General features: G+C 46.1%; 1 protein-coding gene across 1 annotated transcript; it reads right to left on the bottom strand.

Annotated features, from left to right (window-relative positions):
- Nucleotides 1–46,342: 46,342 nt before the first annotated feature.
- CD2 (CD2 molecule) lies at nucleotides 46,343–59,126 on the bottom strand. The gene is made up of 5 exons (XM_051608802.1): nucleotides 59,033–59,126; nucleotides 55,624–55,920; nucleotides 52,326–52,568; nucleotides 48,865–48,984; nucleotides 46,343–46,861 (listed from the first exon to the last, which is right to left on the bottom strand). Exons 1-5 carry the CDS (start codon nucleotides 59,091–59,093, stop codon nucleotides 46,650–46,652), a joined length of 933 nt encoding a protein of 310 aa, XP_051464762.1. The 5' UTR covers nucleotides 59,094–59,126; the 3' UTR covers nucleotides 46,343–46,649.
- Between the last annotated feature and the right edge of the window lie 7,151 nt (nucleotides 59,127–66,277).

Genomic DNA, 66,277 nt, shown 5'->3' with positions numbered 1-66,277 from the left:
GTGTTTGTCTACTAAACTGCACATCCGTTCCATTTTCATGGATAAATAACTATACATGGTGCTCCTACCATTTCTCCTTGCTAAACTGAATATTTTTTGTTTGAAGCCTCACATGGTAAGATTCAGTTTCAGCCACTGCAGCATTTTTTGGACTTCCCAATGTTTCTGAGTGCTTTTTGACTGGCAGGCACCCACCCTGGATACAATGTCATTGTGATCTATACACACATGCTGTGCACAGAGTAAAAATAATTTCTCAGTTGTCTTTTGATTTTCCCCTTCTCACATATCTAAAAATGGAATCAAACCATTAACTGCCTACACTGCACAAAAATGGAGTCTATTACCCATATTGAATCCCCAAGCTCCTGTATCTGTGTTTTGCAAGAGAACATCTTTATCCTGCCATTCATCATGGATACTCTTCCTTCCTCACTACGTGGCCTTGCAGCGGGGTGTGCAAAAATACGTTTGGTAATGTTGTGACAATTTAAGTAGGTGTTTGAGATCCCTCATTCGATTTGAGAACCATTTCTCTGAGGCTGATAAATCGCCAGCACACATGTCAGAAGGAGCAGTCCTGAAGCTGACCGCTGTGTTAGTCTACCTTCTTCTTCAAAGCCTGTTTTCTTCTTTTTTTGTGTGTGTCCTACTTTCAATGGATTGTTACATGTATGGCATTATGTCATTTTTTTTCCCCATGCCAATTCCATTTTGTCTAGTTCAGCTATGTGAGCTGGACTGAGTCAAAACCTTTCTCCAAGTATAAAGTCAAGACAAATATCTTTCTTGGGTTTTGTGCCTTCTCTCTGCTCTTTTATGAGATGCAGAGTAAATATGTGGTCAGTGGTTTGTTTCTCAGAAAGGCATCCCATTTGACTTTCAGTGTTTAGTAGTGTTGTTTTGAGTAGATACCACATATAATTCATTTATTGATGATGCTGCAGAAATGTGTGCCTGTATTTCATCATATCTAGCTTTCTGCATAATGCATAGGCTGAAGGGGTTTGGGTGTAACTGGATTAGCCAACAGAATCTCAGGGAAGGATTGAGACTGAAGTGTTATTATGCACATTATTATGCATGCACATATGTGCATGAACATGAACACGCACTGATCCTAAATAAATCTGCATACAACCACTCTCTGCTTGCACCACTCCTCCAACGTACACTTGCTAGATTTTGCAAAGTTTCTGTTTTGTCAAACACAGATAAACAGATAAACTCTTCCTCTCCTCACCTTGGTGCCTGAGCAGCAGAGGACAAAGCTGAGACGACAGCTTAGCAGGCCCACATAGTGTGGAGTGCAAGGATAAACAGAATTCAACAGTCTCATTCATCTCTAACCAACAGCAGAAGGACCCACCCTGATGAGGACCCAGCACCCTGTTTAGGGGCAGAGGCTGCCAAAGTGCTGCTTAGATGCAGTGCAGATTGCTGGCTGCAAACCTTAAGCAGAGGAGAAATCTTTCGTTCCGATTGCCTTAGCTAAGACAAGGCCATGCTCAGCTGCTCCTTCAGCAATATGACAGCCACCAAGGGCAGGAAGGGGACTCTCAGTGGCTTTCAAACTGCTTACATGAGAACCTCGGGGAAAGGGAACCACAGCATGAACGTTGTCCTGGAGACATCTACATGGGGCTGTGCCGTCTCGTGTCTTGGCTGCTCATTAAAGATGCTTTTCTCAAGAGCTAGAGATGTTATTCCCAGTGTGCTGGCCAAATTCCACGTTGCTTGATTTCATTCTGCCTCTAGGTTCCTTTGTGTTTCAGAGCGGGCACAATACTCGTCTTCATTTACTCTCCTCGACTCTTGTTAAATTTTGCCTTGCTCTATTAAACAGCTTGCATGTTCCAGCCAAGGGGCTGCCCTGTTATGGTTCTGGCTGATGTGAGCCCTATCCCCTCAGCTGTCCTGTCAGTTTTGTGAAATGCTTCTGAGCATACCTGGATGGAAAATATATGCTCCCCCTGTCATTCCTCTCTCAGAAGTCGAATAGAAATATGGGCAATAGCAGAGAGCTCACAAAGAACTGTGAAAAACTCAGCTTACCCATTATGTATTATGCATTAAAACCTGTCTCTGTTGAGCTGTCCAAGATAAAGTCCTACTGGCATTTGATCAAAAGGGTAAGAAATTACCTTGATTTGTCCTGGCTGGAGCTGGCTGCCTCATGTACATGGTATTTGTGAATAAATTATTTGCAGATTGATGAGGGAAAAGTGAGTAATTTATTTGATGAATATTGTTCAGCTGGCTATTGAGCTAACTAAAGCATGAGGAAAAAAAATATTGGTGAATGATTTATTTGAAAATCTAGTTGAAATCTGACGGGAGAAAATGGTCAAACAAACTATTTACCACATTATTCAAATGCCAGTAGGCCTGCATAGTGTTCACTACTAAAGCACACCTTGATGCTTCAAGCCATGGCCATAAAAACCATATTGAAATATTAATTCAAATCTTCAAATCTACATTCACCTGCTCCTTATAAGAGATCCTCCTCAACCACAACCCAAAAGATACCTGTTAATGAGCATAGAACAGATTCTACATTTGCAGTTATTTATTCTTATTTATTATGAAGAAACTCTGGAAACTACCTTGCCTGATAAAACAGCAATGAAAATGTTGTACCTCTTACTCCTCTGCTGCCTCCCTTCAGTGGGTCTCTAAGCATTTTCCAGATTTCAATGGGTTTAATATTATAGCTGCTCTGTGAGGCAGGAAGGCATAATGAAATCCAGGAAAAGTAGGAAGCACACACCACATGCTACAAATTTCTTTACATCATAAACTCTCAGACTTCATGAGCACTTTTAGACTCAGCTCCTTTCAACAGAGCACATCATTTAAAGCCTGACTACATTTTTCAAATCTGCCTACCTGAAGTTTGGTTCCTAAATACTTAAGCACTCATAAACAGCTGCTTTATATTATGTGCTGAGCTTTTGTTGAATTTGATGGAATTTTTGAGCACTGAAAACATGAGGAGAAAACCCGTATATTGTGGTATTTCCATGCACTCATATAGATTAGGCAGCATATCTCCAGATGCTTGACTGCATGATGATCTACAGGTTAGAGCCTTAATAACTAAGGAACGGGCAGGTTGCAGAGATTTCTCCGTGGCTGGGGATTGCACGTCCATGTCACTGATGCCACATGAGTGAACCACATGCAAAAATGTTATCCAACCTGTTATGCAATAAATGAGACATCGTCCTGCTTCATGCCTTTCTTTTGCACCTCCAGCAGCAAGGCTGCAGTCCCTCCATTGCTTTTTTGGTTGAAATTATGAATGCTGACTGTCCAATATGAGGGGCTGCACTTCAAAGCACTAGAAAGGTGTTAAAGATTTCATGTAAAGATGTTATAGCAGCTCGTGCTATGGCATGAACAGAAAGGATAAAACCAATGCTCTGTTCAAACTATTGGACATTTTCTTGTCAGCTTCCATGCAAACAGAATTTGATCTCTAGTACCACATTCAGCATCAGCAACCAAAGAATTAGTGAACAGAAAGTACATGCTAAGGCAGTAGATGCCAAAATTATCCCTCAATTTGCTGTCTGAATTCCTATAGAAGTGAATAATTAAAGAACAAATCTAAGATATACATATTTTAATGTAAGGAAGACAATATCAAATTAAAAATCTGCTGTCAGCTTAAACACAAACTATAAAAACAGAGATTCATATTATTGCTGTAGATCATTAGAGGCAGTTTAAAATCCAGATTTACTCTGCATGGTTTTTGTTCTCTTTCCCACTGGCATATTTCCTCTCTTGTACTAGGAAAAATCAAAAAGAGACAATTTTGCTTTCAGGTTTTCTCTCTTTCTGCATTGTGACTGCAAAAATCATAGGGGAGGATATTGCTCTGTTTTAAAGGAACAGTTTTCATTATAAACTGAGAAGGAAAACAACAGAAACATTTCTGTTGGCATTTGTTTGGTTTTATGTGGTTTCTTCTAGGCAAAATTGAAGTCACCAAGGCGGGGAGGGTCTCTGCTTATAACATGAGCAGGTACAATTCTCACCCTGCCTCAAATTCACAGTTCTGTTGCACTCAATTTTGGGAGCTTACTTTTTTCCCACTAAGGTCAATCTGAGCTTAATTCTTCTTTGTGTTTTTTACCTGTGGGACTGCTGTCTTCTCACATCAAAAACAGGCTCAAATCCTTTTCTGACCTTTTTTATAATGAGTAGGACATCCATGCAATGAGCATAAATCAGATTAAATCAGAAGAAGTAACAGTGCATTTCTCTGGCAGGTCCCAGAACCTCACATATCGTTACCTTCTACTACACAAGGTGCATAACCCAACCTTGACTTTAGGCTGTTCTGAGACACAGGAATGACAGAAACAAGAAGCCTGAAGGTCTCTGCCTAAGCAATACTGAAATGTTACACATAATATACACTGAGCTGTCACCTATTATCCTGAATTGATTTTAAATAATCTATAATCCAGGGATGAGAAGTGAGCACCATAGGATGTGGCAAATCCTTCTCATACAGCAAGACAGTCTTGTCACTACACCAAACCACGAAAGAAGAAACTCGCTGTCTCTTCAAGGGAGGACTTCTAATTTCTTGAACACTGTGGCTAGAAGAATCTTTTCAAGTGCATTTACGTTAGCAGGAGTTAATTAAGATATTAGACTGGGGCTGGTGATCATGACCCCGTCTGACAATCTGGGAACATTCTTTATTAAAGAGAGCTGAGAAACAGGAACAAGGCATGATATGAGCTAGTGCAGTTGTCACTCTTTGCCAAGGAGCGGAGATCTCAGGCCAGAGGACAAACAAGAAGTCAGTCTTCTAGACATCTTCTCTCCCCCTGATGGGACTGGAGGAGATGATATGAAGGGAGCTTTGTGTTCTCTGACAAAAATTAGGGAAAGTCAGTGAAGTCTCAATGTGTGTTTTTCAGGTTCATTTCTAACTTGCAGTGCCAAGCAAAGAGATTAGAGATGCAAAATACATGCAAAGTAAAACCAACATAAAAGTTCAATGACAATTGGCAAACTGAAACTTCTGCTTTTAACAGAGTTCCAGAAACAAACTCAGAGAGCTTGATGCACAAATAATAAAGGAAAGAGAAACAACCTGTGTACTTATTTCCAGTCCTTTTGTCATCCTAATAGCCCAGCATCTCCTGCTATTGCAATTTGCTGTCTTCTTCCCTCTGTCTTATTTTCACATTGGATGACCAGATAACTAGGTATTGAGCCAGCAGAAACAAATAAAACAAAACAAAACAAAAACAATTCAACGAAACAGGTCGAAAACTGCAGATGTCTCAGTGTTTGTGCCCAGGGGACATCAGATAACAAGCTGTTACAGTCTGCCTGCAAAGCCACTGCTTGGCTTGTTATTTTTGAGTGTCTACAGAAGGCCTGGTCTAGCTTGGCATTTTGCTTTTGACCCTGAGGCCTTTTGGGGTATCTGCAGTACAAAAGGCTCACCAGCTCTTCTTTCGTGTTTCTTGGGTAATGGTCACGGAAGCAACTCAGATACTAATTTCTCAGTGAAGCTGTATGTCACCCCAGACCTTCAGATGAGCCATCAGCTGGGGGCTCCCGTTGTCTGCTAGGACACTGCTCCGTACATCTGTGCCTTAGCAAAACTTACATCCTTGAGGATGTTCACTTTTAGAAGGTGCTTCTGTATTGGCAACACAGGATGTGTGCCTGCTGATCATGTGGTTCACCAGGACAGCCAAAATAAAAATTACATGGTAAACTACAGCAGAATGTCTCCTTGCCTACTCTGTGAATGCAGGGGCTGCAAGCAAGGAAGCATATTCAGATTCAAATCACAAAATATAAAAGTCTCACTAATTTAGACACAAGAGACTTCAAAAGAGGGCAGATTTCGGCTCTCTATGAGAAAGCATTTTCTGCATATAAAGTCATTGGAAAATGTCCAATAAGGCTACATACCCTGTGTCCCTCAAAATACACTTCTGGGTGTAGCTGCTGTTATTAATTAATTACATGTCAGAATAAAAATGTTTGATTAAAACAGCATAAATAAATACCATTAGCAACATTTCAAATAAACCTCTGCTCCAGTCTTTGCACAGGTGGGTGAGAAAAACTGGGCAGGTCTGCACAGGAGCTCTAACTATTTTCTTGTGTCCCCAAGAAAATCAGCTTTCTCCACTGGTGAAAGGAACAAGAGCCTGTGCATTCCCTGCCACCTGGGACTTCCCATGGGCTTTCAGACCAGCTCTTCACCCACCACCGTGGCAGCAATGCTGTGGAGCAGTATCTCATGTGAGCAAGATGACACAAGAGCAAGGGGCATTGCAGAGCAGGGAAGGACTAGCGCAAAAGGAAGTGTCATGGCATTTCCAGAGCTTGTCACAGAGGATCAGGGCAGCTGGGTAGCCTTGGAGACAGAAATTGAAGGTGTGTTACGGGGATTTACATCCCGTTTTTGGAAGCCCTATTTTAAATTAAGACGATTAGCAGTATCTGTGGAAAGCTCTCAGGAAACCAACTCCTTTACATTTTTATAAGGGCATATGACAAGGCCTGGCCCCTTTCTTTTAGCAAGAATTCCCTAACCAGTGGCTGGAGAAATGTCTTGCTTTTCTCCTTGCTGAGACTAGGCAGCTGCTGCGCTTGCTAGATTATAACCCAGGCTGCATGGGAAGATTTGATTTAAGGCGAGCCTGGCTGATGACTCTGTGCGTGTAAAACTTCCAAACAAGGAGGAGGGAGCAGCTGCAATTACAGTTTTCAATTGGGAAGTGAGAAAATAGAGAAAATTTCCGTTTCTACAGCAATGTGAGTAATTATTAAAAAAAAAAATTAAAAATAGGTTGACTGGCAGCTGGAAGCCTTGCTCCTACTACCTAAAGCAATGGGCCAGGAGCAGCAGCACAGATGAAATCCCTTGATGGAGGGGTCCACTTCTAAATGTTATACCTCCTTCCTCATTCTCATGTTTGTTTGTTTTTCATTAGCACTTACTTGGAATTTACATTTCCCCCCCTCCCCCAGAAAATGCTGTGTTTTATAAGGTTTGCACATGGATGTCTCTTCTGTGATTCCATGTTGCCTCTGCTTATATCTCAACAGCTGATCGAACAAGACTGCAAGCCATTCAGGCACTAAGCCTCTATGAAACCCTGCATCCGTTTCTGGATTAACAGCAAGAATGTTCATTCTCAAGAACATTTGAAAACAAGCCATATTTAGCAGGTGATGGGCACTCCCCATAAAGTTGCTTTCATACCCAGCTAGTTTTCTGCTTCTCAGACAGGGACTCATAGCAAATTTCATACAGCCAGAGACTGAAAAAAACATGGCAATAGCCTTCTGATGTGTTAATAAAATGCCAAGCCAATTCTGGAATCTGAAATCTTCTGCCATACAAGTCTGGACTTATTTATTTGAATGTTGCCACTGCTCCTGCTGCCACCTAAAAGAAGGTGGTACCCTATGTGAGTAACACCAGCTCAGCTGAGCTACCTGACCACTGCAGAATGAGAAGTCCAGCAGTGCTCAGCTGGTCTATCTGAAAATCCACTGAAATCCATTTAGCTACCAACACTGAAAATACATAGGTTCTGAATTAGAATGATCAAGCAGTCAACTTTAAAACATCAGTACAATCTGCTACTGAGCCACAGGATCTCAAAAATGAGTGTTGAATTAAAAAAGCACTCTCCAGAAAGCAAAGTCTCACTGATACCTTACATAGCAGGTAATGCCTTTTGCATTTCTTGTTGAGCTTCTGTAGCTGGTCTTCTCTGACTGCCTCTGTCAGCACATGTTGGAGCACATCTCATGCCTATTCAAACAAACAAAAGAGGTTGTCTGGTCTTTCACTTTCTCCTTCCTCCATTTTGCAGGGAAAATTACTGCTCTTCTCGATTCTGTTTCTCATGTGGAGAGAGTAATTTTAAATTTTTTATTGCAGTAAAAAGAATACAAAGCTTCATGAATAAAGCTGGCAAAATACAGAACAGGGCTTTACTCTTCATGCACAAAGATAAAATGGTAACATAATATTTAATCAGGGAGTGAAAGAAAGAGAAGTGAGTTCATTAACTTTTCCCTTGAGTGAAAACTCTTGTTTCCATTCTTCTTTTATTTTTATTCAAATAATTTGCAAGAGAACACCATCCATATGCAAATGTGGATGTGTTCTCAGAATACAGCTTTCTTTTACAGAGATGATCATGAACTCACTCCAATAAAGGAAGAGAGTTAGGATTTTTCCATAGAAATAATTGGCCAGACAGCCAGCAGTAAAAGCTCTATTAACCTCCAATTATCTCTTCCACGTTCCTCCAAGTTTGTATACTTCAGTGGACAGTGTTTTGCAGCACTGGACATCGAAGTTCCAAATCGCTTTTACCCAGGTTTAATATTTTTCTCCTCTACTCACTAGTGACAGCAGCAGCAGCAGCAGAAGCAACTTGTGCATTTATTTCTCCATGCAGCAAGATTTCTGGTCTTGAGAGCTTTGTAGGGTCGTATTTGCTCTGCGAAGACCCATGCTTCCACTTCTGGATGCCAACAGGAGCTTTGGATTTTGCCTGGAGTGCTCTCAGAGGCAGGGCTGCCTGTGACACAGAAGGACAGGGGAAGGGCATTCAGGCTTTGATTTTGACTGATGGGCAAGCATCATTCAAAAGATGACATTTGAATTGTGCCCTCATGCACCAGAGACCTGGAAATGGGAATGTAATTCATTTTACAACTGGGGGCCAATGGCAGGGGAAAGGCTCAAGGTGACAGCTTCCAGCCACAGTTTGGGGGAACTCTGAGCCTTGACACAATTGCTCACCTCTACCCCCCTGACCTGTTTAACAACCACCAGTTACCAGCTCCCTGACTGGGGTCAGGCAGCAGCTCTGACTCTTGTTAAGCATCCTCTTTATGCTTTTGTTGAGCAGGCATCCCAGTTAAAAGAAGGCATGCAAGAAAGGACAGCAAATCTATTAATGGGAGTTACTACTGAGAGTCACGGGTCTGGACAGTCCCAGAGAGCTCCACCCTGACAGCTTCACTGCCTGGACTCTGATGGCAGCACCCTCCAGCCCTAAAGCACAGAGCACAATGGCAGCACCGAAATAGCTCCAGAGGCAGTATGTCCTGGAGGTATGCTACTTTTAGAGGAGCCTGTGTTGTGCCTTTTCCACATGATCCCACTTAATGGGTGTTGCCTGCAGATACACCCACGTGGGAGCAAAAGTTTTTAAAGAGATGCAAAACTGATCATTAAAATAACCTAAGCAATTCCCACACACCCTCTGTGCCATAAAAATGTACTCATCTCATCTCATCAGCTGGACCTGTTATTTCTGGGTTCTTCCTGCTGTTGTTTCCTTTTAGATAACCACATTATCTAAAGTCACTAATTTATGAGAAGCAGACAAAAAACAGGAGAGCCAGTCCCTGCCTTGAAGACGTTACTTCTGTCAGATTAGTATGTGCCAAACAACCAGCAACTTCTCAATGAATCTTTCTGGAATATTTCCTAAGCAGCTGCTGATTCTGTCTGAGCAATAACAGAAAAGAAATCTGAGAGGAGAAACTGCAGCTGCTGTCACACCAGAGAGAGCTTATTATGAGACATTGAGCTCTTTTGCTTTTTCACTTCATCTGTTTGCATTTTGTTGGGGTTCTTATTTTTGCTGGAGTGATAAATTACTGTGGAAAATCCACACCAGGAAATTGATACATAGCCCTAGCGACAGGCAGGTTCCCATAGAACTGCAGATGACGTCAGCTATTTTGGTTTGTAACGATTTTGTCCCTTGTGGCATTTCCATTCTCTTGCTACGGGACTCACATTTTGCACTGGCGGCACTGAGCTGGGATCTGAGTGATTTGCCACCAGTGCCTGCCTCTTTCCAGCACACCCTGGCTCAAGTTACCCTGATTTACGTGCCACGGTGCATCGTAATTGTAGGTGTCCTCTTATCTGCCTCCGTGGTTAATGCGTTTCAATACCAAACCTTTCCGAGAAAGGATAGTATGTGCCTTGGATTTTTAGACCCTATTATAATACAATAACTGATAACAGAATACATTGTCTGCAGTAAAAGATGATTCCCAAAGCTGCACTTAAGGCAACCTTTCAGTCCTTAATTACCCAACACAGAATCAGAGAGGAAAGAAAGAAAGAAAACCCAAGAAAAATGGAGCTGCGGGCATCTGCTCCCATGGTCCCCAAGGAGGAAACCCAAGCTCCCAGCACCAGAGCCCAGCACTGCACAGCCCTCCTCCTGCTCCAAAAGCACAGGGGTCTTATGATTGTCTTACACCTAAGGCCACTAGGAATCAAGAGATCATGAAATGTGATATTCTCATAGAAGACTTAGCCCAGCACTACCAAGAAAGGAAAGTCAGGAAAACTCAGGTCTTTAGAAAGAATTACCCAAGCTTTTTGAGTTCCACAAAATGCTGCTTTACATTCACAGTGCAAAGCAATGTGACACGGAGGCCAAGAACCAAAAATGAGAAAGAATAACTCATCATGTAATATTGCTGGACTTCAACTGGCTATAGGCATGCTACATGAAAGTGAAGAAGCTTCTAGTCACTTGCAAGCTTTGCTGAAACACCTCTGTCATCCTCCAACCTCCTACTTCACTGCTAAGCATTAAAATAAAATAAAATAAAATAAAAGCTACCATTGAGCAAGTAGGCTATTAACCCCCTTAGATATTCCATGCCCTCCTCTGGAGCTGCAAACTATTTTCTGCATCACAGTTCATTTGCAAGTTCAGTTAAGCATTTGTCAAGTCCTTTCCAAGTCTGTGTCACAGAAATATTTCTTTGTTCAATGGTTACTGGGTGGATTAATTGCAGTAGCTCCTCAAAGGACAACTTAATCTCCATTAGCAACTCATCTGCTTCTCAGTGCAGCTACCATGCATGTGTTGGGAAGGACGGGTGGGAAATTAGGAGGTTGAAATCATTTTTTTTCTTAATGTCTCATGTCTTAAGCAACTTACCTAGATGGCTGAAAAGCCTTTGCCACAGTGTAGTTAAATGTGTTAGAAAAACGAGTCAACAGAGAACCTCAGGCTGCTTTGGGAATTTTTGAAAACTTTCTCAGGCAATCAGCTGAGACACAAAATTATTTTTCAGTTTTAAAATATGTAGTTTTGACCAGCATCACAACTTTCCAAACAGCCCATTGTATGTCTTGGAATCAAAACTGCTCTGTGACACAGACATGTTTCATTACTGATTCAACAAGTTTCAATGCCATATGGCTTTGGTTACAGAAAAACTAACTGGAGCCTTTCCTTTCTTGCACAAAAGCGTAATCAGCTAAACTCCAATAACAGAAGCTTTATTTCAGGCATGTGCAAGGGGTGTGTTCAAGCCTAATTGAATCTGATTTGATAGCTTTGCCAGTTTTAAAAATAATATTCTACACGGAGGGATAAAAAAAAGTAAAGACGCCAGATTGAGCTGATGACCTGGTTGCATTTTACAACTGGGGAAATAGTATCCTCTACTAGAAGGGTGGTTCCTTAGGAACGGGATAGGACAGTGTATGGGTAAGTGGTGAGAGTTCTGGACCAGCATGCAGCTCTTCTACAGATCAGAAGTGAATGGGAATGCTACAGCATGGAAGTTTTGATAAATCCATGATCCTGATTTTGGGAGTCATGGGCTCTCAGTTCTGCTGGCTCTGACACCAGTGGCTTCTCATAGAGGCAAAACCATCCCTTAATAGAGTCCTGTATGGGATCACAGCCATTCAGACTTCCTCCTGCAGCTTATGGTCCTCGGCCAATGCCCAGTCAAGTCAACAGGAATCTTCTTTTTCACTTCTAAGCACTCTGGCTAGGCCCTCCTTTGTCATTAGAGCCTTTGGATGTAATTAAAGCCATATTGCATAGAAATGGAGGATGGACACTCTTCCTTGCATGATGCATTTTTCTGTCATTCCTTGGTTAGTAGGACTGATGATGATAATAATCCTAGTAACAGAAACATCTGTTTCACCTGTGTTGTGAGTCTGCCAGTAGCTTCCAGGCATAGAGTGATTTAAGGAATCATGGCCTTGCCTGTGTCCCAGCTTTACAAAGATTCTTAAGACGTCTAAACCTTCCCTGCCTTTCACATCCTTTCACTTAATTACAAAGTCCCCTTCTTTCCACTAGATTGTCTCACCATTACTTGAGCCCTGACTGTAAAATAGGACATTTCAGAAAGCTTCGTGCTAGAAGTCACTCTTTTCCTGAGATGTGACATCATTTGTCAGGGAAGCAGTGGGGTCCTGAAGAAGGCAACTGGAACCCAGATCACTCCAGGAGCCAAACAAAATCTTTCTGCAGGGTAAAATGAGGTCTGATGAGCTCACTGCCTAGAAGCCCAATGTCTGCAAGGTTTCACTCTAGGTTTTTCCCTGATGACTCTTACTGCTTTCGACAAGTCACCAGGCAATCACAGATCAAAATCACAAACAGCCCCAGCTCCAGCTGGCAGTGTCTTAAATGAAACTGGCAGCAGCTGATTTTCAAACCAGAGAAAAGGCACACGAGCCTCACCAACATATTGCTGGGAGGGATGAGGCTGTCCCTGTAGCCTTGGCCAGACATGAAGCATCACAGCTGTACTGCATGCAGAGCCAAGCATGGAGAGACTCATGGCCAAGTCCTGCTTTCAGGTTCTCCTCCAGTACAGAGGAAGCACTGTGGCAGCTGCTGTCTTCTAACCAAGGAGATGTGTCCTGCTTTTCTCCATCAGCCTGTGGAAAGGGATGACACCAAAAGTATGCATCCTGGCTCTTGCTGTCCCATGGTAGAGCCTGCAAAGTGCTATTCCCATCCCTGGGGACTGAGCAGGACACCCATTCCCATGGAAGGACTGCTAATGGGTCCTGTGCTGGACTGTGTTCATTGCAAGGACTAAATGGTTAGTTTAGAGACCAGCTAAAAATGGACTGGATGTGTTACTGCATCTTTTTTAGCTAGAACTGCTTTGGTACAGTAAAACGAGATAGGCAGTTCCAGTTGCTCAGACTTGTATCTGTGTTAAATCAGCCCATGTGCCCAGATGTCTACTAAAGGAAACCCTTCTGGAAGCCATCGAGATGGGCTTTTCTTCATGAAATTTCATTACTGTGATAGGTGGTAGCAGCATCTATTATGCAGGTTGGCATTATATTCAGTTTCTTCTAATGCTGCCTGACTTAAGTGGCTGGGCTGACATCTTCTGTGAGAGGTCTTGCCTTGTGCTGATGGATTCCTTAGCCTTTTGTACGACATGCAGTTCAAATCTGGTTACTCTAGCCCTGCTAATTTCCTCTGAGGTTCTCCTATAACACCATTATAATGCTGAACTGCTTACAGCAAGTCCTGCATGTGTATCACCAACTCACCACTTGATGGGAAGAGGTGGTCATTTCTGAAGCCCTCTTTGAGCTGCCCAGGGTCTGCCTACCCAGAGACCAGTACATTAGCACAGCATGCTTAGGTTCAGAGCAGGACTCTCACTGATCTCTGTCACTGCACGGATCAGCACCCCTATGATTTCAAGACAGGCGCTGGGCAATGAGAGCTCACAGAGGCAGAGAATACCTGCAAATTCCTGTTTGAAGTGTTGTCCCTGATATCCCAAGGGCAGCTCAGGCAGAGACAAAGTCCAGCTCTCTGGGACAGCACTCCAGTGTCTTGTCACTGAGCCAATGTGTTCCTTCAGCCTTCACCTCAACTACTCCATGCTTTTTGGCTTCTCCAATGAAAGGAGGATAGGCCAACTGACACTATCCTCATAGGTCCTCACATTTTGCTATTCAGCCCTTCCACAGCTGCAGTCTGTGCACTAAGAGAGACGGGGCTCCAGGGGCTAAAACAGCAGGTGAGTTAGACACATGAAGAGCCCAAAATAAGACTGCACAAGGCAACCATTTTTCTGGCTCTCTTCCATTGCCTTCCTGCTTGTGGAGGGCTTGCTTTTACAATCCTTAGCATTGTTCTTTTAACGTTGTAATGTCAGGGAGTGTGTGAAAGACATCTAACAGAAGCTGGCCATCTTTTGTAAAGACTTCTCAGTGGTAGCTTTAGGCCTCTGGCAGAGTGAAGCCCTGGAGACAGGTAGCAGTGTCCTTGGGAGGTCTTTCCCTCCTTGAGAAACCAGGGTGATGGAAATGTCAGCTCTGTTTCCTGTGGAACTCCAGCTGAAATCAAGCTGGCAGACCCCAGGCCCCCAGGAGTGGTGCTCATATTTTAGAGCTGCCTAGAGAGTGCCTCAGATGTGTAGTGTGGCTCTTCTCAGGGACCTGACCATGCAGATGAGCATAACTCAGAGCAACCACAGCTCTCATCCGGAGCCAGTGTGCATGGAAATGAGGTGTAGGGAGGTGCGGACCGTAATCTCTTCATATTGACAAGCTGAGACATAGCCAGGATGGGCACCTAAATTCAGGTGCCAAAAAGATCTTAGGCTGAGATTATACAGATGCATCTTCTGGTACCCAAGACCACATGCCCAGCAGCACTACTATTTATCCATCCTGGCATCAGGTTGCACTGGTTTTAGTATTTAAAACAGTGTTTCAAGCCTGAATTCTTCCTGCAGCCATGAAACTAGATAAATCGAGGCTCCCAGTTGACATGCAATCTCTTCCTCCTTCCGCTTGTGTCATCCCTGGTCCTACTTTATCAAGCCTAGCACCTTCACCTTCCACTTAGAAATGCCAGTTGGGATTTTACACTTACAAAAGGGAACCAAAGCAGATCTCTCGGTCTATCAGAGAGTGTGGTGCTCTTTATCCTATGAGCCCATCTTCACTGCTGCACTGAGCAAAACAGGCAATTCTCCTTCTGCAAGCCAGCTATTCATATTTCAAGCAGGTTTCTTTCTCTTGTTTGTTTTTTTTTTCTTTCTTTTTCTTTTTTTTTCTTCTTTTTTCTTTTTTTTTTTTTTTTTTCCCTGAGATGCAGTTATTACTAGCTCTGTCTTTTGCAGGCATGTTGTTGTGCTGGATCAGAAATAGTGCTGCATGGCCACTGAAGGTTGAGCCCTGTGTTTCGCTAACACTTTGGAAGACGATGCCATCTGTGACATGATTCAGATCAGTGGTTTAGTGAATTTTTTTTGGCAGGCATTTATTCACCAGATTAATGTTTCAGAATTTCTCATGCTTCCAAAATGATGCTTCGCTTACCCTCTCCCTCTGCTATTTTCTTTCACAGCTCCACAGGTAGACCCTGTCACATGTCACGGGTTCCTTGTTAGCATATCTGGACGATGCAGGAAATACAGTTTTTGCCAGCAAAAAACTCATGATGCACAGCTTGAGAGGGTGCACAGAGATCCTGGCTCTATGACACTTCAAGCCAGGCGTTGAGATGCCACCAATGCCTACATCATGAGCATGTTTGGAGCATCCTCCCCTCATATGCCCCATCCTCACAGCATCCCAAAACAGATGGGATCCTGAGAACATATGCAGAACACAGTGTGGAAAGAAAATTCAGTTATTTCTTGAGAACCAAATTTTGTCCATCTGAAGATCACAATGGCAAATTGTCTTGTGCCTTTGGGATGTGCTCCATTTGCATAAGTGAGAAGAAATTGAAACCACTTTTGATTTTAATACCAGTATTACAGCTCCCTACATGCACTGGCTTTTTCTGGTTTACAAGCAGCCAAAGAAACCTCAACACTCATTTGTAGGGATGGACTTTGCAGAGGTCCCCTCAGGGCAGGAAGTTCCATTGCTTTGGGTGCTGTTCAAACACCTACAGAGCCAGTAAAGAGCTCACAACCCTATGAAACACCTCACAAACGTACACCAGACAATTTAGACATGGGAAGTAAAATTCTGTGGCACTGTTGCATGCACCTCTCCCCAGCTGTTTCCTGAGATACATTTTTCCATGAAATAGCTCTTGCAGTAGCAATTTTCCTCAGCAAGCAAAGCTGTCTCCTTACAGAGGACCAGCAGTGTCAGATTCTTCAGAGCTGCTGCAGCTTCTTAAGGGCATTATTTGTAATTGAGAAAGAGAGGTTAGAATAAATTAATTCTCATCACTATCACAGATCTACATAAGCTGCCCACTGCCACAGTAATTGAGCGCAATAATTAAACAATAAAGGCAGGGTTTTTTTCTAAAGTACTTTCAACATCAACAAAATAGTTTTAATGGTTAAAAATCAAAGTGCTGAGGGCCATCACTGTCACAGCTCTCGAGCTCGATCCCAGCAGCAAGATACAGTAAATTCACTCACAGCAATGGTGGATCACTTTGGAAAAATTAGTCAGGTAAAACAGAACATTTTCATACCTGTACGTTCCTGGTTTGCTGTTGATTGGACTGTGTGTCTGATCATTTTGCACAGCAGAGTGACAAATAACTTAAAAATTATTTATTTGGAATGATACCTGTTCTTGCCATATATTTCATCTGGGAGGCAGTTTTCCTCTGCCCTTCTCCACATCAGCCTGGAGTATCTGTTAGAAAGATGTGGTTATACAGAGAGACATCAGCATCATTCACTGAATGAAAATACTGAAACAGCAAACAGTTTCTAAAAATAAAAATATAGTGAATATGTCTTTAGGTCTCTAAGGCATTATACAGTGACTAATCAGAGCAGCTTTCCTACGAAAAAGGGACAGAAGCAATAGAGATGGAATCAAATTTAATAGTACAAAATGTGAGGTCGTGCCCTGAGGGAGTAATAACGAGAATTTCTGCTACCAGCTGGGAGCTCATCAGTTGGAAGTGACAGAGGAGGAGAAAGACCTGAGCACACTAGCCGATCAAATGACTGCAAGCTGGCAATAGCATGCAGATGTGAGAAAGACAAATGCAAACCCCAGACATGTCAGATGAGGGATTTCTAATAGAACTAGCAAGATTTTAATGCCATTGCAGAAATACAGAATATTGTATGTCCATATAAAAGATGAATTAATTTTTAATTGCCTTTTCTGTGCCTTTTTCTCTTAGGATGACCAGGTGAGGTGAGAGCTTTCTTCCACAAGAAGAGACTAAATGAGCTTGGTTTCTTGAGTCTAGCAAAATGCAGGCTGGGAAGATATATATTTGTTGCTTACAAATACCCTAGAGGGAAGTACCAGGAAGAGAGAAGAGCTATTTGAGTGAAAGGGCAGAGCTGGCACAAGAATAAGTGCCTATAAATTTGCCAGGAATACATTTCAGCTGGAAATCAAAAGAAGAAGGTCCTGACTGTCCAAGAAGTGCATTTCTGGAACAGCCTTCCAGAAGGTTTAATCGGGATGAAAATCCCAACTTGTTTTAACACAGAGGTGAGGTAGTTCTCTAAAGATACCATTGCTACCTCAAACAGCAGGGGATCAGGCAACATGCTACAGAAGGTCCCTTTCAGCCCATTTTCCACTGTCCTCATGTGTCTATCGCATTCAATAACCTAACATTTTGCACAGATGGTATTCAGTTACCTTTGCGCTGTCAAAGCTATTTGGGTTCCTTTGTTTTGCTGGCTAGCAGGACTCACAACTGTCCCTTGGCTGCTTTCTGGCCCATTTTGTTGTGGAAATCGGTGAGGACAATCCCAAGCCTGTTTTGCATGGACACATGCCACATGAGTCAGACTATCCACCAAAGTCTCCAAGCTGTCTATCGCACTGAGATCAGCTCTGTTCCTGCCCAGGGTGGAGGGAAAGAACTTATTATCCGACCATTACTGCTGTTGCATTTACAGACCTCTCTCCTGCAGTGTGAGGTGCTACATGAGCACAGCATAAATGATTTGAAGTCGGAGAGACAGAAATGAAGCTTGGGACAAAGGCAATGGAGAAAGTGGAAAACTGTGATTTGTGAATACCAAGTAGATGATGAGCAGCAGCTCAGGGGAAGCTTGCTTGTTAACTGCCCAGCACTCTATACAGTGCTCCCTCTTGTAAAGGCATCTGAAATCCCAAAGAAGAGCAGCCCAGAAGCAAATATTAAGGTGAACAGTTATGGCAGAGGATCAGGTGGTAGGGTCTGGGTGAGGTTAGGCACATGGCCTTAGAGTCCCCACTTGAGACAATTTAAATAATTGAAAGGTGGGAACCTCAACTCCAAGGAGATTTGCTGGAAGGCTCTTAAGATCAGTATGCTCTGGCCACCCCTGATGTGCAAGGAAGTTTGCCCTTCCTCTGCCTGCAACAGGAGACTCTGAGAATCAACAGATGATCTCAGAAAGTGTCTAGATGCGAAGCACTAGATAAATAAACCTTTTAAGTATGTTTCTCTGCTTTCAGACCTTAATATATCAGCACTTACCTTTGTTTTCTGTAACTTTCTCCTCCCTGGCATATCACAGCCATCAGGTTGCAATACTGTTAGAGTGGTTGTTCTTTTCATGTAGCACTGCTACTTTATGCAGCAATTTGTCACTGCAGATAAAACATCTTTGCCCTTCCAGGAGGCATGCAAGCCAGAACAGGCATGGCATGCAAATTCAACTGAAAGTAAAGAGTTCAAGCCTGGAGGAGTCCGAAGGAGAGGAAGAGAGGAGTGCTTCAGGAGTATGGTTTTGCAGAGGACTGCCAAGGAAGAGGAACAGTGCACACACAGGCGGGAAAAGGGAGGGCTGTCCAGGAACAAGAAACACAGCTCAGAAGGGCAAGAGTGGGAGCAAGGGGCGCAAGGAGGGATGTGGAGAAGGCCTAGGGAAATGTAGGGGAAAGAGGTTGGAGGAGGAAATTAGAGCTAACACTGTGTGTGCACTGCAGGACTCTGAAAAGAGAAGAACTTGCCCAAGGGCACTGTAGATACACACAAAATGGCTGCTGCATCCCATCCAAGAGCCTCCTCTTCATTGTTGGGCAAATGATCATACACACACACAGATCTACAAAGCATTTGGAGACACTTCAAAGTGAAAAGATCCTATAAAATTACTTATTATTGTTGACATTAAGAAGCTGTGGAAGTCTTCACATGTAAATGCACCTGGGTTTTGTCTCTTCACAGCACAGATGGTATTGAACTGCAAATCTGCACAGAAGTTTCTTAAGTGCATATCTTTGTATTTAATGTGGCCAGTTGGTATGGGTTCACAGCAGCAAAATCCTTCCTGTGTGTTTGGACAGAACACACATAAAGCCTTTCCTCTTAGCACAGCAACTGAATATATATATGTTTAGTCCAGTTTTATATTCTAAGCACCAAGCAAACCCTCAACAATGCCTTCTTCAAAAATTGGCCACACACCCACCCCAGTCAAATTTTCCATGGAGTCAGAACCTCAGAAATCCCTCACCAAGAAGGAAACATTGGCCTGGTTTGAATTAATTTAAGGAGAGGAGGGAAGAAAGAAAACACATTAATCAAATTTTGTCTAGTCTGATGATACTGGTCTGAAACTCAGCCTTCTACTTCTGTTAGCTTTTGTACCTGGCTGGCCAGGTGCATCTTACTCCAAAGACCTGCATGGAAGCAAGCTTGGAATTAAGACTAAAAGAAATTATAATCTTACTCTATCCTTACGGATGCAAATGCATCCTCCTGCAGCGAGCTCCCTGTGCTCAGTGCCCCTTAGGGATTGGGGTCTCCATGGGAACTGGTTTGGGAAACAAATAAGGAAGGGGCAGACCTTCTTCTCAGCAGGCCTTGGGTAGCACAAGGCAGCTGTCTCCTTTCCCTCTCCTTGCATGAGCTGGGAATCCATCAGAGAAGTTGTGCCACCCTGCAGCAGGGCAGGCGATAGGGAAAGAGCCTCACTGAGCAGACTGTGCTGAGCAAGGGCATGTTCGGGACATCAGTTCAGGAGCAGGGAGGGAGCCATGGGGCAGCAGTGCAAGCAGGGAGCTGGCCATGCTTGGCTCCTTGCACCCAACCAGCACTGAAATGCTTCATAACTGAGTGCTCAGGGGCAGCCCAATGAGCACAGTGGGCGGGAGCTTGTGCTGCTCTGTCCCTCTACTGCTCTTGTGACTCTATTCGGATTGGGAGATGGTTAAAGTGACCTTTAGGCTGGGGATAGGAGTAGAGGACTGTACCAATGCCTGATGCTCTCCACTGGGGAGCCCACTGTGCCCTTGGATAAACCTCAGCTCTCCAGGGAAGACAAGTTTTTGCTGTAAAGGTGCTGTGTCAGGGGAGAGAGCAAGGCTTCGTTTTCAGGCAGGCTACATTTGAATGATGCAGCTCAGAGCAGCTGTCCCAGAGACAGCCAAGAGGTGGGACCGAGGCAAGGCGCAGAGAATGAGTCACCCACAGCCAAAGCCAAGCAAGGGCTGAACGTTAAAACAAATCAAGTAAGGCAAGTATGGGTCCAGAGCAGAGTGGGAAACAAAAGAAGTCATCCTAGCAGGGAAATAACTGAAGAGACAGAAGAAGGAGTGTGAAAGAAATCAGAAAACTGCAGAAGAACAGGACGAGAGAATGACCACAGTTCACAGACTGGTGGGCATCCAGCTTGGTAGGCTGCCTGCAGCAGAGGCCAGGAGCAGATGTTTAAGGAAAAAGCTCAGAAAAGCCAGGACAGGCATAGAGCGCGACTTTCCCCAGAGGACCCTCCCAGCCTCTGGCATTCCACAGCACAGCAACTCCTTAAGCCAGGGGCTGTGCCTGCAACTTTAATAGCCTTCAGGGACCTTTTCTCCTCCGAACCTAATTGCTTTGCAAACCCCTCTGTGCTTTTGGCCTCCATCCTACCTGGCAGCAGTGAGTTCCACAGCCTGAGGGCGTGAAGGAGGAAAGCACTGGGGAGGGAGGAAAGCTGCTGAGAAGGGAGGGAAGGGACCCATTGCATCAGCCAGTCCAGCTGTTAACACAGCATTCCTAAAATGGCAAATGGAGGTCCCATCACTGTGGTGCACTCCCAAGCTCTCATGCCAGCCCCTTGTAGGGTCCAAGACATTAGCAGTGCATTTGAACAGACTGCCCCAAGCGTATCACTGTCAAAAGGAGAACTATGCCTGAGGAAGAAAATGCCAAAACCAATGACTTTCAGCACCAAGAAGTTGCCTTTTCCTCCAGAGGCATGAGGAGTCCAAAGTCCCCACAAGACCAGTCCCTCTCCAGCATAAGAGCTCCAGGCATTTGAGCAGGAGTTCTTTTCTGGTCACCTCTGTGCTAATCAGTGTTGGAGAGGCATAAGCCTGTCCTTGGGAGCAGCAAGTGGAGAGAAGGGCTTTTTCCTCCAGAAAAAGGGCAGCAAACAAAGGTATTCTGCCCATTAAAAGAGACAGGGAGAGAAAAAGGGGCAGGATTTGAGTTACAAAAGAAATCAGCACATTACAGCAAGAGAGGCTGCAAGGTACAAGGCCACAGTGAAAAAGAAAAGGAAAAAAAAAAAGGCATTCAAAGCCTTTACAGCATCCATCAAAGCGATAACATTATTGCATGGTATGTTTATAGCTCACTTGCAGCCGCAGCAGCAGCTTCTCAGTGGGGCTGGGCTTAAAACCAGGCCCGAGCCAGTGCTCTGCTGCTCCAGCACCAGCAGACAGGCCTTTTTTCTCTGTGCACAGACATTTCCCGGCCCCTAGCAGTGACTCTGAAATTCATTTCACCCTTTAATTGGATTTCATGGAGGAGAGTGAGGCCCAGAGCAGGGATGACCGGGGCCATAGGGGTCTCTGGCCCCCATCAGGGTGGCAGCAGATAAGGAGGTTTGGGAGGGGGTTGCTGTGGCAGGGTCCTGCCTCCTGCCCCCGCTAACCCACCCGCACACACCCCACTGGCCCCGCAGCTCCACGGACCGGGTTCTGGTGTCAAATTTCAGCAAGCACAAGTCGCTTCCAGTTCGTCGCACTCAGAACCTGCTGGGCTTAACTAGGTCACATTTCCTAACCATATCGGAGGTGAAGGCTTGTCTTGCTTGAGTGATTTAACCACGCTAGAAGAATTTTACCAAGTGGTGCAGCAAGTGCCCATGATGAGCGATTACTCCCCTTTGCCTTGCTCTAGAGGAGTGGAAAAGACCTGTGCAAGGCACCAAATGTTTACAACCCCACTACTTTATGATCCTAGGCGTTAAACAGCTCCTTTTCAGTGTTACAAATATATGCATCTTCAAGACGTGCTATTTCAAACTCTCATCTTTCTTGCCAAGGCCCAACCTTAGCACGTTGCATTTATCCTGCAGCCATCTGCACCAGGCAGTGAAAGCTCCGTGTGAAGAGATGCTGCCACCTCACTGCAGGGAGAAGACTGAACCTCTGTCCTGGGTGCCAACAGATAGGTGGAGAGGCAAAGATTAGCAGGTGTTTTGTTGTAAACCCCAGTCTTTTCTGCCTCTTTCCCCCAGCTATGTTGGTGGCATAGCCCACCACCTCCATCCTCTTGTGTGAAGAGGTCAGAGGTGATGATGGCTCCCACACGCTGGCTGATGGTCTTGTGTTGCAGGAGGGGCCATTCACCTGCCCTCCTAGCTCAGCATCACCTTTGCACTGTTGCCACTACTGTGCTTCAGGGAAAAGCTGCAGGGAGCCTCAAGGGCAATTCTTAGGAGCTGCACCCCCATACCTGACATGCCAACTCCTAAACCCAAGACAAAAAAAAAGTGAATGTGTTTGTGATTCACCTGCATGTCTAGTCCTACCCTGCTTGACTCTTGGCATACATGGTGCATCTTGCACCATCTCACCCCGCAGGCCTGTGATGCACTGCTTAAAAGTGTCCATCCCTTTGCTCACAGTAGCCTTTTTGTCCATCAGTGTCAATGGACATCTCTCTGATTGTGGCTTATTTAGGAGGATAAATTGATTTGTCTTTATTTTTCAAACACCATGATCCTCCTCATACAAATGAGAACAAGACAGTTGCCATTTTCACTTTCTCTGCCCATTCTCTTTGCCCATTTTTGCTTCCCATTCTTTGTCTACTTCACTCATGCAACAAGAAGGTGACTTCAGCCCGTAATTCACCTGCTCTGATTCGAAAGCAGAGAGGTGGTATTTTCAGCACGTCATGGGGTTTTTTTTTTCAATCTTGTTCTTTATATAGCCAGCCGTTTTGGTCCCTTTTGAGACAGCTGCTGCAAAATGAGCAGATGTTCCCACTGAACTGTGTGCAGTGACACCCAGCCTCCCCCCTCCCTGTCGCCCAGAGGCTGTGGTTGATTGAGAACCCAGCGAGGCGACAGCAGTGCAGAGACAGCCTTCTCCAACATGTTTGTCAACAAGGCTCACCTGCCCCTTCACCCACCTTGCCTAAGTCCCGCTGGGTGCCTGCACAGTCTTCTCTAACCTAAATAATTTCATGCCATCTGCAAAACTTGCTGCTTCACTGCCTCCCCCACTTTTCCAAGTCATTAATAAGTATTAAGCACTGGCAGCAGTCTCACAGCTCACTACCCAGCCTGCTCTCCCCAGCCCCAGGGGGAAAGCATCCCCACCTCCCTTACTTCCACCTTCTGGCCCACCACCAGTGAGACCTCCAGCATCACTTCTTGTTGGTCCCCATCTCACTGCGGGGGGCTCCAGCCTTTACACCATGCCTTTCCTGGGCTGGAGGGGTGTGTTGGCCTCTGGTCAGCTAGCGTTTCTAACAGCAGAGAGCAGGTTGCCTGACCTCAGCTGGCTTGCTCGGCTCCTCCGCTTTGCAAAGCACTCAATAATTCACAACACTAAATGGCCCCTTTGATTCAGACTGAGTTTCCCATCCCATGGGATGCCAGACACAGCGCTGCCAGCTCCTGTAACCCATCCTGTCCTCCAGCCTGACCAGGACTGCAGGGCACAAGAGACACCTCCAAACTGAGCTCTTGAAGGTTTCGAGGTGCTACTCAGCCCTCTGAGGATGCTGCTTCCCTTCCCATGGGGTAGGAAGCAGTGGACTGTTGAGTGAAACAGCGATCAAGTGGTCCACAGAGGTGAAGCAGCCTGCACTGGCTCTTGGGCAGCACCAATAGGGCAACCCACCTCTACTCCACACACCAGTGTGCTTCCACTTTCAGTGCAAGAGCGGGATGGATTTGTCTCTTGCTGCTCCCCTTCAGCCTCACCTCATTTCTGCTTGTCTCCACTTGCCACACACAGAAACCCCCATGCTGGGCTTAAACCCCTTCCCCACTTGCCTGGGGGGCTGGCAATGGCCACACATGCAAACCTGCTGTCTATGGGGGGCCAGCAGCCCAAGGGGTGCCTGGGGGTTAATGGATTTAATGCCTATGGCAGATGCTGACATACCAGCACTTGCACTGAGAGGGACTGGGATGGCTCAGGCATTGCATCCCTTCAGGGTGAGAGGAGGCAGCATGGGGAAGATGAGCAGTGTGAGAGCAAAGTGCTCAGGTGCAGCCTCAGCCCGGCAGCACACCATGGCTCGGGCAAATAGCTTGTACCCTCCAGCTACCTCCTCATCCGTCCTTCTGCCTCCCATCCTGAAGAAGGCAGCCATTCTCCTCAGTATCCATTTCTACAGATTTTCCTGCTTCATGAGGAAAGAAAGACTTGTTTTATTTTTTCTTGAAAGAATAACAGAAAGAAAAAGCAAGTTTTGGTCTGCATGTCTCTGAAGCACTGCTGCCTAATAAAAGTAGCTGTGGACATCACATCTGTTTGCCCAAAGAGCAGAATATCCCACCAGCTCCCAATGCTTTGGCTTTTATATCTTTTGTCCACCTAATTTTCCCTGAAAGGTCTGGGAAAAGAACTCCAGGACCACTAGCAGCTGCAGAGCTCCTAAAGCTGTAAGGGAGGTCATCTTCCCTGACTGTCCTGTCAGCCACTTCAGCGATACACTCATTGCCTCTAAAAAGCACCAAGGAGCCACAGTGCAGGCTCTACTGCCACTCTCCGAGACTTGTAGGGGATCAGATGGGGGCTCTGTGCTCGTTTTGTGTAGCCCACAGTACATTTAAGCAGGCTAGTCACTGTGCAGGGAAATCAGCCACTCAAGCAGACTGCAAAGCCTTGTTCAGCTGCTCACTTTGAGAGCTTAGCCACACAAAAAAGTACCATGCAAGAACAGTACATGACTTTAAAGCTATCAAAATGTGCTCAAAATAAAGCCAACTTTGCAGACATAAACTTAGAGAGCTCTTTGTAGCAGAGGTTACTGCCCTGCCTAATTTCAGCCTTTTGTTCTCCTGAGTTTTGGCCAAAAGGCTGCTAAGAACATCCCAGCTTTCTTTCTAATAATCGCACAAACCATATGTCTTCACGTTTTCCAGAGAATGTAACCTTTCTGCACAGATCCAGGCTGTGGACAGTGACCATTGCTTGAAAAAGGTACACTTTGAGCAACTGGGGAGCAGGTTGTTAGAGAGAAAACAGGCGCCCAGCTGCCCTTCAGCACCTCCATCCCCTGCCATGCCCTTGCAGCCTGCCTATCCTGCAGCAGGACACACAGAGAGCCACTTGCAGGGAACATCTTCTTGGAAGAAGGACTCAGGATGCAAGCAACGGCAAAGCCTGTTTTCCTAGACACAGAAGAGAAAAAAAGGAGAGATTTCCTATTCACTCCTTCAGGCTCATTTCCTCTAGAAGTCTCTAAAGTGGTGCTAGAAGCCCTACTTTGATGTTTGCTTACATCTTTCTTTATCTGTTTCGTGAGGCTTTTCTGCACAAAATGATACAGCTTTGCTCTGCTCTCGTGTCCTGTGCTTACACTCAGTTACTCTCCTCTCTGGTCACCTCTTCTCCCATAGCTCAAATACCTGACCCGCCTTTTGTACCACTTGGATTTGGATAGCAGCTCCTATCATTTAAACTATATATTTCATAAAGTGAATGTGTTTGGTGTTTTCTTTTATATTTATCTTGAAAGGGAGTAGCTATTAACAACAGCTCTTGCTGACCTCCCTGATGCATCCAGCTCCTTAAAAAGCACAACTAGAAGGACTAAAATCTATATAAAAAGATTGCATGCTACCCATTCCTGAAAGTTTTTGTCTCTGGTTTTCTGTTGCTTTCAGGGTTTTTCTTGGGTAGGGTCAGGAATGGGAGAAGATCTTCAAAGGGAGGGTTTATTGAAATTGTGTTATTTGCATTATAACTACAAAACAAACAGGGGAGAGAGAGGAGGAGGAGTGGCAACTTTTTGTTTTCAAATCAGTTTGTAGTGCAAAGGCATTCACTATTTCAGTGTAATCTCCTTACCATTAGACCTCACTATCAAACTTTTCCTAGCCACATACCTCCCCTTTGGTTAATGTTTATCAGATTACTACTAATCTTATCACAGACTTTAGGGCACTTGGAGAAAGCCATGCCACCATTCCTTGGCTCCTCCTTTTCTACTGGTGACAGGCTGATGTTGCACCTGAATACAAGTGGCAGTGTTTTTTCCAACAGAGATTCAGTTCTGATGACACCAAAATCCTCATGGCTCATCACAGCCTGCACAGCTGTTCATATAAATATATATATATATATATATATATGAGAGAGAGAGAGAGTGACCAACGAACTCTTTAGGCAGCCAAAATATTTCATTTTAATATCTTCAAAATGAAGAGTTTGGAACAAGTTTTCATTCCTTTCCAAGCCAAAAAGCTTCATATCCTCATAGATGGAATAAAGAAAATGAAATACACAACTTTTCCTCTTTGCTTTGCCATATTTTCTTAATTTATTGTCCTGCCGGGAGGTTGCCAGGACTCGCCAGTCGCAGCAGACATGCTGTGTTTCCAGAGAAGAGGAACAAGGCACTCACAACTTCCCAACCCATAAGCTCTGCTGCAGTCCACACTGCCCCATCTAGGCAGCTGTCCAGCTTTCTACAACTGCTTCTGCCCAAAAAGTGCCTTTCTTAATTTTCCATGGATGGTCTCTGTATAACCAAGGTCCATCTCCTGTGCAGAGAAGCCCTGTAGCCCAAGTTGTGCTGCACAGGAAACTGATTCCTGGGCAGGGGTCCGAGCAACGCAGAATTCTCCCTGCAGTTTCCTAACAGGCTATTTCCACCAGAATGCTAATCTAACCTGCCAGTTTTGCTGGCCTTTTCCTCTAGCAATGACTGGCAATTTATCAAAACAGAGCTGGCCCTGGAATGCCTGAGGCACACAGTGTTGTAGGTGCTGCCCTCAGCTGCACCATCCCTTGCCCACTGCAGCAGAGTCCTCCTCTGTCCTCTCTGTAGCCCATAATCACCAAGCTCTGCTGCCAGCAAGTTTACAGTCTGGCTAAATTGCCATCCACTCCCCACAGATCTCATTCCTCGTTTCCGCTATCACCCTCTCACTGGATATCTGATTCAGATTAATTGGCCCAAAGATGGGGCAGCCTGCATTTGTCTGGATTATTTCCTGCCCAAGCTGCTAACCTCGACAGATATAATTTTTTTAAAGGGAACACGTTGGCAGAGCATCAGAAAGGAGAACTCCCTGACGGTGCAATTATAGTTTAATGTGTAATAGCCATCCAGGAGATGCCGGGAAAGCCCAGGCGTTCTGGGGGTTTGAAACGCAACTTGCTGCTACACGTGGTAAAAAATGAAAAACCCACCAGAGAGGACTTTGCAACAGCCAGAGGTGAGTGGACTCTGTGTGAACCAATAGCTCACTTCCACTGTTGCCTTTCATACTGTGGGCAGGGAAGGCTCTTGAAGAGGAATGGGAGCCAGCACAGGACCAGTGGGGATACCTACGGGCAGGGAGAGCTGTTCCTCTTGGCAATGGGCTAAGAGAGAAAATAACACCAACTTGCCCTGATCTTTAGTTCAGTGACAGTGATGGAGGGATTAATTCAAACTGATTGACCACAACTTTACACTTCACATTGCTGTCACATATGATTAAAGCTGATCAAATTGTTCACTGCAGATAAATTCTCTGACAAATGCGACAAATGCAGCCCTGTTATCTGTCCCCAAATGATCAGCCAGCAGCCAGGGATTGCTTTTTGGATGGCTGTGACAAGCAGTTTGCATGAAGACATTTTAACATATGGCTTCGTTGGGACCCTTTTGCTGAAAATATCCTACTCCTCACTCATTGTTTACATCATGCCATTGGTCATCATGTAAGTCAATCTGCATCACTTCTAGCTAGATGCTGCACTTCACAGGCAGGAGAAACACCTTCTCATCGCAAGTTATTTGCAATCATGCCAAATTGTTCCACGAGCCTATTATGCAACTGATAAGGCTCTTCAAAACAGCTTTGAGAATAACACCAGCCTGAGCATTCAATTATATTTATTCTCATTACTGTAAAATATAGCTTGCTTTTGTGAACATCTTTGTTGGTAGAAATTTCTATTTTTCTTTTTCAACAGAGTGTTTGGGAATAAAATGGGTCACAATCGCTAAGGAAGACAGGCTGCATGTTTTATTCACAAGCACATTCTGTGAATGTTTATTGCTACATATGCCCAGCTCTAGTGAAGATGGACATCCCTAGTTTTCTTTTTCATTTGCCCTCCTTTCATTCTTATTTTTGTCTCCATGTGTTAACTGCAACCTATTGACATTTTCAGCTATCAACTGGAGAAAGAAAAAGAAAAAAAAAAAAAAGAAAGAAAGAAAGAAAGAAGAGTTTCTGGGAAACTATGCAGAAGAAAAAGTTTATTCCCTCCTAAACCTTTTCCTTAAATTCAATTATATTGCTCTCATCTGCAACAGGCTAATGGCCATTTACAGACTCCATATCAGATGCAGCCACACAGTTTCTGCTGAGAAAAAATTTCTCTGGAAAAATGCCACTTCAATTTATGGCAAGTTGGTTTGCTCAGTGCATCTCAGCTCTGACAGATTTTTACCAGCTACCACACAGGATTGCCAGGATGGGTCCCTGGCTCAGCAAAGGTGCTGGCCCCATCCCTGCCCCTCGGGGGAGCTGCCAGGGACCCTCTTTGGTGCTGTCAGCCCTGGGAGCACTCCCCGCCATTTGGTTTCTCTGGCAAGGTGGTGGTAGCTTCAGGGCCGATTTCTTTGTGCTGTGAGCTTACACTTTCAGGTTTTCAGGCCATACTGAAATGCTGGAGACATGGTCCTCCCCTGACCAAAGGCAACCACTACTATTCACAGTGCAGCTCAGCCACCCTGGCTTGGGCACCAGGAGTACTTCTTACAACCCCTTGCTACAGAAGACTGGAGAGGACCTCCTGTGTTATGGGATCCCAGACTCTGGCTCTTGGAAGGTCTTGAGCCTCAGGCTCATCAAAACAGTGTGTTGGGCTGAGCAGAAGAAAACAGACCAAGAAAGTATTAACCAACCCGTGGTGGGAGATGTTGAGTGTGTGTGAGCCTGTCAATCAGGAAACAGAACAGAGTTGATGTGCTCCTTCCCCAGAAACCAAAACCGAGAGGGAGGGATGAAAAGATCAAGGGTGCAGTGCCCTAGAGGAGGAGTAGGACAAAGAGGAGGGGATTCTGCCTTATCTAGCTATCTTCTCTAAAGGCTGGTCCTTTCATCTGTCTCAGAAATGTCAATATGGAAAAGGAAAACCATTTTTAAAAAACAGCTCTAAGATAAATATAAGTACTGCTTTCCTTGAAGGCAGAATAAAAAGCTTCACTTTAAAAAAAAGGAGGTGGTGAAGGAAAAAATAAATAAATAGTCCTTTGACTTATACTTTATGTTACTATCCAGGTAAATATTCTTTTTTCCATACTACTGCTCTTCAAGTTAGCATTTGATGCAGAGCACATGTATTCGAGGACAGCTGCATGGGAATATACCAGTTTTCCATGCAAGCAGTGAGAAAAAGACCCAGATGGCAGCAGGGAGAACAGAGCCAGAGAAGCCATCCAACACCCCCCAAGTGGAACTGATGGCCCCTCAGGTACCATTGTTGCAAGGGCTGTGGGATGGCCATCGCTCAGATGGACACAGGCAGGTTCCTCCAGTGCTACGTCTTCCACCTGGCACAGCAGGAGACCCAGAGGTCCCCACATGGTCAGGGGCCCCTCAGCACACTGAGCACCCCACGCACCACGGCCTCCCATTCAAACAGGCCACACAGCATCTCTCAGTGCACAGGAAGCAGACAGACGAGCAATGCTCCTGCAATTCAAAACAAAACACCCTTGAGCTGCCTCTTCTGGATGAAGATCTGCAAACTTTTCTCAAATCTTAATTTGTTAAGCAGGTCCCACAACTCTTCTTTTAGGTACTGAATTACTGTTTCCATTTTACAGGCGGGGAAATGAGAACAGAGCAAGCGAGGGTGTTTGCGTGAGACCCCATCTGTTCTCCATTACGAACCGTTGCGCTTCCTGGCTGCAGCATGACCTGACTGAAGTGCTAAATAACATCCAACATTTGTTCCCTTTGTACATCCAGACCAACCAGTAGCAGGAAGCACAGTTGCAAACTCATGCAAACCTGGGAGGTCTGGAGAAGGGTTTGGGACCCAAGAGCACGTGCTCTGAGATCCAGAGAACAGAAACACCAGATACATTAACCTTTCATGCAACAAGATGCATCTCCTACAAAGTGTATGACAGGGCATGACTGCTTCTGGCTAGCAGGAACATTTGCTTTTTAAAGAGGCAGGTTTCTAAGCACCTTCTTTTCTTCCCCTGGCTGCAAAATTGTGGGAGGAGAGGTGCATGGGACACCATCAGGAGAAGGGAACAGCAGCAGCAATGCAAAACCAGCACACATGTGAAGTTGCTGGACATCAAGGGTGGCCTCCTCCCAGCTGCTCTACTTCTGGGTCCATGCATGCCTGCCCCACACAACCACATTCCTACCATCTTTTCATCAGGGTGTCAAAGCAGCGCATGATGCAGCCCTTGTGCTTCATTGCCCTGACATACAGTAACTGCGAGGCAATTATTTACCCAGCTGAAGCAAGAAGACCACAACCACGATGATGGGTACAGAGCACACTGTCTCAGCCAGATACAGCAGGGCATGGCAAAGACAGCCACGTAATCCATGATGAAGTGAGGGATCATGCTTGGACCTGCACCACCCCCCTTCTGGATGGTGATGTGAGTTTCCAAGAGTCTGGACAGCTGAGCCAAACCTCTGAACCCTCTTACATTACTGCAAAAATACTGCCAAATCCAAATAAGCCAAGGTTTATTTCCTAAGTTTCTCTACTCAGCAATATAACAATGCTTCAGTCTACCTGCTTCATTCAGAGGTTCATTCGGGCTTGGACTAGATAGCCTCCAGGGGCATCCCTCCCAGCCTAAATTAAGCTTTGATCCTACAGTTCTCCAATTTTGAGGAAAGAGGTCTGAGGCAAATCACCACTCAAGCAACAACACTGCTCTTTCCAGCACAATGACTTTTATCCTCAGTGCATCTTAGAGGGATTTGTTCTTGGTTTCAGCTTGAGAAAACAACATCCCTGTGGAGACACAGCTGCAGCTGTGTTAACATGGCTGGTCACCCAGAAACTTCTGAAGGAAAACTGGACCATTTCAACTTACTTTACAAAGAGGATGCTGCCTCACCCTCTGCTTTGCGTCTCAAAGCCAGGGCAGTGGTATGAGGGAGGGATTTCAATGTGTGAGTCCAGATTACCTCCCCAACACAGCCAAATCCAGCCCAACTGGATTTCATAAGGAGACTAAAAAGCTGTGGCTTGCTCAATAGCACCAACAAATCACTCTGCTAAACACACACATTTCACAGTATCTGTAGCCACATGCAGCCCAGACCCCAAAACATAGATTACATTTGAAATAATGTTTTAAATCCAAATCACCTGCTCAGGATTCAAGGGAGATTCTTCTCTCCTTGGGTCACCTGGATACTTACTTACCACACAAAGACAGTCCAGAAGCAAAGGACGAGCTGTGCATCAGACAGCACATGTGACTGCTCAGTAGCTGGGCTTGTGCCTTTCACTGTGAAGGTAAGACTGCAGGTGAAAGTAAGTTTGTGCAAAGACCCAGCTAATGGTTACAATTAGAAATACACTGCACCGCCAGCCTCCCTGGGACTGTGGGGTTTCCAACATGCTTTTCACAATAGCTGATACCTATGGCTCTTTCAGCTTGCTTTGGAGATTAGTCCTTGAAACGTGGCCAAATGCCATTCACCCACATTCAGCCCAAGCCACTCATCTTCTTGGCCACAAGACAGATAATGTGCTCCAGCTCTGGCTCGCCTTTCTCCTCCGCATCATCTGGGCTAACCTCTTGCCTTCCCACACAGAACAGCTGGCTCCATCCGGGCTCACATGTTTCCCAAAGACCTTCTGGGGGCTGCACCGATTTTCCACTAACACTGCACTTTGTTTATGCCCAGAGGTCTCCAGGTCATAGAGCTGCTGGGGGCAGGGAGCTGGATCTATTGCTCTACACAGGATACATTTGGCTCTTGTCTTAAGGGTTTTGGCTGTGAACTCTGTGCAAGCGGTGGAGCAAAACAAGCTGGAGATGCTCCCCACCATGGCAGCACCAGCTGCCATCCCCTGACTGAGCAGATGAGAGAGCTTACTGAAAAATAAAACAACTTACACAAAACCTGGCTCTGTTAGACATAAATATAACTGTTACGACTCACCACAAGGTTGCAATGAATGAAGGGAAGGAAACAAGTGGAAGTAGCACCAGTGTCACTGCTCTGAGGCAGCCTGTCTTGAGAAGACCATGCAGGACAGGCAGTGTGTCTGCTGGACATTGCTTCCTGCCTCATGTCTGTTCTGAACAGAAAAGAATAAATAAGAAAGGACAAAAAAGTGAAGAGCACATGACCAGTTTAAGACTCTAACCCCACTGAGAGACCCAGCGGACCAAAACCAGTAGAGGAAGAGGGCTCAGCATCAAGGGGGCTGCTGGCACAGCACTGCCGGGACAAACCAATGGAGGCCAGCTTCTAAGTCAGATGCCTTTGAATGTATTTCATCCAAGGGTTTACCACCAGTGTCACTCTTCAAGGCTGTTTAGAGCAAGATGCTGCCACTGTCAGGGGCACCACAGAGCCTGGTCATGCCCTCCTCAGTGGAGTCAGAGAGGCATCTTTAAAATGAGGCACCCTCCCATTCCACATTGCGCTACACCACATCCTTTTCTGCTGAGCTGGCATCCATTCATTCTGCTTCAGCAGAGCTTCCCACAACACATGGATGTGTTTGGAGTCAATGTACACTGAAAAGAGGGACAAATGCTTGACACAGCTCCTTTGGCTGCACATCATCTTAGCACCAGAACAGGACACTGCTAGCATTCAGGCACTCAAAGCCAGAAACTGTTTCACACCAGGTGAATCCCGCAGATCCAACACATACCTCTCAGTATCCCCTCTGAACCTCCTTACAGCCTCAATTTCTCAGCCCAAGATGACTCACTCTGAGGAGTAGGAAGCTGTTATTTAAATGCTGAACTCAGCTGTGAAAGCACCGGAAATCTGGCTGGAACTAAAGTCCTTTGCCCAGGGCATGGGCTCTACCCTGCTGCAGAGGCTGGTGGGCAGGGGCAGCTCACCCCATCTCGTCACTTTTAAAAGCCTCAGCCAGGCTGCATCTTGAGAGCCCTGGGCAAACTAGGCAGCAGCAAGGTGCAAGAAACCTCCCAAGAAATAGCTGGAGATCAGTGCTGAGTGCTCAGCATGGGGGTGAGTGGTGACCCTCACCACCTCCCCTTCCCCAGTGCTGCAGTGCAGCACAGTCTGGCTGCCTTCTCCTCCTCCAGCAACAGAGGCTCCCTACCATGAGCTGCTTTGTCCCAAAAGCTGCAAGGCCTTTGCAGATGCTAGCAAGCCACCCTGGGAGCTGTTCTGGCTAACCAAGAGCCCACATCACTCACCCCAGCCACTTGCTGCACCCTGGCTTTCTGTTGCTCCCTCGTCTCTGGCAGATGAGCAACCCAACCATCAGACAAATGGGGTGCCAAGGGGCAGGGTGTGTGGGAGAGCCCAGACAGGCTGGATGTGGCCACCCAGCCTGTCTTGGCAGGAGTGAGGTGTCTACAAGAGCAGTTGTCAGGGTTTTTGCTATTGCAACAGCGATGGAAGAGATACTGCACCTCCCCAAGAAGGAGCCCGGTCCCTCAGTCTTGCAGTACAGAACATGCCACCAGGGGAAAATGTTTCATCAAAATGCTGCATTTTGTACCGTTAAAATGGGGTATGGGGGGATTCCCTAAGAGAGCACACATGGAGCTCTTTTTAACAAGTCATACATTGCCCCAGGAAGAGGTTTTGGACAAACGATTTCACGCAGCTGATCTGCAGCAGCTTGCAGCTTAGCTGATAGTCTCAACAAGCAGAAGAAACAGGCATTAGGGAAAACAGAGTCAGAAAGAAGGGGGGAAAGAAAGACCAGAGGAACAGAGACCGATTAACAATAAAGGCTTGTCCCTTCCAGGGAAAGGAAAGTAAGTGTGTGCACGTGTGTCCTTGCAAAGAATGAATCTGTTTATACCTGAAGTTCTGTGGACTATGTGGAAAAGTTCCCTACAGTCTGTAGTATTAGTTTATTACTGAGCAGTCAGTGTCTGTGCTTAAAAAGTGCAGATATACGTGTGAGTTATATGTGGGTTACCTGGGCACAGCTGCAGAGCATGAAATGTTTATTGCATGCTTGTGTTGACTAAGAGAGCAGGGCACTCACCTGAGGAAGGGAGTTGCAGGGAAGTGATGCAATTAGGGCCTAAGCGCATGCAACGAAGCCACACAGCAGAGCACATAAAAAGCATTTGTTGGTAGAGATTTCATGCTTGAATCCGCAAGCACCCATGAGAAGTGAGGAGGAAACAGCACGTTTAGGGGCTGAGGGTGAAAAGAGTGCACACGCAAGAGAGGGAAAGACCATAAGATGCTCAGATTTCCAGAAGGGAAGCATGACAGGGATGCTGTAACCGCAGGCATTGAAATTCATTCTAAACAAACCCCAGGAGCTTTATAATCTGGCTGTTATTGGCCTCCCCTCAGCACAGCTGGGCTCTGTACATTTCTCAGGACTGACACCTTTGATTTGAGGTCTGGTGGGCAGGATCACCAGCTCAATGTCTTCAGCATTCAGGAAACGAGGCTTTTCAGGGAGCAACATTCAACCAGTATTAGTACAGAGAGGGCTAGCATGCAGTGGTGTTTCCAAAAGAGCCAAGCACTGCTTTCAGCTCGACATTCTTGCTTGCTGAGGTGGGGTGGGGTTTTTTCCCTTCCTCCCTCCAAGCCCCGCTGTGGTTTGAACACAGGTGCTGTTTTACTGAAAACTGCATGTTTCAGGGAGCTTTTCAGGAAAACTGCAGATCTGGTTGTGGCCCCTGAATTGCTCTGTGGTTACAGTACACTTGCATGTGTTCAAGTGTTTTGTAGATGAGTGTATCGCTGGGCACAGGCATGGGCATGTGTGTGGAGTGGGGGAGAGAATTTGGGGCAACAAGGGAGGGGAGAGGAGGCTGGGTGCAGGCAGAAGAGGTGCACCCCGTTGCTCCTCGCACACCATGTGGGGCTTTGTGCTTTCCTTTCATGCCACAGTGCAAAAAAAAAGTCCCAGAAAGATGAAAACGGCTTTCAGGGTTTGTGCAAAAGAAAAGGCGGGGAAGGGGAGGGAGGGGGGAAAAGAGGGAGGGCGGGGGAAAAAAAAAAAAAATAAAAGGGAAGAGTCCAACAGCAGGCACAGCCGTGCACAAAACAGTTGTTTGCAGGTGCCCTCTTCTGGCCTTGCTGGGGTTTATCTTCGGACCAGCCCAGAGCCGCGGGGGAGCTTGATCCCCTGCAGAAGTGAGTAAGAGAAATTAATCGAGGAGTCCTTTAGAAAGCGAACACTTACTGTACTTAAGCAAATGTAACCTGCAGGTTAATGTATTTCCTGAAAAAGACTCCGAGAAGGGCAGGAAGGAAGGCTACAGAAGAGCAGCATGAATGAGGACCCGCAGAGACACATACCTTCAGTACTTCCTTCAGGACACCAGCCGAGTTCACCCACCACCACACATGAACAGAAGTATTTCAGAGGTAGAAAGATGGAAGTATTTGAGTCTAAACCACAAGGAGCCACATGGAGAGGATAAAGGGCAATGGCTACAAATTGAACTGGGAGAGATTTCATCTTGATGTAAGGAATACCTTTCTTACAGCAAGGACAATCAATCACTGGAACACAACCTCCCCAGGGCTGTGATGGAGTCCCCATCGCTGCAGGTTTTCGAGACATGCCTGGATAAGGTGCCAGATAATGTCATCTAGGCTCCCTTCCCCACAAATTTTGGGCCAGTTGATCTCTGAGGTCCCTTCCAACCTGGGCTGTCCTATGGTTCTATTTAAAACACAGTTAGGAAATCCCCACATCTTTAAAAACAAAAACACTCCAGTATTTCTCATTTGGGAGACGGCTTTCAGTTCCCTGTTTCCCCCTGCCCGAGCTGTGGTTTGCATTCCAGTTCCTCTGCCAGATTTAGCAGCATCAGATTTCCCAGCACTCCCTCTGCTCTGTGAGGAAGGAGGAGGCACTTATGGGACAAAGCCATTGAGAGGCTGGGAAATATGTAAGATGAGCTGCAAGGCCCTGCTCCCACCTCTGACCTTCCGTTGCCACTCAGCCTTGAACACAACCCAAATGCTGAGTCTCTGACATTGATTTTTGTCTTCTGGAAGACAAGTCACCTCAGTGTATTCTCCGGGAAAATTTGGGCCAGCCAACAAGGTTTGTCACATGTTGTGTAGACAGGGAGGTTTGGCCAGACAGGGAGACTGACCATGTGTTGTGTAAGTGGCAGAACATGTCTGAACAGCTACAAGAGGAACCAGAACTAGAACCTGATTGTAGCAGAGCTCACAAACAGAAAGTTGTGACTGATGTTGTGTTCTGAATAAAAATAAGAGAAATCTAGTATTTAAGAGAAATCTCTAGCCTTGACCATTCAGATCACCTTGTGTGCAAAATAAGATCTAAATTAGATGATCAATTAACAGAATCACAGAGTCACTCTGGTTGGAAAAGACCTTTAAGATCATTGAGTCCAACCATAATCTAACTACCAACTAAGCCATATTCAGCCAGTTTCTCCAGAATAATGCTGTGGGAAACAGTGTTGAAGGCCTTACTAAGGTCCAGGTAAATGACATTCACAGCCCTTCCCTCATCCACTAGATGGGTCACCTTGTCATAGAATCAGATCAGGTTCATCAAGCAGGACCTGCCTTTCATGAGCCCATGCTGACTCGCTGTCACCTGGTTGTCCTGCAGGTGCTGCATAATGACACTCAAGATTATCTGCTCCATAACCTTCCCTAACACTGAGGTCAGACCCATAGGTTTGTAGTTCCCTAGATCCTCTTTCTGCCCTTCTTGTAGATGGGGGTCACATTTGCCAATCTCCAGGCAACTGGGACTCCCCTCCCTGTTTACTCAGGCCTGCTGGTAAATGATGGGAAGTGGCTTGACGAGTGCGCCTGCCAGCTCCCTCAGTACCCTTTGGGTGTATCCTCTCTGGCCCCATAGGCTTCCATATGTCTAAGTGGTACAGAAGGTCACTAACCATCTGTTCTTCATGGTTCATTCTTCGTGTTCTTCATGGGTCTTCAAAATGCTCCCTTTCCCTGCCTTCCAGCTCAGGGAAGCAGGTACCCAGCAAACAACTGGACCTACTATTGAGGACTGTGGCAAAGAAGGCATTGAGTACCTCAAGCCTTCTCCTCACCTGGTCACTATGTTTCCCCCTGCATCCAATAAGGAGTAGGGGTTCTGCTTAGTCCTCCTTTTATTGTTAGTATATTTATAGAAGCATTTCTTGTCATCTTTGACAGCTGCAGACAGACTGATTTCAAGATGGGCTTTGGCCCCTCTGATTCTCTCCCTGCACAGCCTCATGACACTCTTGTAGTCACCTTGAGTGGCCTGCCCCCTTTTTCCAAAGACCATATTCTCCCCCTTTTTCCTTGAATAGCAGCCAGATCTCTTTGTTCAGCCAGACTGGTCGTCTTCCCTGCCAGCTCATCTTTCAGCACAGGGGGATGGCCTACTCCTGTGCTTTTAGGACTTACCTCTTGAACAATGTCCAGCCTTGCTGGACTGCTTTGCCCTTAAGGACTGTCTTCCAAGGGACTCTGTCAACCAATCTCGGATACAGGTTAAAGTCTGCCCTCCAGAAGTCCAAGGTGGCAGTCCTGCTGATGCTTCTCCTTACTTCTTCAAGGAATTATCCTCTTTGGGCACTGGGCTGATCTCTTTTAGAGGCACAAAATACATTCTACTATGGAGAGGTAGTGGGGGCCAACTGAGGTCACAACTTTGGACGAGCTCCCTTTAAGCCTGGCCTGTGCTATACAAGCCTGATAAAAACCATGTATAAAGCCTGTAACAGTAACAGATTTTTCCACTGCTTGTTCTAGGGAAAAGACTTACTGCCCCAAAATGATCCCAGTCCTATTAGATGGGATGTAAATTAGCACAGGAGGAGGAGTAAAAGGCATGGGAGGAAGGGCACAAAGCCAAGATGGGCTGTGCTCATGTTGTCCCACTAGATGACAGCACCAACATGTTCTTCTGTACCCCATGCTCACACCAGCGCCAAGCAGGCTGCTGCAGGCAGGACACCTGCTGCCTCCACTTCTTCTCCCTGAAGACAGCTGATAATGCACTCGAACCAAACACTTGGGCCAAATCCTGCAGGACAGGGCTTTGTACAGGGGCTGCTAGGTGGTGCTGTGCTGTAAACTGCCTTCCCTACCTAGAGGTGTATACCAGAAGCTGGCTACCGGGTGCTGTGTTTAAATAAAGCATCCCTAAACTGTTGTCATCATTGTATGTCCAGCCCACAAATTCCCCTTGTCTTCTACTGAGACCAAGAAACTATTGGTTCCCTGAGCAGCAATGGATTATCTGCCCTTTGAGCACAGGTCTGGCTTTATGTCCCCTCCTCCAGCCATGCTCTTCACCACCCAATGTAGAGACTTCAGCCCAGGACCACTGGAAAGGGCCGGCTCTAGGTATAAGACAGGCATAGCACAAAATTAGGCATTGGAAGGATCCTCTGGAGATCAACCCCCCTGCCAGAGCAGGTTCACCTAGGGCAGGTTGCACAGTATGGCATCCAGGCAGGTTTTGAATGTCTCCAGAGAAGGAGACTCCACAAGCTCTCTGGGCAGCCTGTTCCAGTGCTCTGTTACCCTACGGTAAAGAAGTTTTTCCTTATGTTTAGGTTGAAACTCTTGTGTTCCAGGTTGTGACCATTGCTCCTTGTTTTGTCACTGGACACCACTGAGAAGAGTCTGGTCCCACCCTCTTGACACCTGCCCTTTAGATATTTGTGAGCATTTATGAGATCCCCCCCTCCGTCTCCTCTTCTCCAGGTTGAACAGACACAGCTCTCTCAGCCTCTCCTCATATGGTAGATGCTCCAGACCCCTAATCATCTTAGTGGCTTCGCACTGGATTCTCTCCGGTAGCTCCTTGTCCTTTATGAACTGGGAAGCCCAGAATCAGATGCAGTATTCCAGATGGGGCCTCACCAGAGCAGAGTAGAGTGGTAGGATAACGTCCCTTGACCTGCTTACCACACTCTTCTTGATGTACCCCAGGAAGCCATAGGGGTGCCATGCTCCGTGTTTCATGCACACAAGTTCCCCCCAGGACTGTATGCAGTAGCATGTTTTAGGTAAGACATCCATCCTGTCCATCTCAGGGTCATACCTAGCTAAAGGCTGACCCTGGAGTGGTGGTAGGTAAGCATCCATCTTTGCCAAAACTGCCAAGAGACCCATGTCAGGGGCACATGGACTGGGCTCCTGGCTGGTAGCCACACCATTTGCAGACATGTTTCTGCTTCCAAGATGTGACTGCTCCATAAGACCATGTGCTTGCTATTCACACACCTGCATGACACTTCAAGCTGGGAGAAGGTGCCAAACAGCCAGGTCCCATGTGAGAGATGAGCCAAGTGTGTTAGAACCAGGTGGCCATGCCTGTCCCCAGGCTCAGCCTGTAGAGAGTTGGTTCCTGCAGTGCAATCTGCAGTGCTGGGCTAAGCCGCACCTGTCCCACAGAGAAGTATCATCTGTACCATTTATTTAATCCCCCCTTCTTACAGAAGGGGTTTTTTTTTGTTTCATTTTGTTTGTTGGCTTTTTTTTTGTTTGTGTTTTTTGGGTTGTTTGTTTGTTTGTTGTTTTGGGGGGGTTTTTGGTTTTTTGTTGTTGTTTTGTTGGGGTTTTTTTTGTTTTTTAAAAAAAGGATGCAGCATCTTCTTTTTATATCTTGAAGAAGCAGAGGTTTTTCCTAGAATCATAGAATGGTTTGGGTTGGAAGCAACCTTAAAGATCATCTAGTTCCAACCCCCCTGCATGGGCAGGGACACCTTCCACTAGACCAGGTTGCTTAAAGCCCCATCCAACCTGGCCTTGAACACTTCCAGGGATGGGGCATCCACAACTTCTCTGGTCAGCTAGGGCCAGTGTCTCACCACCCTCATAGTGAAAAATGTCTTCCTAATGTCTAATCTAAATCTACCCTCTATCAGTTTGAAACTGTTTTCCCTTGTCCTATCACTACATGCCCAGTAAAAAGCCCTTTCCCAGCTTTCCTGTAGCCCCTTCAGGTACTGGAAGGCCGCTATAAGGTCTCCCCAGAGCCTTTTCTTCTCCAGGCTGAACAACCCCAACTGTTTCAGCCTGTCTCTGTAAGAGATGTGCTTCCCCTCTGTCTATCCAGGCCTATAAACCATTCTTCTCTACTATTTCTTATTAGGACTTCAGAAGCACATGTCCTTCCTTCAGGAGAGAGAGAGGACCAACAGGTCTCACTTCTTAACATGTGTGTACATATGTTGAGTCAGTTGAGACAGCTGCTTTGATGCCTGCCAGTAGTGCTGCAGTTTTTCATCTCTAGATAAGACATCACACCTGCATTTGCCTCTGGTGCTCCATCACAGATGTTTTTCTCTGGCACAGATGCTTTGAGAGAAAGGAGATTCCCAGCTACTTTTTCTACAGTTGCCATCTTGGAATGCCTCTTTTCACTTCATCAACATCCCCTCTAACCCTAGCACCATCTGTGGCTCTTTAGAACTGCAATTTGGTGTTTTTTCTAAAGCTGACCTAATTTTTCTGATGTGATGTTCCCAACATGAAGAGAGAGGTCTATTGCAGGTAACGTTTGATATGCAGGGACTTACATATCCAGGCTTTCTCCTGTAGAACCCCATGCAAGCTGTCCCTGTGGCACAGGGATGCCAAGGAAGAGGGGCAGGATGGACAACAATGAGCCTGATAAGAGAGTTTACTTCAGCAGCAATAGCAAGAAATATATTTGCTGTTCTCAGCAGCATGAGACTAGTCAACCCATGTGTGGCCTGAATTTCTGAGCGAGGTGAACTGTCTGATAAAGAAGGAGGGTGCAGACACCATATGTTTACACACCTTTCCCTTATTAAACAGGCCTTCCTTTGGGAAACCTTGGATTCCCAGTAGCTCATCCAACACTCAGTATTTCCACAACGGCATAAAGTCATTTGCTATGCAGATTAATTTCCTTCCTGTCAGTGCTTTTTTAAAAAATCTGTGTGACTCAGTTCCTCTTTTGCAGTGGTTGGGCTTATGGCTAATCTTGCCTTTTTTCAAATGGCTAAAAGAAAACCAGTCTGTAGAAACTGTAAGCTCAGCAAAAGCGTGCTGGAAGTCTTGCTGGTTGAGGTTTGGGTTTGAGATACAGGCACTTCCCCTGCCAAGAGGAACCACATCCTCATTCTGCCATTCACTCAGACTGGCCCTGGCTACCGAAATCACACTGAAACCAACTAAAATTGAAGTTTTGTCTACTACAGTGACCAGCGTGCCTGCAGCACGTGGGTCTTGTTGTTGTCCTTGTGTTGTACAGGCTGTTGGTTGTACAGCCATACAGCCTGTTGGTTGTATAGCCTGTTGGTTGTACCAGCGTTGTACAGCCATTCTCAGAGACACAGCTCCCTCAGGTGGTGCATTTAAGAGCTGTAAAACCTTTAGGAAAGTAGAAATGGAATAAATAATTGATGCCAACATAAACCAATACTTACAAATACATCCTTCTCAGACAAGAGGAGAAATCAGGACCCCATTTCCAGCAGGAATATGAACAGGAGCACCACAATAGCATCCCAAGCCTACAGACCACCCTTGCTCTCCCAGGTTTGCCACCTGCTTAGTGCTCAGGGCAGGAAGAGCCACCCAGGGACAGGACACACCATCAGCAGGAGACAAGAGGTCAGGAGTAAATGCAGAGCAGGCCAAGACACCAGCTCCCAGCCCCCTGGCACAGAGCTCCTTTCCAGGGCAGGGAACTGAATGAGCTTCTGCTCAGCAGAACTCACTGGTGAACATGCCAGCAAACACAGGGGGCTCTGGGGCACCCAGACAAAGGGGAAGGGACTGAAGCAGGCTTTGTGATGAGCCCATCATGGAAGCAAGTGAGGTGCACACGCATTTTGTGGAAAAGAACCTGGAGACCAGGGGACCCTTATGTAGGAACTAGTTAGCCAACAAGCACCCCTTTAATTCGCTCCCACTCTTCACAGAAAAGCTCACCTTGCCTTTAACAGAGGAAGAGGGGTTTGTCTGACTCCAGCTGCTGACAGCAACAGTCCCAGCAGGCATTAGATTTCATTACATGTCCTAATGTGCCAGTCTTACCACCTGTCCCCGTTTCACTGGTGTTCAGCCAGAGAGCAGTAAGCATAGAAATGCAGTCTGGGGATGCTTGTAGACAGTTTTGTTTCAGAGCTGTTCCCTTCCAGTTGCCCACAGTGCCTGTGCCCCACACATCTCTGCTTGCACCCCCTGCCTTTGCACCATACTGGCCCATCTGCCCCACTCCACCCAGAAGGACTGGAAATGAAAGAGGGTGTTTGTGTGGGAGGGCAGGCAGCAACCTGAAACACTTGCCTGCTGTTATTTTGTAGGCAGAGAAAGTGCATGGGAAATGCAACCAATGAGCACTATGGCACAGATGGCACCTTTCTTGTGGGGTTATCTCTTCCTGTTATCTCAAAAACTACATTTCAGAGCCACCAAAGGCAGAAACTGTCTAACAATATCACCCAAAACAAAGGCATGTGAGACACTGGCACAGTAGGAGATCAGTGCTGCTGACAGCCAGGTGGGCAGATTCAAATGTTGCCGTAGCCATTTGTCACTGAGAAAATGTCTCCTTCTCTCTGCATCTGCTTTGACTGAACCAGCACTTATAACAACGATGCATGTGTCAATGGAGGGAGAGCAGGGCCTGTTGGCAGGCTCTGTGCAGATGGGGCTCACCATGTGCCCAGACTCAGAAAAGGGTGAGTTCGAACCAGCATCAGCTGTGACCGTCCCATGGCAGAAGACAGTAAAGAGGTGTGTAGCCCTCTTTGATCCTTTTGGAGCCAGGGATCATTCACAATGTCACTGACAAAGGCAGACAACAGCAGAGTGACCTGAATGGGGCGTCTCAGGGCAGGCATTATGGAGAAGAGCCATCCTCCAAAGCCACAAGGGCACCTTGAAAATGCTGCAGATGTCAAGTGGACTAAAACTGGGACAGAAGATTTGTATCTACAGACCTGCTTGGATCATGGGGTTTCATTATCCTCCCATTCCTTCAGCACTGAAGCACAACATCAAGCCAAACTGATCCAGGGCAGCACAAGCTGCATCTCCCAAACTGGGGAGGATGAGCCAGCATCCTTACAGAGCATGGCTCAGCACATCAGTCCTCTGCTCTCATCCTGCTTAAAAAGAATTGGGAAAAACACTTCATCTTGTGTGACTCACTGGTAGCTGTGTCTATGAAAGAAAAACCAAGAAAGGATGCAGCAAGTTGCAAGTTGCACCAGAGCCAAGCACTTCCTGTTAGCTCTTTGGTCTCGTCAGAACTGTTTTGCAGAACTGAAACATCCTCTAGAGCATAAAAAACAGAGACTGGACTGCTCCATGACACACTTTTAGAAAAATTGCTGACTTTTCAAATAGGCACCAGGTTCAACCAGTATTATCCATTGCAGTGTACCAGAACGAACCGGAGACATCGCAAAAACAACAGTGACAATAAAAAATCCAACATAAATCAAAAATAAATAATGCCCCAATGAGATTCCCATTGTCCTCTCAGCACCCAAAAAAGACATTTTTAGCTGAAAAAAGTCCAGTATCCCAGAGACCTCGGTGAGTTGGCAAAGGATGAGAGTGCTTCTCAGCAGCCAGGTGGAGGGCAGTATTAAAGCATGCACCTCCAGACTTCACCCATGCCCAGTGTCATGGCCTCTGGCCTGCCCTGTGCTCAGGGTGCCTACTGGCAGCCCCACTCCCTAGGAAGGGGAACCAAAGGGGAGCTTTTTGATGTGCTCAGCCCTCACACGCCTTAAGTTGAGACAACAAAGGTTTCCACAGTTACAGAGTGGTCTTGAGGGAGGGTTTGGATCCAGTTTGTGAGCAATGGTAGAAAAGGTTCTTGTCTCCTGTTCCTATCCTAGCCATGACTTGGTGTTGTGCTGCAGTTCCTTGCCAGAAGAGCAAGCACTTCTCTGTGCTGGGCCAAGTCACCCCAGCACCACCTCATGCACGTACCTGTATCCCTCCTGCAAGGTCCTGTGGCAAGTGTCACCCCATCAGCACTAGCCCCAGGCAAAAGGCCCAGGGCAGCAGCTGGTGGGAAGCCCAGGAGGGGCTCTCAGAGGTATGACAGAAGGTCACCAACCCTCAGCTCTGGGGAAGGAGCATCTCTAAAGCATTCCTGCAGCTCTGATAAGCTCAGGCCAGAGAGAGCACTATTCAGTGTCAGGGGGTCCCAGGAGGAGCCCATCCTGCTTGTCAGGTCCCAGTAACCTTCCCACTCCCCTGAGGAAGACCAGTGCTGCCATAACCATAGAGGAGTCCCAGCTCAGCTGTTTGCTCTGGAGAGGGCACCAATAAAGCTCTGGCCATGCAGGACAGGCAGAGCACATGCTGCCACAGCAGGCAGGCAGGCTCGATGGCTGTGCTCACCCACACCAACCTGTGCCCACCAGCTGCCAGCACTCAAGCAGCAGATGCTACGTCCTGAGGATCTGTGTGAAACCTCCTGCATCCCTGTTTCCATGGCTCAGGGACCAAAATATTTTTCTTGTCTCCTTTGTACCAAAGTGAGATCCTGATACTGAAGTACCAGCACAGGTGTGAATTAAGAGCCTCTCCACCTGCTCTCATCTTTATTCATTCACTACAGGGATAATAGCATTTGTTACAGAATAAGCCACGATATTTTTACCATATGCAACTTTAAATAGTGAAAGCCCTAAAACAAGCTGCAGAAAGCTATGGCGAGAGCAAGTGACACACTCAGGGCTGTGTCCGCTGTTGGTCTTCCAGCAGGGTGACTGACCTCTGGAGGAGGCAGAGATGTCTTTCTCCTTGTCCCAGAAGATAAGGTACCTTGTACCTTGTCCTTGTACCAGAAGATAAAAAGAGTCTCATTTCTAAGGAGAAACAAAGGGCAGCTGTTTTATCTCTCCTGGCACGTCAAGTCTAAGAGGTACTACACGTTCTTCTGCCTAAAGCAACAACATGCTAGCTGGATGTCTCGTGCTCTGTGGCTCTCACAGTTCTCTCCTTCTTCACCTGCACTGCCTCTTACACCACATGGGCCAGTACACACCTTCAGACATTGCTCTCCTCTCTCAGCTCCTCAGCTGTCCCACAGAGATGGTTATGAACATCTCCAAGGACCAGAGGGGCAAGCAGTGTTTGTCCAGTGCATGGAGGATGATGCAGACGCAGTTGTTGCAGTCTAACCTCTCCCTGTGGGAGGGAGATCTCTCAGCATCTCTCTATCATCACCTGGTTCTACATGAGGTGCTTACCAGCAAATCAAGGTACACAGTCCCTCACCATCAGTAGGAGGCCCTGTGATGGAAAGCCATGACAATCCAAACAATGCCACTAGTAATCAGATTCCTTGGCAGTTTGTAACATTTTTTTCATGAGCCAAAGGATACCAGACAAAAAAATTGCCTAGATAGCCAAACAGGCCTATGCTGAGAATAAAGTTTCATTTTACTTGACAGCAAGGAGTCACAGAAAACTGAAGCAGTCCTTGGAGAGGCTGAGTAGCATGTTCCCGGGGCCCTCAGCAGTATAGGGACCTCACAGATGGTTGCCATCTCACAGATGGTTGCCTCATCCATGCTTTGAAACCCCCAATGCTGGAGATCCTCTCCCAGAAATATATTTCAGTGCTTTGTTTGCAAAAAAATAATGTAAGTAAGTAAATAAATCCTGACCTAATTCTCCCTTGCTGCAATTGAAGCCCATAATTTCGTTCTAAACACAGTAGAGAAAGTTAAAAGTTGATTCCTTTCCCACTTTTTTTTTTTCCACACAGTTGCTTCAAGGCTCTCACATCTCCTTTTAGTATTTTTTTTCTCTGCATTAGATGACACGAATTCTTTCAACTTCAGACAAGCATTTAGTTACATATAAATGTTTTTTGATCCAGGAGGTCATGCATCTGATGCTGAAGCCAGAGGGCTGTCCTAATGTGTGGCAGGAGAAAGGAAAGATACAGAACAAAACTCCTGTAAGATCCTTAGGCCTGTGTTGTCTCATTAGAGTTTTAGTTTCTTCTTTATTTAATTCATCCAAAAAGCGTGAAGACAAGAAGTTGCGCTAAAAAGCAAGTGAACCACAGAAAGACACAGGTTTCAAGGCTCAATGCTCCATACTCTGACATGGAGACACTTGAAGAAAAATGGCCATAGGGGTGAATGCCCATCACCTTGACTCTCCTCCACTGGGTCTCTTCATCTCCATTTGATGCTCTCTCTAATTTTCTGCGAAGAAAGCTGCCGTTTCATAGCTGAGCATTATGCAAGGCTGGACAGGAACGGTTCCTGCCTCTTGGAAACTTTCCTTCCCCGCTGAGTGGTTCCCAGAGCAGATGCTCAAGGCCTTTCTCTGGGGTGGGTTGGAGTCCGGGGCTGAGTGCGGGGCCTGGGCCGGGGGGGCAGTGGTTGCTGCTGCTGCACTTGGGGCTGGGGCAGCGGCCGCTGCTGAAGGCGCAGCTGCTTCGGGGTGGGAGTGCTGGGGCGCTGCGGCAGCTCCCGCAACAACATCTCACTCTTCACCTGGCGCACCTGCATCGGTTGCTCCTCCTCTGCAAAGACAGAAGGATCCCACAATCAGGCACATCCTAAGCAGAAGTTGGACAGCCTGGGAAAAGTGCTTGGCCCAAGTAAGAAAAAGCCAAACATTGGTTTGGCTTGCAAGGCCACTGCCACTCTTGGGTGTTCCTGCTGCTCCAGGGAACAACCAAAATCACCTTCACCTGCACATCCCAGGCAAACCTGAAGCTTTTTCCCTTCCTGGCTGAGGTCAAAGTACCTGGAGGCATTTGAGGCAGCTCTTCCCTCTCTGTGTTGGGGGAAGTAACTCTTCCAGGGAGGCCCCAGTGGTCACCAATGGACACCTCCAGTCTGAACTGCCCCATCCTCTTTTGGAAATGGTCCACTGAAGGGAAAGAGAGATGTAACCCCAGGAAGCAATATCAAAGCACCCTGTCCTACCACTGGGCTAGGATTTCCAGGCACCTGGAAGCCAGAGGTCCATTTTGCCAGCATTCATTTCCCCACACACAGAAGTAGTAAATTCATGCCAGCTGAATTTTGATCACTGACTCATCATTTCTGAAATGTTAGTCAGCTTATCTTAGGGATTGTGGGATTTACCTGGGGACACTGAAATGGCTTTAAGCACCCACCAAACTGTTTCAAAGAGACTAGTTAGTCTCTTATACTAGTTCTCATTTCCCCTGACTTCTCTTTTTCTTAATTCTTGCTGAATCCAGACCCAAGAATTGAGGGTATGCTATCACTGCACAGTTGAGGGAGTACTGTTTCCCATTCAAACAAGAACAGACATAATGTAAATAGCCCTCAGATGGCTACCCTCACTCCAGAGTTGCGCTCATGAGCCATGACAAACCTTCTGAGATGACATCCTGTGGCTGCACTGTGGTGAGCTCTCCCAGCAAACAGGTAAAACACTTGCCTGTTCTTCATGGTTGTAACTTTGGGGGCAGCAGGAGGACCATAGCAAGTTACCCACACCCAGGTGTGGTGAGGTTGTGCACCCCTTGGCCAAGGGACTGGTTATGCTCACCCCTTTTGTCAGCCTGGCCACTGACACCTTTGAGGTACCAGCTGAGATTTCCTTCAGGCATTGTCCTCTTTATCTTGACAAAGACTTTTGTGGTGTACAAAGGAGCTTTTACTCCCATTTTGTAACTGACTCACACAAAGTAGCTGTTACTTGAGACCACAGGAAGCCTGACATGGTGTGTGGGGGCAGAACTCAGAAACAAGCCTTTAAACAAGCCTTGCCAGAGTCACCTCACTCCTGCTTTAGCATCCCCTTCCAGGTGGGCCAGACAACTCTTCTTCAGTGGCATCTCAGTATCTTTTATCCACCCAAACTAGCAGCAATGCCCAGACTGTAACTCAGAGCAACCTCTCTGTTAAGACTCAGAGCCCACTCTCAGAAAAGACTCTGGCAGAGTATATCCTATGGTCTTAAAGAGACACAGACTTCGGATAACAGATGAAATCTCTGCCTCCTCTGAAAACCTCAACTCTTTAAAGTGCCTCAGGTTGGAACTCCAGTGTTGATAGGCCCCCAAGACATTGTTTTGGAGAGAGGACAAGTTCTGTGAGATGCCTGATGAAACTCACAGAAAAGCTGAGCCCTTCTTGCCTCTTCCCACAATCTACAGTGTTTCCAAAAGTGACTAATGATTTCAAAGATCCTAGTTTTACACCATATAAAATTAATTAAAAACATCTGCTGATGGGACATGTGATGGCATATTTTAGCCCCACAGATGCTCATGACCAGTGGCCTTGGCCAAACTTTAGAGGAGCAATTATTGCCCATGAATAAACAAAAGAGCTTGAGAACAGTAAGTCTTTGGTTCAAAACATATATCAGAAACCAAGACTGGCAGTGCCAGCCAATCTGAGATTCACCGTATGCCAAATCCAGGTTATTGTGGAGGAACACTCCAAAGCAGAGAGCATGCCCTTGCCCACAGGGCTGCTGTCAGCAGGAAGCTCTAAGATTTTAGGTAGCTGGATAGCAACATAAAGCCGCTTAAACACTTACCATCATCTTGAAGCCTTTCTGCTTTCTTCTTCCTGATACAATAAATAAGCAAAATCACAAAGATGACAAAGAAGATTGCACCTCCTGCTATGCTTAAGATGAGGTAAAGATCCAGCTGGCCTAGTTAAGGGAATGAAAAAGCATGTTAGAGGAAAGAAATAACTTGCACAATGTCCCCTTAGAATTCTGTATTTTCATCCACTGACTGTAAAGGCAGCCCCAGTGAGGGAGCCCACCCTTTGCCTTTTCTCTGTACTCAGCAGAAAGTTGCTGATCTTCATTGTGGAGAATTTTGACTGCTCCCTCATGGATTCTAGTTCTGCAGAAAATTGAAACCAGAGCATTCATGTGTGCCAGCTCATCTTACTCAAATTACCACCAATGTCCTCTTCCTGCTAGCAATAGACCCTTTTAAGGACAACGAGCATCCAGGCAGTGCTCAGTATCTAGCAAAAAATAAACATAAGTACTTCCTACTGAGCTGGAAAACTGAGACTAGCTTGCTTCGTAGTATTTTGTTACTTCCTCTTCAATTTTTGGCTGTACACAAATTTAAAAAATAATGAAACCAAAAGAACGTGACCAAATTTCCCACAGTCTCAAAACGAGAGTTCAGTTTGCCCGGGGAGCCAAAATTTATGTGAGTGTTCCTTATTTTTCCCAGATACGGTTTGCTAGATGCTGGCCTGCCTCCTGCTTGGACTGTCCTGCTGGCACTCAGTGTCCATGCTCAAGCACAGGCACCATGGAACTGGACCCAGCAGAACTGCAGCCACCTTCCTTGGCTTCTTAGAGGAGAAAGCTCCAAAGGGGACAACACCACTGGTACCACCCTTAACATTCACTGGGCATGTACATGGAGGGCAAAGAGTGATGACACCAAAGCTGAGATGCCTACAGTATAAAGGCAACCATCAACCTGGGCTACCTCAGCAATGTTGGACTTCTCACCCATTTTAGCTGCCCATGTTACACAGAGGTGCATTTTGCACTTTTTCATGCCTGTTTCTCCCAGTTGACTGTAAGGTGAACCCAGGCAGACTCTTTGTGTACTTACACTTTTAAGAAAAGTCAGGTGAGCTAAAGCCCATTTGAAGCATGCCTTGCCTGCTGAAGGTCAAAATTCAAGGTGAATCGACTGCAGGACCAGATGTTCATGGAGGGCAGCAGGGTTGGAAGGAGGTTTGACCACGAGCTAAGGGATTTTGAATCTACTATAGAGCTGGCAGAGTCCTGCCACCACATGGAAAGGTTTGAGGGGTTTTTAGTTTGAGCAGGAAGGGCATTGCTACCTAGTGTTAGTGGGTTTTTTAGTGTATGAGAAATGCTTTATTTGTATCTTAAAGATTGGTGTGGCAAGCATTTTATTTCTCAGGTAATGATTTGCAAACAAGAAACTCTCCCACCCCATGAAACAAGTGGATTTGTCAAGGGTGAGAATAAGTGAAATCAAAGTACTCAACTGATGGCTAATGCTTGCCTGCCTCATGCCCTGTAATGGTCAGCTTCAGCCAGCATTTGCTCATTAAGACAATGTATTTGGGCTAATCTGTCCTGTCTTAAATGGACCTCATTCAGCAGCTTGTCTTCATACCTGGTTCCAAAGTCCATGCCACATCCCACTCCTCCACATCCCAGCCCCTTCCAAATGCTAGCACCATTGGGACTGGGCAGCCCATCAGGTCAGGCAGCTCACGCAGCAGAAAACAACTTTTTTTCTGACTATTTTAGGCATCAGGGTGATACCTCAGGAGGTAAGTGTTGTCCAGGAGAGCAGAAGCCACTTTGTCTCTCAGCTCTTTCCCCTTCAGTCATCCTCAGCAGACCTTGGATTGCTTCAGTAAGGTGAAGCAATTCCTTTTTACAACCATGGGCTGACCTACAGATTTGAACTTCCTCTAAATTTTTTATGGCAGAAATAGCTGAAAACTGGAAATACTGAGCCAGCTTTCATGAGCTCCCCACTCTCCACTCACTCCAGCGGGAACCTAGAGCAAGAAAGTGCTTTAAGCCAAGTACTCACAGTTAGGTGGGATGAACCCATGCCCAGCAAATTCAAGGGCTTTTCCCCAGTACTGCACTGGAAATCTGAACTTTCAACTGAAAGCAGCATCCAGTGCCATGCCAGTATGATCTGTCCCTTGTTTTTGCCTTAACTTTCAACACTTTTAAAAGGGAGAATGATGACTTCTTTTGCCCATCTAATAATTTTCGGCATGACTCTGTCCATTTAAAATGAAATTCCGCCAGTTCTTTTGCTGCATCTGCAGTTTAGGAAGATGACACTTCAAGTGAGTAAGAAAATCCATGGTACATTTGATCCATGTTCATCTGAGCCATGCAGCCCCAAAGCTCAGCTAAATTCTCCAGAACCTCCTACCAGATTTCTAGGCCAAACTGGAGAGTCCAAGCAGCTTATTTTTCCCGTCATGCACTCATACAAATCCAGAGTTAGTGGGCAACCACCACCTTCATACGTATGATCATGGAGAGGTGAAATAGAATGTACAACTGATTTTCCCACCATGAAGATGTAAATCAAGAGCAAATCCCCTGAAATCAATGCCATGGTTTCATATATACAGGAGAAGATCCCAAGCCATATTTTCCAAATTAAGCTGTTAATTTATGTTGTGGTACTTTGGGTAGTTTAATAGCACCTTACTTAACCCTTTGGTTTTGGACTGGTTGACTGAAGCTAATCTTTGGAAAGTACTATTAGTTGTAAAGGAATAAAGGAGGATAAAAATGAGGGAGAAAGCAGTTTCTGCCTTTTGCAGACTGCTATGTGTGATGAAAACACCTTCAAGGCCACCTCCCAGCTTTCTTCTTTACTTCATTGGTCTACCACTAGTGATGGTTGACACCACTTGAGTCTGCCAGGATGCTGATACCAAAGAGCCTGTCAGGATACCTCTGGCAACATTTGGAAGAAAAGTCCACAGTGATGGAAGGGAGTGAGAAAATGATGGGATGAGCAATCTCATTCATTTACGCCTCAGCTAGCCTGGTGTTGCTGGCAGGCTACATTTTCCCTCAGGAGACTTCACCTTCAGTTGAAGAAGCACTGCAGTTTGCCCCAGAGGGCCCCCCTGTCACCTCCAGACCTCACTGAGCATAGGGGAAAACACCACTGGCTGCAGAAGAGGAGCATGGCCCACCTCAAAACCCCTTGACCCCAGCTTGGCCTCCCAGCTGTTAGAGCAGGATGCCATACAGATAGAAGTGAAGGAGGATGGAGATGTGACAAGGATGGGGAATGCCAAGCAGAAAGCATGACTCTCATCCCAGCTACTGCAGCAGCAGCAGCTCCCAGTAACTGCAGCAGCAGTAGACTTGCAATAATGGGTACCAGGAACTGTAGATGGTCCTGGCACCTGGACCAGTCCTATAGATACATGCAACTGAGTCAGGCTTTGTGGGTCTGCCCTAGCAGACTCTGGCAAAAATAGATTTTTTACCTGAGCACTTAATTATTTTTTCAGTCGTTTTTTTGCTGACTTGGTTCTGAACAGCACATCTGAACATCCCAGAATACCGCGTGTGCAATTCCAACTTGGTTGCATTCTTTTGGATTTTTTTGGTTTTACCATAAGTGAGTTCTATTATATATATTTCATCGTTAGGCTTCTGCTTCATTTCACACTTGACAGATACAGTTTTATTCATGCATTCAGCACTGAGGATCGGCTGAGGGACAGGCTCTGAAAAAGAAGAGAAGGGACAGGCATGTCTGAGATGGTTTCTCCTCTTGAAAACCTCCATCATTAAGCAGAAGAGGGAATTAGCCCCCAGTAGGTAGTTAGGGAGTAACATCAGCTAATGAGACCAGAGAAGAATTAAGAGCAAATTAGACCTCTACTAAAGAGGTGACATGGCAATAACAAAGAAAACAACACAGAAAACAAAGAAATATTTGGTCAAGCACAGCAGAGCTGCACCACCTTGGCTGGATCACTTTCAGGCTCAACCTGGCTCACAGCCAGCCAACCGGGGAGGCGAGGAGAAAAAGTTGGGTTTTCAGGGGTGGTGGTGGATGGGAGGGACTTGGAGACATAGACCCCTCCAGCTCTGGCCCCAGTGATTTGGTGAAAATGAAGTCAGTTTTGGTCTGCCTGGGCCCATCAGGGAAGAATTCCTCTAAGGCAGGACAAACAGCTGCTTACAGTGCTTTATTTATTTATACATTTACTACCAAAGGCACCCAGCTGGCGCAACAGCCACAGCATGAAAACCCATCAATATAGGAAACAAAACACAAAACAGACACCTCTCAGCTCTCAGTGAGATTGTGACTGAGAAAACTGATTTCCATCTCTTTTTATGTCCTGTAAACAGCTAGCTACATTTCAGTTACAGATTCTCTATTGCTGGTGGCACTGAAAGAGCCAGAAAAGCTGGTGGGGCTTTCCTCAACTAGGGCAACTGGCAAGGACATCAGATGGAAAAAAATAAATTTCTGCCTTTATTAAACCCAAACATGCCACAACCACTTCGAGTTATAGGTGGTGTAAGTTACAGAGAGCATAAATTTTAAAGGCAATAAGGGTTGCTCGTAGCAAATGCAGCTTAGATACATGCTGTGGCACCTGCAGCCACCCTTTCCCTGTTAACCACACTCCTCTTCTGCAAGCTGTAACCTGTAGAATCATCATAGAATCAAAGAATCATTAAGGTTGGAAAAGACCTCTGAGATCATCAAATCCAACCATCAACCTAACACTACCATGACAACTAAACCATGTCCTGAAATGCTACCTCCATGTGTTTTTTGAGCACCTCCAGGGGTGGTGACTACACCAGTTCCCTGGGCAGCCTGTTCCAATGCCCAACCACTCTCTCAGTAAATCATTTTTTCCTAATATCCAGTGTAAATCTCCCCTTGTGCAACTTGGGCCCATTTCCTCTCATTCACCTCACTACAGCCTCCTCTTCTCTAGACTAAGCAACCCCAGTTCCCTCAGACACTCCTTGTAAGACTTTTGCTCCAGACCATTCACCAGCTTGTTTGCCCTTCTCTGGGACATGCTACAGCATCTCAATGTCCTTCTTGTAGTGGGGAGCCCAAAACTGAACACACTATTTGAGGTGAGGCCTCATGAGTGCCAAGTACAGGGGACCACCTCCCTACTCCTGCTGGTCACACTATTCCTGTTGCAGGCCAGGATGCTGTTGGCCTACTTGGCCACCTGGGCACACTGCTGGCTCCTATTCAGCTGGCTGACCACTCACAGATGCTTCTCTGCTGGTCAGCTTTCCAGCCACTATCGTTCAGGGAAACACCCCAAGTGTTCAAGAGTCCAGGTCTTGGTGATGGATTCGTGTGACAATATAATCTAAACTACTTTTTTGTTTTGTTTTGTTTTTTAAATAACTGTTTGTCCAGCCCTAGTAATAGAGTGTAATCTGGCTGACAAATTACTCCAGCACCCAACAGGTACTAAAGAACTTTCCTTCCAAAACAGCTACCAGAGCTAAGGCACCCTCTCTGCTGCACAGTAGACAAAATGATGCAGCACATAGCTGGGTTGGAAACTTAACCTGAAATTGAACCCAGGACACCCTAATAACAGCTCAGTGGCTTATAGTATGAGTAAGTAGCACCAGGCCCTGATGTCTTAATGCATTTATGGACAGTTTGCAATAATAATTCCTGAAGTAGTGAGGCACCCTTACTGCTCAGCAGCCCATTAGCTAAGGGGCTTCCCACTGTGCAGAAACCCTGCTAAAACCATGCCAGCTGTCATTGCTGCCTCATCAAGGCATCATTTCTGTAGTGCCAGCTGGTGCCTTCATACTCAGGAGGCTGCTAGAGGTCATGTAGGGCACCATGTGCCCTACAGCTTAGAGCTCTGGAGAGGTGGCAACAGCCATAAAGGAGCAGAATAGACACCCCCACCTTCCCTACTCAGCCCAAAAGCTTTGGACTGCTACAGGTCTGATCTCTCAGGACAAGACACAGCACAGGAATGGAGGCTGCCTTCATGCTTTGAACCCATGCAGCTGAAATCCTTATGTACATGCTTTGAACAGCACAATCTCCATATCTGTTGTGTTATGTTATGCAAGGATAGGGTGAAGGAGTCTTCCATGCAAATTTAACTCCTGCTGTTTTGTATCTCAAGGGATGTGACTCCTGGCATGGCCTAAACACAGACATTTAGTGCCATCTGGGCTCCTGAGCTCTCCTCAGGAGGTCATCAGATGCAATACAAGGTGCTCACCTTGCTGGAGCAGTAGCTAGAGACAAAAAGTCATAACTTGGTGCCCATAAAATGACATCAGAAGTGCCAGAAGTGCATCAGCCACAGGCAAACCTTACATAGGTTGCTGCACTCCCACAAGAGGTTTCTAGAAGTAGGGTGCTGCTGGGAGCACAGCCCCACTTGCACGCTGCCGACCCAGCTCAGTGTCCAAGGGGTCCCACTACCAGCTATGGTGCTGCAGTAGGGCCATCTGCACTCACTCTGCTGCCAGCACAGGTGTGCTCATGGCTGCTTGCTTGGGCACACATAGAAACATGGTGGGTGGTAAAAGGGGGAGCAAGGAAGAAGCAGAGGACCAGAGGACATCATCAGGAGCAAGAGAACAGAGAAGAGCAGCAGACTGCTATCTGTGGTATGAGGAAAGGGGGAGGTCTCACATAAGCTGCCCAAAACAGAAAGGGGGGCCATGTGTAGGAGAGGCTGTAGGAGAAAGAGGGAATACAAAGTCTTATTCAGCTACGCTGGGAATGTATGGGAAGAGCAAAAAACTCACCCTCTACGATGACCACTGTGTAATTTTCTGCCTGCAATGTCCCATCCCGGTTATAAACAAACACAGTGTACTTTCCACTGTCCTCTTTCACCACTGGATCTATTTTCAGAGTCCCATTTACGAATAACTTACACCTGCAGTGGGTCCTGTTCACATAGTACTTCACGTTTTTGTCTTTTATCTGAAGCCACTTTTTCCCGTCTCTCCACCACACTGCATCATATACACTCCCAGCAGCAGCAACACTGAGAAGAGCTGACTCATTCACTGCTCTGTAAATAGTGTTGGTGTTGGAGCCTGTAGAGGGAAGAACAACCAGCCCATCAGTGTGTCTCCAGCAGCCCCCACTGCCGTGCTCTGCAGCCACAGAGGTGAACCCAAAGGTGGTCACTCGCCACCCCCAGCTGAGTTGCCTAAGCCTTTCCATCCTACTGATGCTCTCTTCTTCCCCTGCTCCAAAGTGCCTCTTGATCATTCATTAGAAAAATATCCGTGCCCAATTTAATTCTGAGAGGAAAGGAAGCTAAGAGTCTGGCTTTCAAAAGCTGGATTTATACTCTGGCTGACTTCTTTGGAGTGATTTTGGATGCCAAGATTCACCAATGTCTGTGAATTTAACCCAGAACTTCACCCTTCCTGAAAATAAGGGCATAGAATCATGGAATCATGGAACAGTTTAGATTGGAAGGGACCTTGAAGATCATGTAGTTCTACCCCCACTTGCAGATCACTTGGGTGTGTTTTGCGCGTGGCATGGGCTGGTACCCAGAGTGCCCACCTCTGCAGAGAGCAAGAACACAAACTAGTGGTAGCCCTGAACAGTAGGATCAGTTCAGAAATAACAGTGATGGCAATAGTAATAATAATAGTGGCTCATGTTAAGCAGTGAGTGAGTGTAAGGCAGTGAACTGGAGGTTAGACCCAGTGCTGCCAGCTTGCAGTGCCCCCTCCTCACCCATCACAGAATCACAGAATTGTCGGAGTTGGAAGGGACGTCTAGAGTTCACCTAGTGCAACCCTCCCACTACAGCAGGATTGCCCAGAGCCCATTACACAGGACCGCATCTAGGCAGGGTTTTTAATGTGTCCAGAGGAGGGGGCTCCATAACCTCTCTGCCCTCATCCCAGGCACCCTGCCCCACTGGAATACATCCAATTGACTTTTCTAGCAGAGGATCACAGTGGGGCAAGTAGGGTGGGGAGAAACAAAGAGCTAACCACATCCTGTGAACTGATGGGCACTAGAAACACTAGGAGATAAGCAAAGGCCAAAAAACCTTTTCTCTTTGCAGGTCTCCTTTGACAACAGGTCCCCTCTCCAGAACAGGTGAGAGTAGGTGCTTCCCAAAGGTGCTATCAGGACCAGGCAGCACTTAGTGTGTGGCTGTTGAAGGCAATATTTGGTAAAGCCAAGACGGATAAACAGCAACCATGTTACTACCACGGGAGATGATACACCCTTCGGGCTGTCCTTGCCGATCCAGGATGCTTCACAGCCTTTGCAAGACCCATCTCCAGTACACTGGGACTTTGGAGTGCAAAGTGACTCAGGCGGCCACTTCGAGTTACTGTCTGCACTCCTGTGACAGGTGGAAAATTGGGAGGAGGTAGAAGGTGCTCACAAGTGTGAGGTGGGACAAGCTCACTGATAACTGACTGGGTACTCATTTCTTTTGTCATTTTCTTCGGTTAATTCCTCTTCAATTTACAGGATAAAGCTGATTGGCAGGAGGGGATTTCTTTTCACATCAGCAGGTAGAGCTGATTCTGCACTAATTTTATATATTTTAATCACTTTTTCCCCACAGAGAGAAAACCTATGTTTACACATATTTTTATTACAGTCTTTCATTCCTGGTATCCAGGACAATTATAAACCATATCACAGAAGGGACACTCAAATCCAGTTGCTATTTCATGAAACTAACGATATTAGAGACAATCAAAGAACTCAAACAGTGCCTGTGCAACAAGAAAATTAATACTGAAGGGCTTTCAGCAATTCAGCCCCAGTCTGAGGAGAGGCTGTTATTTCACCATTTCATTTCTTAAAAGGTATTTGACATACCTAATGAAATATTCTGAAAACGTGCTATCAACCAAACTGGTTTGGAAGCAGCTATCCTCCACACAGATGACACTACAGATTATACCCAAAATATTTGAATTCTAATACTTCTTTCTGCTCAGTCACAGACAGGTATTTAGAGCCAGTATTAGGGTTTCTTTCCATAACAGATACTATAATTGGTTTTTGTCTTTCCAGAAGTAAAGATAAAAATAAATCTAAGTTTTCAAGGACAATTCAATGGCATCTCTACAGACAGACCACATAGACACATCTCTAGGTGTTTATCTGATCTCCACGGTCTTGCTAACGGAAAGCTATCCCACACATATGATACTAAAAATCTGTAAACAGCTTTTCTGCTGATGCCAACTGAAATGTGCTCCAAGGGGCGAAAATAAATGAATTGTCAGAATATCGTTTCAGTTAATAATTGACACCAAGAATAGAGCTCACTTGCAGTCACAAGAAAGAGTTAAAAGGAAAAGGACCCACAGTAACCTTAGAGAAGTAAGGAAGCCTTTGAAACAAGTTTTCCATTCGAGGGAATAATCTTCATTTCTGCTGGGGAAGATGTTTTATGTATCACATACCAAAAAAATTTAATTCCTTATTTATCTATTAATTTTGTTCTGGAGGAAAAGAAAAGCATTAAACAGCCATACATACAATCTGTAGGGGAATGAACAGAGAAAAAAAAACCAACAAACTATGCATGATTGTATTGTCTCCATTTCTTATAACCTTCTCTAATCTATGAGTTAACACCTTAATTAAGATTTTAGATTAATATTTTAAAAAGTAATGAGAACAACAATACTCAAAATATAAAAGATGTATGTATTTCCTTGCTGTTTTCATGTCCCAGACTTCTTCAACTCCACTGAAGACACTGAGATATATCACTCTTTCTGTTAATATTTATGGAAGAATGTAATTTGCACTTTGAAAAGATTTGCTCATCTTTGATAAGAAAAGGAAATTACACGCGATAATGCACCATGAACTGGATCTCTAATGTAGTACAAGCTGCCTCGAGGGCAGAGAGAAAACTCCATGCTGACATTTTTCATTATACATGTGTCAAATTAAGGCTCATTAACTTTAAACCAAAACTGTTTACAGATTATTGTTATTATAACTGGAATAGGAAACTCAGCTCCTGCCCTCCCTCTGGCTGAAAATTAAACCAAATGCATTGCAATAACCCAAAGGTCTCGACTCATTGGGAAAGTGGAACTAGTTTCTTATAAGTAACACCCCACCAAATTGTAGATTTTTTTTAAACGCAGTTTTAACAGTGCTAGCCCAAAAGATGAAAAAATGGTAAGAAAAACTCACAGTTTATGCCGGAAAATAAAAGCAGCAAGCACTTGATTAGGAAAATCCTCCTAAAGTTCATTTTCAGGGGAAAAAATACGCAGTGTTGCCTCGTTTAATGATAGCTCCTGGCAGGTGAAAGGGTTTTCTGCTGCCAGCAAGTGGTTGTGGGACGTGTTGGTGCAGCCCTCCTGTCCTCCTCCCCTCCTCCCAGCCCTCACCCTGGCACTTCTCGTTTCTAGCACAGGCATCAAAACCAAGGGCCTCTCAGCAGGGTGTTCTATCAGGATGGAGGCAAAGTGCAGTGATAAGGAAAACACAGACTAAAATGCAGGAATGGCCCCATGATGTGTCTACCCAGATGGAGGGCTAGCCAGGGCTCTGGTCCTTCTCAGTGTTCACCCAAAAAGTTCAACTACAGATCTGCATGCCATCATCCTAGTGGGAAGGACATGGTTTTTGGGGGTGGGAATGGGAATCCTCCTGCCTCCCACAGCCTCAGCAGCAGCAAGGAGACAGCAAGCCCTGGACCCCCAGCAAGGAGCAGATAGCCAGTGGCTGTTGGACAACCTGTAGGAAGGAGACATGCTTCCCTTGGAAACCATCAGAATCAGCTTTGCATTGACATCTTATCTATGAGGGGCTGGGCAGTGCCACACAAAGGTGTCCTGCAGGCACAGCTGGCTGTTTGAGCAAGCTGTAAGAGAGGGATGAGCTTGAAAGGGGATGAAAACACTGCCTTGGGTGTAGCCAGGAACCAACCTTGAAGCTGGTCGGTGTTGGATAGATGGTGAAGAGACATGGAAGTTAGATCCAAAAACATGTTGAGAAGCTAATAAAATCTTTATTCCTGTTTCCAATATGAAACAGATGGGGTGGTGAGGATTTTGAATCATATTATCTCCAGCACAATCCCTCTGCTACAGTGCCCGCTGAAATCTTCCAGCTTTTTATCATAGATGGAGGCAGAGAAAGAAGACAGAAGCTGTGGCACAGATGTACAACATTAGAGAAATCTTTCTTGTTCTTTCATGTTATTCTTCTTCCTTGAAGTTATAGTAAGGTCTTGTAAGACATCTCCCCTCTTCAGCTTCGTCAGCTTCTAACCAGTACTAACACTGGTAAAAATTATCCCTTTTTGCACAGAAGGAGAAAAAGTTACCTGAGGTAAAATTAACTAAGATCACAGCATTGTTGCTTTTGCACATTGCAGGAAAACCTAGCTTTTCTTCCTTCTTTTTGTTATGGTTTCCTTACAGACCAACCAAGGGAGGCACATGTACAAAAGGAGAAAGGAAGCAAGAGCAGCGAGATGACATTTATGTGCATGATCTACCCTCTGTGGAGAAAAACAAGCCGAGGGCAGCGGCTGCCATGCCCAGGCATCTCCCCAGCCAAGCAGAGTGTGCCAGCTGTGAAAGCCCTGGGGGGCTGTGGGGACCTCTCTCCTTGGCCACGCTGGCAGGAACATGCAAGGTCTGCACACTTGGACACATCTGCTTCCAGCCTGAGAGCATGCTGGGGTTTGGGCAAAGGCAGCGACCCCAATCTCACCTGATTGGCTGGGATTTTTTACTGGCTCCATAAAGCAGGGTGGAGGAAGGCCACTGACATGCTGAAGCCACTGCTCACGTTCTGCTCAACCTTGTCTCACTCCTTCGTCAAGACAGCATCCCTCAAAGCCACTGCCTGCTTCCAACATACCCCTGTGCTTTGCCTGCTTGCCATAATGGCCTTCGTGACCAAGGCCGCTACTTCCATTTAATCAAGTCGATCATGCCCAGATGCCTGCACTCTTGTAAAGGCACAGCTGAAATGACTCAGACTGGAAGCCCCTATGCTCCAGCAGACCAGTTATAGCACATCAAACGTGGCATCCTTTTTCCTGTTAGAGCAACAGGTAGACAGACAGAAGCAAGAAACCACTCCTAAGGGTTATAAAATGTCTGTTCAAGAACTAGCTTGCTGTGAGTAGTGAAGAGGCACTCAGGAGAGGTGGTGAGGGCTCAATAGCTAATGTCCACCATGCATCACAACAGTGACAGCAGGCCTTGGTATTTCTGAGTCCCTGGAGGTGTGTGCACAAAATAAACTTGCTTAGACATTTTGTACAACAAAAGAACAGCCAAGCCAGCAAAGGGGCACAACACCCACCTGCAGCAAGGATTCCCCATGAGATCCTGGCATGTACATGGTCCGTTCCACCAAACAGCCACTTTTCTAATCAGCATCAGAAACCTCCTGCACCATCAGACCCAGCTGGACAAGGAGAAAGCAGCCCATGTCTCTAACCTCAGCCTTCTTGCCAGATGAGCAGTGGGAAAATAGCAATATCCTTGTAGCTTTACCCTCCCTCTGTTGAGGAGAAGACATTGTTGTGCTGCACTCCTGACTGGGCTTCAATTCCCATTTTAGGAGAAGGAAGTGATTTTCTGGATGTTACAGTGAGGGAAGCACTCTAAGTCCCTGAAGTGATGTCTCCAGTTCCCTCCAAAGAAAGCCCCAAGGGAAGGCATTAAGGAGAAGGTGTCTGAAGGTACATCTGGAAAGCACAGCAGCTTTGGGCTGCTACCACAGAGGAGCTCTGAAGGCCAGCAAGTCCTGAGAAAGGCCACAGCTGAGCAGCCCCCTGCTCCAACTGGTGATGCCCCCCAGGGAGTGGGGCAGGCTATTGCTCACAGCTGTGTGCTGCCACAGCCCAAACACCATCCCAAGTTGTGCAGGGCAGAACAAGGTGAGGTCTGCAGATAATCAGGTCCTCATGCTCTTTTGCTCGCTGCAGACACCCTCTCTCCCACCCCATCACACAGGAAGTAACAGTGCTGGGCCAAACACAAACCAGCTAGAAAACCAGGGCACCAACAGAAAAGGAGATATCTCCTAGTATGGTGGTGCTGGACCTGTCTTCAGTTAGGCCTGTCAGCCCGTGGCTGAGGGTGTTTGACCTCTGGTTAGCCCACATCTCCCCATCTTCTGACCCATAGTAGAGCAGAGGACCAAGTGCAGCTGTGACAATGGAGTGTTTCTTTGCAGACACTGAGGTATTGTTTCCACTGCAAAAGCCACAAACTGCTGTAGTCATATACATCTGCTTTTGTTGCTTAATCTCTCTTTTACTCTTCTTTGTAAGACTCTAAGCAGTTTCCTCATGGGGAATTTAAGTGTCATACTTACATTTCCATGTAAAGGTGACAGACTCCCACACATCTGAAGATAACAGCTCAAGAGACAAAATATAGCTGTTCCCAGCTCTAAATCCTCATCTTAGTAATGAGCCAATAAACATACATGCCTGAGGGTTATTTAAAAAAAAAAACACAACACCAAAAAACAACAATGGTGTTATTAGATCTATTAGAACAGGAAGTGTACGAATACACTTAGTGTGTTCTTCTCAGGAAAGTCAGATTGCAATAAACCAGTGTGGATTTGTAAAGCATTTGCTAATTTGCACCATTTCCTCTCATAAGAAACCTAGGTCATAATAAATGGCCTTTTTATGGGATACTCTTCCCTGAAAGAAGAGCCAGGCACCCTGCACTCACCATCACCTGAGACCCTCACCATGAAAAATAAGAAGAGTATTGCAAATTCATACCTCTAAATTTCTTACAAAGATGGGCCTTTGGTGAGACACAGTCTGTGAGGAGAAGAGGGAATGTGATCTTGATTGGTACACTAGGTGGGTAATACCATGTGGAGGGGAAGCTTTTGATAAGGTTAACCTTAGTCTTGGCAGCTCTCTAGGGTTTGCACTCTCACTTGCAAGACTAACAGCTGGGCTCTATCTGGGTTGCCCTGGAGGACAGCTGAGGGTGTCACGACAGCACAGTCCCTTCCCATGCACTGTAACTTTTTGCGGGATGTGGGGAAATTGTGGGCAGCAGATGGAGTGGGGAAGAAGGAAAGTCAGACCTGGCACAGGGCATTGCTCCTGCTCTGTGAAATGCCAAGGAAGTGCTGGGTTCCACAGAGAGTTTCAGCATTTGGCTGAGAAGGCCACATACCACCTCCTCCTCACTTCTGCCTCACGCAGAGCCAAGAAAGGAAGATGTCCAGGTTGAATGAAGTAGTGCAAATGTGTAGATAGTGAACTCAAGGCCAAGAGTTTGCCAGGGATATTGACTCCATGCCTTGGAGCTTGTTATATGCCAACTGAGAGCACTGCTTTGCTTCTACACAGCACTGTTCCATAAACAGTGCCATGCTCTATCAGCATTGAAACTGCTGTCTGCAGGAACTGGAAGCTTTCAAACTGTGACTCATGCAGAATAGTCCTCAGCCAATTACTTGAAGGCAAACTGTTTCCTTGTGATGTCCATAATACTACACAGTCAGCCCCGAGGCTTCTTTCTCTCAGACTCGTTTTCTTCTTTTCCACCTGTAAGCAGGTGTCAACAGGCAAACCTCACAAAAGACACACAGCTTAAGTCTGTTCTGGAGGAGTGTAACCTCCTTAGGCAGAGCAGTCTGACAATCTGTGGTTTACAACAATGGCCAAGGCTAGAGCAGATGTCAGCATCATATCAGACGGTTACTCTTGCAGGCAGTATATTATCTTGTCTTGCTTGTTGGATACTGATTTCCATTATCTATAATGATGCTAGGTTTAGAATCTAACTGTCAGCATCTTATTCCAGTAATTTCAGTGACATGACTACTATTGCAAAACATGTTGTGGTCCAAGCAAAAGTTTCCTGGCATGATGCACTCAACCTGTCTAGCACAAGAAGCCAGGGAGATGAACAGAGCAGCCACTTCCAGTCATAGCAGTGATAAACACACAAAGATGGGCATTTATTGCAATATGCCCCTTCATCACCAGAGAGGTGATGGACTAGCTACCCAAGGAAGGTGTTAGAAGAACAGCTGTTCTTAGAAATATATCCAGGAAAGACAGCTTGTTACTACCATCAAAGTAATCTTTCTGTCTAGATTTGACACTTACCAGAAATCATCAGCTTAACAAATGCATGAATAACTGACATCTTGTACCATGTTTTATTCTATTATACTATTATAACTCCAGAGAGGAGTGAGAAGCACTCCGAAACTGGTAGGTGGGAGAATGAGAAGTGATCCAAAAAACTAAGCACAAACAACTGGGTAATACGTTTCAGTACTAAAGGCATTTATTCCTAGGAGGGGCCCTGAATGCCCTTTATACAGCTCCCACACACAAAGGAAGGTCTCAATTTCAAATGCAAGCCATCAGCACAATTCTCTTGATAAGCTGCAGCATCCTAGTAAGGATTTGTCCTACCAGTGCAGTCCCTGGCATGCATGTATGCATAAAATGCCACTTCTCCTAGAAGACCTTGGATAAGACTCTCTGAAGAGTCACTGTGGATCCCAAAACTGCTATCACCTGTGACTGCAATTTACTTATTAGGTCATGGACCTATGATAGCAAACAAAAGCCCATTATGTGGCCCTATACATACACATAATAAGGAGGTTTGGCCCTTATCACCGGGAAATCAAGAGGTAAGCTTCACAGAAATATCCGAGTGACCTGTCAGCAGAGACTTGTGGCTGCACACTGAAGCAAGAAAGAGATGGTTCTGGTGTCTTTCATATCCCATGTACAGATGCTCTTTGCACCATGTATGTGGTCCTAAGGTCCAGTGCAGCATAGAAGCCTTTTTATTGCTCACTGTGAATCCCAACTTAAGAACTCAGTTTCCTCTGCTTCTTCTCTTGTGCCACAAGTTTCCCATGCCCCATGAACCTGTATGTGGCCTCTCTGGTGTCTCTTTCCATACATACAGCCACTTCAGTGCACCGACTCCTCTAGTGCTGCCAGCTAGCAAGCTGTGGCAACAGCACGTGAGGCAGAAAACAGGACCTGAGACCTTTGCTATGGCAAGACAGTGAGGTTTTGTCCAGTTGGTACAGCAGGACTTCCTGCTCCCCCTGGCAGCCCTGAGCAAGCACAGATGGCACACCAGGACCAGACCCCGGTCTGGCCAGACCAGAGAGCACCCTCCTCACCTAGGTGACCTAGCCCTACATCTGGGCTGCAAAGCGACATCAGACCCAGATCCTCAGCATGGGGGGAGAACAGGGCAGCAGGCGGAGCTCCCCCCATCCTGATCAGCTCAGCCCTGCTGCCCATGGGTGGCACTTGCACAGGAAATGCCGGGAGGCTGCACATGGGAGCTATGGGAGCCCGAGCAAAGAGCTGCCCTTTTCCACAGCAGGGGAAGGCACAGGCACAAAGCTGCCTGGGTTACTAAACATGTTCAGCACACAGCTGTGCTCCTGTTGTCAGCCAGAGAAGGTAATGACGAAGGAGCTGTGTCACTGCATTTCTGAGAATTTCTGGGGTTTAAGCGTCTGAGCACCAGGGGGCTGGTGGCAAGCTGTGGCTTTTCACAGCATTTCTAGCAAGGCAAGGCATGAGGCCCAACTCCCTCTTTCTCCCTCCGTGAGTCTGACAGAAACCAGCACCTTAACAGGGTAGTGAGGGTAACCAGAGAGGAACCATGTACTGCCACAGGTCTGGTAAATGTCTTTCCTCCCCTCCTGGGCAGTCAGGCATCCTGTGGCAGCCAGGCCCTAGTGCTCTCTGCAGCCCCGACAGACCCTCCACATGCAGCAGCCCATGGGGTGTCCCAGCTCTCGGCCACGCCAATACACAGGCGTGAGATGCTGATGCTCACCAGCAAGGCTTACACCCATTTTACATAGGAGGCCTGTGTGATCACCCCAGTATTACATATCTAAAGGTCTCTGGTTTGGATACTGGAAGAAAATTCTTCACCAAAAGTGTCGTCAAACACTGCAACAGGCTGCCAAGGAAGGTGGTTGAATCACCATCCCTGGAGGTGTTTAAAACACGTCTAGATGTGGTGCTTAGGGACATGGTTTAGTGGTGGACTTGGTAGTGTTGCATTAATGGTTGGACTCAATGATCTGAAAGGTCTTTTCCAACCAGAACAATTATGTGATTCTATGATTACAGACAGGGAAATGAGGCAGAGGAGAATGAAATCATTTGCTAAGGTCAGCCAGCCAGTACAAAGAAGGACAACAAATGGAACCAGATCCTCCTGTGACCCAAAAATCCTGCCCACAAAGCACCTTCCATTCAGAGCACCTATGGCCACGAGCAAAGTCTCAGTGGTCACATTCAGGATGGTGTCACCATTCTTTTCAGCCACCCCCTTTTTTTTTTCCCATCACCAAGGAGCGACCCTTTTGTGGACTACATTTCTCTGATGTCACCTACATGCACTGTTTTCAGCAACTCCATAGAAGTTT

This window comes from Apus apus, chromosome 1 (genome assembly GCF_020740795.1).
Source record: "Apus apus isolate bApuApu2 chromosome 1, bApuApu2.pri.cur, whole genome shotgun sequence".
Taxonomy (NCBI): domain Eukaryota; kingdom Metazoa; phylum Chordata; class Aves; order Apodiformes; family Apodidae; genus Apus; species Apus apus.
This window is presented reverse-complemented; position numbering and strand designations above follow the sequence as displayed.

Coding starts and splice junctions, on each gene's coding strand:
- CD2 (XM_051608802.1), bottom strand. CDS start 59,093: ATGAACTTTAGGAGGATTTTCCTAATCAAGTGCTTGCTGCTTTTATTT. Junction 55,921..59,032: donor TTTATTTTCCGGCATAAACT/GTGAGTTTTTCT, acceptor TTCCCTCTACAG/GCTCCAACACCAACACTATT. Junction 52,569..55,623: donor CACAGTGGTCATCGTAGAGG/GTGAGTTTTTTG, acceptor CTTCTTTTTCAG/AGCCTGTCCCTCAGCCGATC.